This window comes from Pan paniscus, chromosome 18 (assembly GCF_029289425.2).
Source record: "Pan paniscus chromosome 18, NHGRI_mPanPan1-v2.0_pri, whole genome shotgun sequence".
Lineage (NCBI taxonomy): Eukaryota > Metazoa > Chordata > Mammalia > Primates > Hominidae > Pan > Pan paniscus.
This window is the reverse complement of record NC_073267.2, coordinates 59515299-59587387: the sequence shown is the minus strand read 5'-3', so window position 1 is coordinate 59587387 and position 72089 is coordinate 59515299. Positions and strand designations below refer to the sequence as shown.

Genomic DNA, 72089 nt, shown 5'->3' with positions numbered 1-72089 from the left:
TCCCTCATGAATGGTTCAGCACCATCGCCTTGGTGATAAGTGAGCTCTCACCTGACTGCATGTGAGATCTTGTTGTTTGAAAGTGTATGGCACCCACCCCTTCCCCGTCTCTCCTGCTCCCACTTTATTTATGTAACATGCCTGCTCCCCCTTCAGCTCCCACGGTAATTGTAAACTTCCTGAGGCCCTCGCCAGAAGCAGATTCTAGAGCCATGCTTGTACAGCCTGCAGCCTGCAGCCTGCAGGTGGGAGAATCGCAATCTCAGCTCACTGCAAGCTCCGCCTCCCAGGTTCAAGAGATTCTCCTGCCTCGGCCTCCCGAGTAGCTGGGATTACAAGCACCTGCCACCACATCTGGTTAATTTTTTTTTTTTTTTTGTATTTTTAGTAGAGACGGGGTTTCACCATGTTGGCCAGGCTGGTCTCAAACTCCTCACCTCAGGGGATCCACCCGCCTTGGCCTCCCAAAGTGCTGGGATTACAGGCGTGAGCCACCACGCCCAGCCCAAACCTCTTTTCTTTATGAATTACCTAGCCTCAGGTATTTTTTATAGTAATGCAGGGACGGCCTAACACAGCAGCCCTCCAGAACAGGCAAGAATGCTGTGTGCGTCATAGCCTGTGATTTGTGTGGTAATATCAAGGTTGCCTTGACCTAAAGGCAGGATTTATAGTGTGTACATGTTCTTACACCAAGGACAGTAAATAAAGTAGGAATCAGAGGCATTCATGAGACTGGGGTTAGTAAGAAGTCAGTATGGCAGATCAGCATTCAAGATGGACTCACTTTTGTCTCCACAACATCACAGTCTTTAAGTTTCAGAAGAATATCAAAGAGAAGACTAAACATCACTCATTCCTATCCTTTTCTGGGAAAGAGTTTGTGCATTTTCGGTGGCACACAGGATAGATGTATCATATTAGGCAGAATTATTACCTTGTTATTGTCATTATTTGGAGATTAAGTGTGGTTTCAGGAGATGAGGATGAGTGTCAAGTTGACAAGGGGTAGACTCGTGATGGTTATTTTTATGTGTTGACTTGATTGGGGCATGGAGTGCCTACGTAAAACATTATTTCTGGTTGTGTCTGTGAGAGTGATTCTGAATGAGACCGGCATTTGAATCAGTGGCTGAGTAAAGCAGATGGCCCTCCCCAGTGTGGGGGTCCTCATCCAGTCCTGTCATCCAATCCACTGAGGGCCTGAATAGAACAACAGAAGCAGAGGAGGGAGAGTTTGCTCTGTCTGCCTGATTGGTTGAGCGGAGACATCAGTCTTCTGCCCTCTGCTGGGACTTGCACCATCAGATTCCCAGTTCTCAGAGTTACACCGCCAGCCTTCCAGGGTCTCCAGTTTGCAGAAGCAGAGTGTGGGATTTCTCAGCCTCCATAATCGCATGAGTTAATTCCTTAAAATACATCATAGATGATAATACAGTGATAGAGATAGAGGTGGATAGACAGATAGATTGATCAATCATATTGGTCTATTTTTCTGGAGAACCCTGACTAATACAGTGAGTGTTTTAAGAGCTCTATTATTTTATTGAGAGTGTCTTGCTCTTTCACCCAGGCTGGTGTGCACTGGGATGGTCTCAGGTCATTGCAGCCTCAATATTCTGGGCTCAAGTGATCCTCCTACCTCAGCCTCCCAAGTAGCTGGGACAACAGGTGCATGGCACCACGCCTGGCTAATTTTTGTATTTTTTGTAGAGATAGGGTCTCACTATGTTGCCCAGGCTGGTCTCAAACTCCTGGCTCAAGTGATCCTCTTGCCTTGGCCTCTCAAAGTGTTGGGATTACAGGCATAAGCCACTGCATCTGACCAAGAGAGCTGATCTTAAATGTTCACACCACAAAAAAAAAAATTATGTGAGGTGATGGATATGCTTGATTTAATTATTCCATAATGTGTACATATATCAAAACATCACATTGCATCCCACACAGATATGTAGTGATTATTTGTCAATTAATTTTCTTTTTTTTTTTGAGACAGGGTTTCACTCTCCTCATCCAGGCTGGAGTGCAATGGTGTGATTTTGGCTCACTGCAACCTCTGCCTCCCAGGCTCAAGTGATCCTCCCACCTCAGCCTCCCTAGTAGCTGGGACTATAGGGGCACACCACCACGCCCTGCTAATTTTTGTATTTTTGGTGCAGACAGGGTTTCACTATGTTAGTCAGGCTGGTCTCAAACTCCTGAGCTCAAGTGATCAGCCCGCCTTGGCCTCCCAAAGTGCTGGGGTTACAGGCATGAGTCACTGTGCCTGGCTGATTAAATATTTTTTAAAAGAGATTTATTTTAATTTACATACTGTGACATTCACCCATCTTAAGTGTACAATTCAATAATTTTTAGTGAATGTACAGAGCTGTGCAATCATCACCACATTCCAACTTTAAAATACCTCCGTCCCCAGAAAGATCTTTAAGGTTCCTTTGCAGTCACTCCTTTACCCACTTGAGCCCTAGGCAGCCACTAATCTACTTTCTATCTTGATAGCTTTGCCTTTTCTGGATAACTCTGTGTTGAGTGGTGTTTCTATAGAACTTGATCATGGCAGGCACTAAGGCCCCCAAAAAGAATTGGTAGCTCAGCCTAATGAGAGTGGAAAAAACCCACTCCCAGAATGAGTTCATTTTCTCAAATTTTTGGACTGGTCTTTAACAAATTCAGACATTTTTCAGATTCAGGTTTTCACAAGGCCATGGAGGCAGCTCCTCCCATCCTCCCATCATCTTTCTTGTTACTAGAGGAAGTAGCGCCCTTGGCCAGAGGCACGCAAAGCAAGTATTGGTCTCTGGGCAGCCACTCTGGTGGAGAGAAAGCCCAGAAACTCAAACAAGATGCAACACCCTAGCAGTGCTGTGCCTTTTACCTTTTTTTTTTTTTTTTTTTGAGATGGAGTCTCACTCTGTCACTCAGGCTGGAGTGCAGTGGAATGATCTCGGCTCACTGCAACCTCTGCCTCCTGGGTTCAAGCGATTCTACTGCCTCAGCCTCCCATATAGCTGGGATTACAGGTGCCCTCAACCACACCCAGCTAATTTTTTGTATTTATAGTAGAGATGGAGTTTCACCATGTTGGCCAGGCTGGTCTTGAACTCTGACCTTAGCCTCCCAAAGTGCTGGGATTACAAGTGTGAGCCACTGTGCCTGGCCCCATGTTACCCTTTCTTTTTAACTCACCCCTGCAATGTAGTCTATGGATAAAGGAGAAGGTGCTCACTGACAATTGCTACCTCTTCTGTCATTAAACAATCCAACCATGCAAATTTCTGTTTTGAAAGACTAAGTCTCTTTTTTTTTTTTTTTTTTTTTTTGAGACAGAGTCTCGCTCTGTTGCCAGGCTGGATTGCAGTGGCACAATCTCAGCTCACTGCAACCTCCGGCTCCCTGGTTCAAGTGATTCTCTTGCCTCAGCCTCCCAAGTAGCTGGGATTACAGGCACACGCCACCACGCCCAGCCAATTTTTGTATTTTTAGTAGAGATGGGGTTTTACCATGTTAGCCAGCATGGTCTTGATCTCCTGACCTCGTGATCTGCCCACCGCGGCCTCCCAAAGTGCTGGGATTACAGGTGTGAGCCACCGCATCCGGCGGACAAAGACTCTTCTGTCAGAATAGCATGAAAAAAAGAAAAGATATAAAAAGAGAAAGGCCCTTACTAAATGTCAACACTGCACTCCAGAATGTTCTCTTAGCAGCGCCTACATAGCTTGAAACACAGTCCAGGCCTTCTCGAAAAAGAGTTACTTGGTCACAAAAGAAGTTTCCAAGGCTCTTTTCTAGAACCCAGTTTTACTATTGTTCCTGTTTTGTTTTGACAGTCACCTTCTGCTTTGTGCCTAGGAGACAAGTATGACCTTCCTGATCCTCCTACATTCAAAAAACCCCAGACCTTCCCTATTATATCTCCAGGACATGCTGGAAGCCTCTACCCCAACCCTACTTGCCTAGTTCTTGTCTAGGCTACTGCATATCTTTCCAACTGTTGGTCTGGAATCATCCACATCAACGCTTGGAACCTCCTCCGCCTGTAATCCCAACATTTTGCGAGGCCAAGGCCGGGGAATCTCTTGAGCCCAGGAAATCGAGGCTTCAGTGAGCTGTGTTCACACCACTGCACTGCAGAGTGGATGACAGAGCAGAGCAAGACCCTGTCTCCAAAAAAAAAAAAAAAAAAAAAGAATGACAATGTCACTTTGCTTACAGCACATAATAAAATCAAACTCTAAGCAGGATGGTAGGCATGGAAGTCAGAATCCGCTAACAAGTGTAAGTAACAATTTGCGTCCCAGAAAAAATACAAAAAGAAACAAATCAAACTCCAGATTTTTTTTCAGTTCGAACCCATTTCTCTCACTGTCTTCTGCATTTCAATAAATGATGACCCCATCCTTCAAGTGACTCAGGCCAAAATCCTTGGCATCACCCTTAATGTTTTCTTCACTCTCACCACACATCCAACCTACCACTGATGCTGCAGGCTCTTCCTTTAGATGACAGCTGCCTACTTTCCAGGAAATGCACCACTTGGGTCCAAACTACTAGTATTTCTTGCTGAAATGATTAAGACTGGTTTCTCTCCTTCCAGCCATGCCTCTCTTCCATCTGTTCTTATCCCAGGACCAAAGTGATCCTTTGCAATGGAAAGCCAGTGTTTCTCCTCTGCCCCATGTTTCCTAATGTCTTTGTATCACACTCAGATCCTTAACACGGCTGCAAGGCCCTATCTGGTCCAACCCCATCTCCTCTCTAGCCTTGCATCCTGCTACTGGATCACTGTGCTGCAGCCACATGGGTCTCTGCATTGTTACAGAACCCTCCAGCATGCTCACTTGGCAGGGCCTGTGCACATGCTCATTGGAGGCTGGTGCCTCTTCTCCCAGTAATCTCTGTGCCTTCCTCATTTCCTTCAGGTCTCTGCTCAAATGTTGCTGCCCCAGAGGCCTTCCCTGACTGCTGTCTTCTACAGTAACACTCCTTTACATCTGCTCCATTTACCCAAATTTATTGTTTGGCTTTAGCACTTATTTTTAGCACCCAGCATGCACTTATTTGCCTATTCATTGGTTGTCTGTTTCCCCTACTAGAATGTAAGCTCCATGGGAACAGGAGCTTGGTTTGCAAGGCAGACTGACTTTAAGATAGTCTCCTCTCCCATGATCCCCACTTCCTGCTGCTCAAGTCTTTATGTAATTCCCTCTCCTTCAGTGTGGGTGGGACCTGTGATTTGCATCTAACCAATAGCATGTGACAAAGTGATAGGATATTATTCCCATGATTATGTTGCTTTATAAGACTCAGTCTTGACCAGGCACAGCGGCTCCTTCCTGCAATCCCAACCCTTTGGGATACTGAGGTGGGAGGATCACTTGAGGCCAGGAGTACAAGACCAGCCTGGGCAACACAGTGAGACCCTGTTTCTATAAAAAGTTTATTTAAAGATTAGCTGGGCAGGCCAGGTGCGGTGGCTCACGCCTGTAATCCCAGCACTTTGGGAGGCCGAGGCGGGCAGATCATGAGGTCAGGAGTTCGAGACCAGCCTGGCCAACATGGTGAAACCTCGTCTCTACTAACAATACAAAAATTAGCCAGGCATGGTGGTGGATACCTGTAATCCCAGCTACTCAGGAGGCTGAGGCAGGAGAATCACTTGAAACCGGAAGGCAGAGGTTGCAGTGAGCTGAGATCGCACCACTGCACTTCAGCCTGGGCAACAAGAGCAAAACTCTGTCTAAAAAAAAAAAAAATTAGGTGGGCATGGTGGTGCATGCCTTTAGTCCCAGCTACTCAGGAGGCTGAGGCAGGAGGATTGCTTGAGCCCAAAAATTCGAGGTTACACAGAGCTACACAAAAATAATTCCTTTTTTGTGTGTGTGTGTCTTGCTGTGTCACCCAGGCTGTAGTGTGAACTTACTGCAACCTCTGCCTCCAGGGCTTAAGCGATTCTCCTGCCTCAGCCTCTTGAGTAGCTGGGATTATAGGCACCCACCACCACGCCTGGCTAATTTTTCCATTTTTAGTAGAGATGGGGTTTCGGCAGGTTGGCTAGGCTGCTCTTGAACTCCTGACCTCGGGTGATTCACCCGCCTCAGCCCCCCAAAGTGCTGGGATTACAGGCATGAGCCACTGCTCCCAGCCAATAAGACTTCCATCTTGCTAGCAGATATGCTTTCTTCTGCTGGCCTGGCCTGAAGCAAGCTGCTGCTTGTCAACTGCACAGGGGCAGCCTCCAGGAACTGAGGACCTCTGGCCAACAGCTGGTAAAAATCCAAAGCTCTCCATCCTATTCCTACAAGAAAATGAAGTCCACTAACCACTGGAGTGGGCTTAGAAGCAAGTTCTTCTCCAGTTGAGTCTCCAGATGAGAACACAGCACTGTTGATAGCTTGATTGCAGCCTGGCAAGAACCTGAAACAGATAACTCAGGGAAACAGTGCATGGACTCTAGACCCACAAAAACTGAGAGAGAGTAAATGTGTTTCTTTAAACTGCTGCATTTGCAACAATTTGTTACACAGCAATAGAAAACTAATATTGATTGGTTTGTTCATTGCTCTATCCTGAGTACATAGGACAGGATTCAAGCGTACATTAGGTACTTAATAAATATTTGTTGAATGAGTATATTGTTACAGAAAAGCAAAATAGCAAACAAAGTGGGCCAATGTTATAATATGTTACCAGTCATAAGAGTGCCCTGTCTATGTGCATACACATCGTCTATCTCTAGAAGGGTATACAAGGAAGTAACAGAAGACCAGGGGAGGAAAACTAGAGCATAAGAAATCCATGAAAAATTGAGACTTTCACTTTACACTCTTCTGAACTGTTATTTATTTATTTATTTGAGACAGGGTCTCGCTCTGTCACCCAGGCTGGATCTGCAATGGTGTGATCATGGCTCACAGCAGCCTCCAATTCCTGGACTCAGGCAATCCTCCCACCTCAGCCTCTTGAGTAGCTGGGACTACAGGCAAGCACCACCACATCCAGCTACTTTTTTTTGTTGTTTTTTTGAGACGGAGTCTCGCTCTTTTGCCCAGGCTGGAGTGCAGTGGCACCATCTCGGCTCAATGCAAGCTCCACCTCCTGGGTTCACGCCATTCTCCTGCCTCAGCCTCCCAAGTAGCTGGGACTACAGGCGCCTGCCACCATGCCTGGCTAATTTTTTTTGTATTTTTAGTAGAGATGGGGTTTCACCGTGTTAGCCAGGATGGTCTCGATCTCCTGACCTCGTGATCTGCCCACCTCGGCCTCCCAAAGTGCTGGGATTACAGGCATGAGCCACCGCGCCCAGCCACTTTTTTTTTTTTTTTCTTTTTTTTCATTTTTTTGTAGGGACGAGGTCTTGCTCTGTTGCCCAGGCTGGTCTCAAACTCCTAGGCAAGGAGGGAAAAATAAGGGAAAAGCTTGGCCCCCTTGTTTTGCATTTCACCTTGGAAAAGGCCCTCATGGCTTGGCTTGACACATGTCTGGAAAAAGAATTCCTAAAACAAAGGAAATTTTTTTAAAAGAGGAAAATAAGAATTTACCGTTCTGCTGCTTTTGTTGTTGTCATTTGTTTTGGGGTTTTTTTTTGAGATGGAGACTCACTCTGTCACTTAGGCTGGAGTACAGTGGCACAACCTCAACCCACTGCAACCTCTGTCTCTTGGGTTCGAACTATCCTCCTGTCTCAGCATCCTAAGTATCTGGGACTACAGGTGCATGCCACCATGCCCAATTAATTTTTTTTGTATTTTCAGTAGAGACGAGGTTTCACCACGTTGGCCAGGCTGGTCTTGAGCTCCTGAACTCAAAAGATCCGCCTGCCTCAGCCTCCTAAAGTGCTGGGACTACAGGCGTGAGACACGTGCCTGGCCCTTTTCTGCTTCTTTGTGATGTAGTCAAAACATAACGTGCTATTGACTCTGAAATTCTTTGTTTTTTGGGGGGAGGCCAAGGCAGGAGGGGCTCCGCAGGTACTGGATTACAGGTGTGAGCCACTGCACGTGGCCTGAATTTCGTTTTTACTCTATAAATGTATCACTTAAACATCCACCCCCAAAACCAAATGGCTCCTATGACTTCCAATTTCAAGTAAAATCCCTTCTTCAGCACTTACTCCTTTACTTGGCGCTCTGCCTTCCCCATCCGGGAAACACCCTTGTCTGTTGCACCTGCCCCGTAATCCCCCTCCAGGATGTTTTGTGGTGAGCGCCTTCAACAAAAGAATAGCTACAGAATTAAATGTGTTTGGAACCACATGCACATCGTGCTTTGACTACCTCACAAAGGAGCAGAAAGGCAAATTCTGTTTCCAGTAATGTGCAAAGTCAAGCCACAAGGACCTTCTCTGAGGTAAAATGCAAAACGAAAGGGCCAAGCTTTTCCCTTATTGTGATTGTGTAACCAGCCTAACAGACATTTAATTTGAGAAAAAATTTGAATAATAATATGGAGTTACCCTGGAGTTTTGGGATGGTCTAAGAGTAAGCTTTGAAAAATGTGGCCAAAATGATTATAATCAGGGTGGGGGGAGCAATTTCTGTATTTATTTGGCTGACATGAAAAAAAAAATCCAGCTGAAAATCTGCAGGCTGACAAATGGACAGAACCCATTACAGAGCAAGAAAAACTGAGTCAGAGAGGACAGGCTAGAGCTCTGGGAGGCCACACACCTTGTGCCAGAAATCGAAGCTGCCAAGCTTATCACTTACAAACCTTGTCATATCATGTTAGTGGGACGGTTTCAAATGGATAGCCCCTGATCTGTTTTGAAACTAGCCAATATAGCTGGGTGTGATGACTCACAGCACTTTGGGAGGCCAAGGCGGGTGGATCACTTGAGGTCAGGAGAACGAGACCAGCCTGGACAACATGGTGAAACCCTGTCTCTACTAAAAATACAAAAGTTAGCCAGGTGTGGTCGTGGGCGCCTATAATCTCAGCTACTCAGGAGGCTGAGGCTGGAGAATTGCTTGAACCTGGGAGGAGGAGGTTGCAGTGAGCCAAGATCGTGCTACTGCACTCCAGCCTGGGCGACAGAGCAAGACTCCATCTCCAAAAAAAAAAGAAAAAAGAAAGAAACTAGCCAATATAACCAACTTAAAATATAATGGAAGTCATTTCTCTTAGGGCTATAGAGAATATGTGAGACACAGTGAGTGGACTGTTTCTTGTGATCACATCTTATTTACCTTCAGTAATTAGCAAGGGACTGTGACCACAGCAATACAAGATTATTGACCTGTTCAAAGTTCTAAAACAGGACCTGAAAAACACAACCATAATTAATGTTGAATGATTAATCAACATCTATGTGTTGATGGCTGAAAAACCTTGAGTTATAAGATATTATCTCTGTCTAGCTTTTTAAATCATAATTAATTAGTTTTTGTGTGTGTGTATGTGTCTGTAAGACATTACAATTTTGCCTAGCACAGTGGTGAGTCGCTATAGTTCCAGCCACTCAGGAGGCTGAGGCGAGAGGATTGCTTGAGTCCAGGAAGTTCAAGACCACCCTGGGCAACATAGTGAAACTCCATCTCAAAAAACAAACAAAGCAGCTATAAAATATTGCAATTTCTCACAGGTGACACTATGGCTACGTCTGCTTGATTATTCAATCTGTTCAAGCCGGACAAGTTGTCAACGTGGCTACAAGTTCATGACTTTGGATCCTATGAAGATCAAAAGTTATGCTTAGGCCAGGCATGGTGGCTCACACCTGGTAATCCCAGAGCTTTGGGAGGTCAAGCTGGAAGGATCACTTGAGGCCAGGAGTTAGAGGCTGCAGTGAGCTATTATTGCACCACTGCATTCCAGTCTGGGTGACATACATAAATAAATAAGGTGGCACACAGCCTCTTGGCCACAATAACATCCTTTTCAAGAAATATCTGGGTACTTGACTAAATAGCTGTCTTTGCCTTTCATTCATTCATTCATTCATTTATTCATTCTACCAATATTTAACACTGGGGTGCAAGGAGGCATAAGTAAGGACTGTTACTCACAGTCTGGTGGTCCATGGGTTTGTGGGTGTGTCTTCTAGCCAATGTGTCATTGTAACCAAATCTTTTCTTAATTGGTTGGAGTGCGAGCTCCTGGAGAAGAGACACAAAGGATGGGTAACTCAAGTGGGGAAATTGGTGTTCCTGGAGCAGAGAATCCTGGTGCCACATCCTCAGATTCCCAAGTGATGAGAAGGAGGAAAGAAGAATGATCAGGAAGGATCTATCTCAACATATTTCCTTCCTTCTTTCCTTCCTTCCTTCCTCTTTCTTTCTTTCTTTCTTTCTTTCTTTCTTTCTTTTTCTTTCTTTCCTTTCTTTCTTAGATGGGTCTCTTTCTGTCACCCAGGTTGGAGTGCAGTGGTGTGATTTTGGCTCACTGCAGCCTCTGCCTCCTGGCCTAAAGCAATTCTCCCTCCTCAGCCTCCCGGGTAACTGAGAATACAGGCACATGCCACCACACCTGGTTAATTTCTTTGGTTATTTTTTTGTTTCACCATGTTGCCCAGGTGGGTCTTGTACTCCTGGGCTCAGGTGGTCCACCTACCTTGGCCTCCCAAAGTGGTGGGGTTACAGACGTGAGCCACCACACCCAGCCCCTATCTCAACACATTTCAAAGAACAAAAATCACACATCCCTCCCATCACTCCTTTGTTTGTTTGTTTGTTTGTTTTTTGGAGAGAAAGAATTTCGCTCTGTCAGCCAGGCTGGAGTGCGGTGGCATGAAATCAGCTCACTGCAGCCTTGACCTCCCAGGCTCAAGCGATTCTTTCACCTCATTCTCCAAGTAGCTGAGACTACAGGTACATGCCACCATGCCTGGCTAATTTTCTTGATTTTGTTATAGAGACAAGGTCTCACTATATTGCCCAGGCTGGTCTCAAAGTCCTGATCTCAAGCAATCGTCCCACCTCAGCTTCCCAACGTGCTGGGATTATAGGCATGAGCTACAGTGCCTGGCCCCTTCACTATTTCTTTTTCTTTTTCTATTTTTTTTGAGACAGAGTCTCACTTTGTCACCCAGGCTGGAGTGCAATAGTGCATCTCGGCTCATTGCAACCTCTGCCTCCTGGGTTCAAGCAATTCTCCTGCCTTGGCCTCCCAAAGTGCTTGGGATTACAGGCATGAACCACTGCGCCTGGCCCTCCTTCTAGCTATTTGAAACTATAGAATATATTATTGTTAACTGTAGTCATCCTATACAGGTGTAGAACATGAGAAATTATTCCTCTTATGTAGCTGAAATTTTGTATCCTTGACAAATATCTCCCTATCCCTCCATTCTCCCTACCCTCCCTAGCTCCTAGTATCCTCTGTTTTACTTTTTACTTTTATGAGATCAACTTTTTTTTAGCTTCCACATATGAATATGGAACATGCAGGCTGGGCGCAGCGGCTCACACCTATAACCACAGCACTTTGGGAGGCCAAGGTGGGTGGGTCATTTGAGGTCAGAAGTTTGAGACCAGCCTGACCAACATGGTGAAACTCTGTCTATATAAAAATACAAAAAAAAAAAAAAAATTAGCCAGGTATGGTGGCACGCACCTGTAGTCCCAGCTACTTGAGAGGCTGAGACACGAGAATCGCTTGAATCTGAGAGGCGGAGGTTGCAGTGAGCCGAGATTGCACCAGTGCACTCCAGTCTGGGCAACAAAGTGAGACTCTGTCTCAAGAAAAAAAAAAAGAAGAAGAAAAAAAAAAAAGAATGTGAACATGCAGTGTTTATTTAACTTTCTGTTCCCTGCTTATTTCACTTAAAATAATGTCCTCCAGTTTGATCCCTGTTTCCACAAATGACAACATGGCTGAATAGTATTCCATTGTGTAAATATATCACATTCTTTTTATCCATTCATCTATTGTTTCCAGATGACTGGATAAAGTTAATACCATATCTTGGTTGATTCTATATTCTGGCTATTGAGAATAGTGCTGCAATAAACAAGGGGGTGAGATGTCTTTTTTTTTTTTTTTGAGATGGAGTTTCACTCTTGTTTCCCAGGCTGGAGTACAATGGCGCGATCTCGGCTCACTGCAACCTCTGCTTCCTGGTTTCAAGTGATTCTCCTGCCTCAGCCTTCTGAGTAGCCGAGAGTACAGGTGCACACCACCACGCCTGGCTTATTTTTGTATTTTTAGTAGAGACGGGATTTCACCATGTTGGCCAGGCTGGTCTCGAACTCCTGACCTCAGGTGATCCGCTGGCCTCGGCCTCCTAAAGTGGTGGGATTACAGGCATGAGCGACAGTGCCCAGCCAAGATATCTTTTTGATATACTGATTTCCTTTCTTTTTAATAAATATCCAGTAGTGGGATGGCTGGATCATATGGTAGTTGTATTTTTAGTTCTTTCAGGAACCTCCCAACTATTCTCCTTAGTGGCAGTACTGGTTTGCATTCCTACTAACACTGCATGAGTTCGCTTTTCTCCAGATCCTCACCAGCATTTATTATTTTTTTGTCTTTTTGGTAATAGCCATCCTAGCTGGGGTGAAATGATGCCTCATTATGGTTTTGATTTGCATTTCCCTGACGATTAATGATTTTGAATATTTTTCTCCTATATTTGTTGGCCATTTGAATGTCTTCTTTTGAGATCATTTGTCCTTTTTTTTTTTTTTTCTTTCGAGATGGAGTTTTGCTCTTGTCACCCGGGCTGGAGTGCAATGGCGCAATCTCAGCTCACTGCAATCTCCATCTTCCGGGGTCAAGCGATTCTTCTGCCTCAGCTTCCCAAGTAGCTGGGATGACAGGCGCCCACCACCACACCAGGCTACTCGTATTTTTTAGTAGAGACAGGGTTTTACCATGTTGGACAGGCTGGTTGTGAACTCCCGACCTCAGGTGATCTGCCTGCCTCAACCTCCCAAAGTGCTGGGATTACAGGTGTGAGCCACCGTGCCTGGCCCTCGTTTGTCCATTTTTTAGATTGGAATTTTTTTTTTTTTTTTTTTTTTTGCTGTTGAGATGTTTGGGTTTCTTGTATATTCTAGATATTCATCCCCTACTGGATGAGTAGTTTGCAAATATTTTCTCCCAATCTGTTGGTTGTCTCTTCACTCTGTTGATTGTTTCCTTTGCTGTTCAGAGGCTTTTGAGTTTGATATAATCCCATTTACTTATTTTTGCTGCCTATGCTTTTTTTTTTTTTTGACAGGGTCTTGCTGTGTTGCCCAGGCTGGAGTGCAGTAGTACAAAAGGCTCGCTGCAGCCTCAGTCTCCTGCTGCCTGTGCTTTTGAGGTCTTATTCATAAAATCTTTTCACAGACAATGTCCTGAAGCATTTCCTGTCTATATATTTTCTTCTGGTAGTTTTATAGGTTCCAGTCTTACATTTAGTTCTTTGATCCATTTTGAGTTAATTTTTGTATAGAATAAGAGGTGAGGGTCTAGTTTCATTCTTCTGCATGTGGATCTCCAGTTTTCTTAGCACGACTGATTGAAGAGACTGTTCTTTCCCCAGTGAGTATTCTTGGCACCTTTGCCAAAAATCAGTTGGCTGTAGATAAGTGGATTAATTTCTGGGTTCTCTAATCTGTTCCATTGGTCTATGTGTCTATTTTTATATGTCAGTACCATGCTGCTTTGGTTACTACAGTTTTGTTTTTTTAAATATATATATTATATATATATGTATATATATACACACACATATGTATATATATACACACACACACATACATATATACACATATATATATTTTAGAGTCTAGATTTTTCTTTCTTTAGACAGAGTCTAGATTTTTTTTTTAAGACAGAGTCTTGCTCTCTTGTTGTTGCCCAGGCTAGAGTGCAGTGATGTGATCTTGGCTCACTGCAACCTCCACGTACTGGGTTCAAGCAATTCTCATGGCTCAGCCTCCTGAGTAGCTGGGACGGCAGGTACATGCCATCATGCCCGGCTAAATTTTTTTTTTTTTTTTGAGATGAAGTCTCACTCCGTTACCCAGGCTGGAGTGCAGTGGTGGGATCTCAGCTCACTGCAACCTCCACCTTCCAGGTTCAAGCAATTCTTCTGCCTCAGCCTCCCTAGAAGCTGGGATTACAGGTGCGCACTCCACACCTGGCTAATTTTTGTATTTTTAGTAGAGATGGGGCTTCACCCTGTTGGCCAGGCTGGTCTCGAACTTCTAACCTCAGGTGATCTGCCTGTCTCAGCCTCCCAAAGTGTTGGGATTACAGGTGTGAGCCACCGCACCTGGCCAGGAGAATTATCTTCTATCCTAAGGCAAGAAATCTAATATAATTGCCCTATACATTGACACGCACTACTCCACAGGTGTGACTAATAGAACTCTTACACACCCAGAATGTAAATTTATGAACTTGCATATCTTAGACACACACAGAAAGACATTTCCCCTACTTCAAAGAACAACTTGAATATAACTTAAAAGCTGGGCATCGTGGCTTATGCCTGTAATTTCAGCACTTTGGGAGGCCAAAGCGGGTGGATCATTTCAGGCTAGGAGTTCAAGACCAGCCTGGCCAACATGGCGAAACCCCATCTCTACTAAAAATACAAAAATTAGCTGGGAATGGTGGCACATGCCTGTAGTCCCAGCTACTCAGGAGGCTGAGGCAGGAGAATCGTTTGGACCCAGAAGGGGAAGGTTGCAGTGAGCCAAGATTGTGCCACTGCACTCCAGCCTGGTGACAGAGCAAGACTCTGTCTCAAAAAAAAAAAAAAAATTAAAATTAAAAAATTTTAAAACATTGCCAGGAGTGGCTGTGGGCACCCATAGTCCCATCTACTTGGAGGCTGAGGCAGGAGGTTCTCTTGAGCCTGGGAGTTTTTGAGGCTGCAGTGAGCTATGATTGCACCACTGCACTCCAGCCTGGGTTAGAGGGAGACTTCAGCACTAAAAAAAAAAACAAAACAAAACAAACAAAAAAAAACAAAAAACAGAACAAAACACACACTCTCTCCCTCTATCTGTCTATCTATATAACTCAAATATGTCTTGCGTTGCCTTGAGTTCTCCCAAGGTTTCAAGTGCAACCAGTCGTGTGGGAGGTAGGTAATCCCAAGAAACACCAGTGGGCAGAGGGGAATTCCAGTAGGGAAGGGATGGGAGCAACAGTGGGTGTGTTTTCCAGCAGGGTCCCCTGGGAGCCTCTAAAACCTAATCTGCTAGAGAACTCTGGGAGCCAATGTAGAATGCGCATCTGATCCTCCTGCCTAAGGGGCAGGAGTGTGGGACCTTTGTGCACCTCCACCTGTCAGTCATCCATGGAGGGATTGGGGCAGGTTAGTCCACTCCCTGCACTTCTGACCTGTCATTCTGTGGCAAAGGAGTACCTGGGGGCTCAAGGAAGTCCTCAGGCAGGGAAACACAGTGGGTGGCAGCTGGAAGTCAGGCTGGTGTCACCAGAATGTCAGGATGAGAGCAGGAAGGCGGGACTCCAACTGCACAGGCCACATTCTCTTCCTCAAGCTTCTACGTAGGCTTTAGTGCCTCTTTTCTCCTGTTTCTTTCAGAATTCATTGGGCGGTGTCATCCCACATACCACAGAGATTTCTCAGGCTTCTCATTCTTGTCAGCAAGTCTTGGAAGGCAGGAAGGGACAGGGACTTTCTCACCTTCCAGCACCTGCAGGGAACCAGCGTGGTGAGTGCTGAATCACGTGTGGCCTCCAGACACCCAGTGACCCATTCTCTCTAAAGCCCTCTTTAAAGCAAGGAGAAAATCCAGAACACAAGAGGGATACTCAGGTTTCTGGTTCTTATTTTTCTTTCCAAATGTAAAGAGAAGAAATCTAGGCCGGGTGCAGTGGCTCGCGCCTGTAATCCCAGCACTTTGGGAGGCTGAGGCAGGTGGATTGCTTGAGCTCAGGAGTTTGAGACCAGCCTGGGCAACATAGTGAGACCTTGTCTCTACAAAAAAGTACAAAAATTAGCCGGGCATGGTGGCACGTGCCTGTGGTTCCAGCAACTTGGGAGGCTGAGGTGGGAGGTTGGTTTAAGCCGGAGGTTACAGTGAGCCAAGATCACACCACTGCACTCCAGCCTAGGTGACAGAGCCAGACCCTGTCTCAACAAAACAAAACAAAACTTTTCTTAAAAAAAAAAAAATAGAAATAGGGTCTTGCTGTGTTGGCCAGGTGGCCTCAAACTTCTAGTCTCAAGCTATCCTCCCACCTTGGCCTCCCAAAGTCCTGGGATTACAGATGTAAGCCACCATGCCCAACCCAAAATACTTTTCAAGAATTATCTTCTAGGCCGGGCGTGGTGGCTCATGCCTGTAATCCCAGCACTTTGGGAGGCTGAGGTGGGTGGATCACCTGGCATCAGGAGTTTGAGACCAGCCTGGGCAACATGGTGAAATCCCATCTCTACTAAAAATACAAAAAATTAGCTGGGCATGGTGGCAGGTGCCTGTAATCCGAGCTACTTGGGAGGCTGAGGCAGGAGAATCGCTTGAACCCAGGAGGCTGAGGTTGCAGTAAGCTGAGTTCGCGCCATTGCACTCCAGCCTGGGCAACAAGAGCGAGACTCTGTCTCAAACAAACAAACAAACAAAAACAGAATTCTCTTCTAATATTGTTTTAAGTGTTCATCATGCATGGGTATTACCTGTTTTATTAAACACAACTTTAAGAAAATAGGAAGTATACCTTCTTTCAATACAGCAATGGAAAATGTCATCTGAAATTTTCAGAACTTATTTTACCTTATTATTTAAGGTGAAAGTGACAGATCAAAAGTGAACATTTCCATATCTTTCATATAGCTTTAAGGCTTTTTTGGTAGGTTATGAGAATATTTTGTCAAATTGTGAAATGCTTTAAATTTATGTGCAAATTTTCATGAAAGTAATTGTGCAATATGCAGTTGTCTATTTCATTGCAGGGTGTAATGTTTTAAAGACTCTAATGATTTTAAACTTAATTTCCGTTTTTGTACATTCATCTTTGAAAGAAAAAAGGAGGCTAGACGTGGTGGCTCATCGCTGTAATCCCAGCACTTTGGGAGGCTGAGGCAGGTGGATTGCCTGAGCCCAGGAGTTTGAGACCAGCCTGGACAACAAAGGGAGACCCTGTCTCTATTTCTTTTTTATTTAAAATTCTTTTAAAAAATGAAAAAAAAAATGAAGGTGATTATTTGAAACAGCTTTGTGAAAATCACTTCAGCTCCATGTTCTGTACCTGTTCCACTATATGTAATTTAAAATCTGATGGGCCTAAAAGCAAATCCATTATTCCTTTATTTATCTATGTATTTTCACCGCAGCCTCAAACTCCCAGGCTCATGCAATCCTCCTGCCGTGGCCTCCTGAGCAGCTGGAATCACAAGTGCAAGCCACCACGCCTGGCCATTATTCCTTTAATGCAAGAACATTCATTCAAAAATATCTTCATTTCAGGCCAGGTGCGGTGGCTTACACCTGTAATCTCAGCACTTTAGGAGGCCGAGGTGGGCAGATCACCTGAGGTCAGGAGTTCGAGACCAGCCTGGCCAAGATGGTGAAACCCTGTCTCTGGTAAAAATACAAAAATTAGCCAGGAGTGGTAGTGGGCACCTGTAATCCCAGCTACTTGGGAGTTTGAGGCATGAGAATCACTTGAACCTGGGAAGCAGAGGTTGCAGTGAGCTGAGATTGTGCCATTGCACACCAGCCTGAGCAACAAGAGCGAAATTCCATCTCAAAACAAAATTTAAAAAACTTATTTTACTTGAATAACTAATTATCTTTATGTTAAATAAACTTGTGATATTGGTTCCCACAAATGAGAGTAGAAAAGTGTTTTTCCTGGTTTCACTCTCTTTTTTTTTTTGAAATGAGGACTCGCTATGTTGCCCAGGCTGGTCTCAAACTCCTGAGCTCAAGGAACCCGTCTGCCTCAGCCTCCCAAAGTGCTGGGATTATAGGCATGACCACTGCACCTGGCCCTGGTTTTGCTCTTACCAAATGGAAGAAATTGAAGATAGTAGATTCTTTATTCAAAAAGAATGTGTTCTTTTCATGGGCAAGCATACATTGCTGAAAATGTAAAAATTTTAGGGCAACTGTGTTCTCATAATTAGGACTCCTATATAAGAGCAGGAGGGATAAAAATACATTTAAGCAAACTCTCGAAACCACTTGTTTATAATTTCTCACTGCACAGAATAAAATGACTCAAGTTAATTCTGTTCACTAAAAGAAGAAAATGCTCAATTAAGTGGACCAAAATAGTCCCAATTAAAGATATACATTTCTCTGATGAGCAAAAATTGAGAATCTTCCATGATATGAAGACGTAACTTTTTTTGTTCTTAGATAAATTAATATGTACTTTTAATTCACAAAAGGGACAAGATAAAAAGAACTTTAGGCCAGGTGTGGTGGCTCACGCCTGTAATCCCAGCACTTTGGGAGGCTGAGGCAGGTGGATCACTTGAGGTCAGGAGTTCGAGACCAGTCTGGCCAACATGGTGAAACCCCGTCTCTACTAAAAAATACAAAAATTAGTACAGGTGCGGTGGTGCGTGCCTGTATTCCCAGCTGCTCTGGAGGCTGAGGCAGGAAACTCACTTGAACCCCAGAGGAGGAGGGTGTAGTGAGCTGAGATCACGCCATGGCACTCCAACCTGGGTGACAGAGTGAGACTCCATCTCAAAAAAAAAAAAAAAAAAAAGATAAAAAGTGCATTAAAACTAAGACCTTGTTAGACACAGTGGCTCATGCCCGTACTCCCAGCACTTTGGGAGGTGGAGGTGGGTGGATCACTTGAGCCCCAGAGTTTGAGACCAGCCTGGGCAACATAGCAAGACCCCGTCTCTACAAAAATAAAAAAAAATTGATCTGGGCATGGTGGCATGTGCCTGTGGTCCCGGCTACTTGGGAGGCTGATGTTGGAGGATTGCCTGAGTCCAGGAGGTTGAGGCTGCAGTGGTCCATGTTCATGCCACTGCACTCTAGCCTGGGCAACAGAACAAGACCATGTAAGATTTTGAAGCTCTTGATTGTGTATGTGTGTGTGTAAACCAACAGAAGCAGTAGGCAGGCTTTGAGGTTTGGGAGTAAAGAACCCAAAAACTTCCTTAAAAAGGAAATTAAGATTTCGTAGGAAAATGCTTTCTCACCTCAAACTACAGGTGTGTTCTACCTACCTTAGGCCTTGCTTTCCATCTCAATAGACCACTATTCAGTCCATTCCCTAAGTGGGAAACCCAAGCGTCATCTTAGCATTTTCCTTTGCTCCCTCTTCCAAATCCTCTGCATCACCAGTTCATCCATTTATGCAGGAGGAGGACATTAGCAATTGTGACTCCTTCCTTCAGCTGTGGCTGTCTCTTTGTTTTCTCCTTCATACGTTTCTCTGAAGACTGCTTTGACTTCACCGGCTCCATTTCCTCCCATCTCACACTCCCCCAACTCCCTCCAACCTGACTTCTGACCTGCTCACCATGGAAACATCCCCTGCTAAGATCCCCAGTGATATCCATGCCTCGAAACCAAGAGACATCCCTCATCCCTCCTTGCATCTCTCAACTGCATCCATGCTCATGGCCCCTTCTTCCTTCTGAAGCCGCTCCCTTACTTCTTTTTAAATTTTTTTTTCGTAAGACAGGGTCTCACTCTGTTGCCCAGGCTGGAGTGCAATGGCACAATCTCAGCTCACTGCAACCTCTGCCTCCCATGTTCAAGCAATTTTCGTGCCTCAGCCTCCCAAGTAGCTGGGACTGCAGACGTGCGCCACCACACCAGGCTAATTTTTTGTATTTTTGGTAAAGACGGGGTTTCGCCATGTTGGTCAGGCTGGTCTTGAACTTCTAGCCTCAAGTGATCACTGGCCCTGGCCTCCCAAATTGCTGGAATTACAGGCATGAGCCACTGTGCCTGGCCACTCCCTTACTTCTTGACTGCACTCTTCTGTTTATTTTTTTTTTTTAGAATGTATAAAATGAGGCCAGGATCTGTGGCTGTGGGACACCTGTAATCCCAGCACCTTGGGAAGCAGAGGCAGGTGGATCACTTGAGGTCGGGAGTTCGAGACCAGCCTGGCAAACATGGTGAAACCCCATCTCCACTAAAAATACAAAAATGAGCCAGGCATGGTGGCACATGCCTATAGTCCCAGCTACTCAGGGGGCTGAGGCAGGAGAATCGCTTGAACCTGGGAGGTGGAGGTTGCAGTGAGCTGAGATCATGCCATTGTACTCCAGCCTGGGGAACAAGAGAGAAACTCTGTCTCAATCAATCAATCAATAAAATGTATAAAATGTAGAGGCGGGGTCTTGCTTTGTTGCCCAGGCTGGTCTCAAACTCCTGGCTTCAAGTGGTCCTCCTACCTAGGCCTCCCAAAGTGCTAGGGCTACTGGTGTGAGCCACTGCACTCAGCCTTCTGGTTCCTTCTACATCTCAGGGGACTCCTTCTGTGTTTCTTTTCAGGTTCATTCTCCAACCAGGCCAGCACTTACTAGATTTCTTCACAACTTCGTCTCAATCCTCCTTATTTTCTCTTTCTAGCTCTTTCTAGACCAGTAGTTCTCAAAGTGTGTTCCACAGATCCTTTTCGGGGGGGCTCATGAGGTCAATACTGTTTTCACAATACTAAATGTGACTTGGCTTTTTTTGCTGTGGTGGCACACTGGGGCTGTGGACACTAAAGTGATGGGATGAAACTGCTGGTGTCTAGTATGAATCAGGGCATGGGCACCAAACTACTAATTATCACTGCATTCTCCCCAATCACGCACTTATAGGAAAAACAAAGCAAGCTGCACCCAAGACTGTAATTGATGAATTAGTAAAAAACAAATAATAATTTATCAAACTTTGACTCTTGAGTATGTCTTTTTCCATATAGATACTCGTTATTCTAGCACCATTTACTGAAAAGACTATTGTTTCTCCATCGAGTTAACTTGGCACCTTAGTGGAAAATCAATTGATCATATAATTATGGGTCTATTTCTGGACTCAATTTTGTTCCATTGATCTGTATGTCTTTACTTATGCTAAAACCAAACTGATTTGATTGCTTTAGCTTTATACACAGTAAGTTTAAAATCAGGTCGCATGACGCATATGCACAGCCAAACACACCCAGGTCAGCTCCCCACCTTTTGTTTTTTTAAGACGGAGTCTCGCTCTGTCGCCCAGGCTGGAGTGCAGTGGCACAGTCTCGGCTCACTGCAAGCTCCGCCCCCCAGGCTCATGCCATTCTCCTGCCTCAGCCTCCCAAGTAGCTGGGACTACAGGTGCCCGCCACCACACCTGGCTATTTTTTTGTGTGTGTGTATTTTTAGTAGAGACAGGGTTTCACTGTGTTAGCCAGGATGGTCTTGATCTCCTGACCTCATGATCCACCCACCTCGCCCTCCCAAAGTGCTGGGATTACAGGTGTGAGCCATCACGCCTGGCCAGCTCCCCTTTTTTTTTGAGACAGAGTCTTACCACCCAGACTGGAGTGCAGTGGCGTGATCTGAGTTCACTGCAACTTCCGCCTCCCATGTTCAAGCGATTGTCCTGCCTCAGCTTCCCAGTAGCTGGGACTACAGGGGCATGCCACCACATCCGGCTAATTTTTGTATTTTTAGTAGAGACAGGGTTTTGCCATGTTGGCCAGGCTGGTCTCTAGTGATCTGCCCATCTTGGCCTTCTAAAGTGCTGGGATTACAAGTGTGAGCTACTGCGCCCAGCCCCCAACCGTTTTTTGTTTTTTGTTTTTTTTTTAAGAAAGGTTTTGCACTGTTGCTTAGGATGGAATCATGATTCACTACAGCCTCAATCTCCTAGGCTCAAGCCATCCTCCTGCCTTAGCCTCCCAAGTAGCTGAAACTACAGGTGTGCGCCACCAAGCTCAGCTAATTTTTTTTATGTTTAGCAGAGACAAAGCTTCCCTATGTTGCCCAGGCTGGTCTCAAACTCCAGAGCTCAAGTGATTCACCCGTCTTGGACTCCCGAAGTGCTGGGATTACAGGTGTGAGCCACTATGCCTGAACAGCGTATATTTCTTTCTTTCTTTTTTTTAACAGAGCTCACTCCGTTGTCCAGGCTAAAGTGCACTGGTGCAATCTTGGCTTATTGCAACCTTCACCTCCTGGGTCCAAGTGATTCTCATGCCTCAGCCTCCTGAGTAGCTGGGATTACAGGCATGGGCCATCACACCTGGCTAATTATTTTTTTTTTTTGAGGTGGAGTCTTGCTCTGTTGCCCAGGCTGGAGTGCAGTGGTGGAATCTTGGCTCACTGCAACCTCCACCTCCCAGGTTTGAGTTTCTCCTGCCTCAGCCTCCCAAGTAGCTGGGATTACAGGTGCATGCTACCACACTCAGCTAGTTTTTGTATTTTTGTAGAGATGGGATTTCACTATGTTGGCCAGGCTGGTCTCAAATTCCTCACCTTAAGTGATCTGCCCACCTCGACCTCCCAAAATGCTTGGCCTCCAGTGTGTATTTCTAACGGGCTATTCTGGGTGATTTTCAAATAAGTATATTTTAAAGCAGACTTTTTTTCCCCTATGGTCATACAGAAAAAGCTCTCCATTATCCTGTGCCATGAATAACACTTGCATGCTCTATTGAGTTATTATGTAAATAGTTAAAACTGTATGCTGTATTTATGAGTTGTTTTCCCTTCTTTTGTGTCGTTAGAGTGGTAAAGTTGAATGGGAGAAATCCAGACCCAATTATCCATGCCTCAGAATCTAAGAGATTTTTAGGATGGCACATCTTCAGTGTCATCTCATCTTCTACCGTGTTTAAGGATGATTCTGCATTCAACAGCTGCTTTAGAGCTTGCTTAGTAAAACAGAAAATCACACACAAAACAACGAGAAAATCACCAGCATTTATTTACTCAACAAATATTTATGAAGAGCCGACTATATACTAGGTCCTGTGCTAAATATCCTGGATATTGTTTATAGGTCAGGAACTGTGGGGAAGAAGAAACAGAAGGAGGAACTTTCTTCTCCTTGAAAATAATTATATTTTATAAATAATTGAGGCAGAGAGAACTCTAATACTTTCTTTTTTGGAAGAATCGTTCTCCAAGGAGACATGCTTGGGCCAATCATTTAGCTGAAATGATCACTAAACATACATATATACCTTAAAATTCATGAGCAAGGACCATAATAAAGCGAGGTGTTGTATATGGTATACATTTCCATTTTCCCACCATATACACAATTTGGGTTATTTTACTTGGTGCCATGGGCTAGGAACTCTTAGGGCTGGGAAACAATCTTGGTTTCCCAACAGTCTATATCATATAGGTGAAAACTGTAAAATACATCACAGTGCAGATGAAATCTAACACTACTAGCTCATTTTGTGCTGCTGTGGAAGCAGTGAATTAAAATTAAGTCCTGTACTGGGGATTGGGCCTTTTGTCAGGGCAACTGAGATCAACTGTACAGAAATTTTCAAATTTCCCTTCTCATCAGGCAAACGGATGGACAATGAAGCCGGTTCAGAGGCCCAGCCGAGACAATGATGCACAGGGAAACTCCCTCGAGCCCCAGCTGTCACCTAGTACTTCGAAGACACTGAGAGGTAATGCTGCAAAGTCGTGCTGTCATTTTTTTAATGTCTCACATATATTCCAAGCAATATGCATTAGCAAACAAATATCCACGAATAGTATCATCTCATTTTCTACTAATAACCCTTTATTTGGTATCGTAAAAAAGATTTTGTAAGACACAAAACTTTCCATTAAAAAGTTGTTTATTTAAAAATACCTTCTCCCAATTCTGATTCCATATCAAATTAAATCAAGAAGTGATGTTACAGCAATAACTCATCAAAGTCATGAGTAGGGAGGATGGCAATGACCCCATTAGCTCATTAGTATAATCTAGTAAGTGAAATACAAATTCAACTCATTTACTTCTTCACAAAAGGCAAACATAATTGATATACTTCATATCAAAAAACTAGTTTATAAAGCTTGTCTTCATATTTCAGTTTAAGGTTCAACTGATATAAAATGCCTTAAAAGAACATCCAAGCAATGCTTTGGATTTTCTTTCTTTGCAAAATTCAAGGAAAACATGATTGGTTGAAGTTTCTTCACTGCTGGCGAATTAGTTAAGAGCTACCTGAGATTGCTTTGCACTTCCACTCTTCCACTCTTTGAGTTTCCAGTGATTAAAATATGCCAGAGACATAATTTAGAGAGTGCTAGAAATGCCACACAGATCTCATCACTTAAAAAAGAGTTTCTGGCCAGGCACGGTGGCTCATGCCTGTAATCCCAGCACTTTGGGAGGCCAGGGCAGGCGGATCACTTGAGGTCAGGAATTCGAGACCAGCCTGGCCAACACGGTGAAACCCGTCTCTACTGAAAAAAAAAAAAAAACAACCAAAAAACCAAAAACAAAACCAGGTGTGGTGGTGGGTGCCTGTAATTCCAGCTACTCAGGAGGCTGAGGCATGAGAATCGCTTGAACCTGGAATGGCAGAGGTTGCAGTAAGCCAAGATCGCAGCACTGTAATACAGCCTGGGCAGCAGTGAGACTCCATCTCAAAAAAGAAAAAAACAACAAAACAAAACAAATAAACAAACAAAAAACACACACAAAAAAACCAGCAACAGAGTTTCTGACAGGTTTTGAAGTTTTTTTTTTTTTTTTTTTTTTTTGGAGACAGGGTCTCCCACTGTCACCCAGGCTGGAGTGCAGTAGCGTGATCTCAGCTCACTGCAACCTCTGTCTCCCAGGTTCAACCAATTCTCCTCCCTCAGCCTCCCGAGTAGCTGGGATTACAGGCATGTGCCACCATGCTTATGCATGCGGTTTCACCATGTTGGCCAGGCTGGTCTCAAACTCCTGACCTCAAGTGATCCACCCGCCTCGGTCTCCCAAGGTGCTGGGATTACAGGCGTGAGCCACCATGCCTGGCCAGGTTTTGAAGTTTTTACAGAATGTACAGAATGTAATCATTAAAAAATGACTTTCAGAAACATATACATTCAAAGAAAATCTTTTAGTATTCTAAGCATTGAATACTTTGGGGGAAGAACTGGTTTCTTTTTTGGATTGTTTAAGAAGTCAGTCTTTTCTCAACAGTTTCTTGATAAGCAATAAATCTTCGCAAATTCATTTTCACATTGTCAAGAACACACAGCTGATCTGTGCTATAGTTACCTCTCCCTTCTTTACGTATCTGCAAACAAAAAACAAAAAATCATATGTGACTTGGTAGATATGATTAATTCATTTAAATAAAGTATTTAATTTAGGGTGTATTTAACCATTTGCTGAAGCAGACAGCTGTAAGAATTTGGAAAAAATGTTTTTACTTCCAAGGTAAATGGAACTCGGTAAGTAAAGAATAAACTGAGAATGTGCATTATTAAAAATGATAATTACAAAGGTGACTGAATGGCAGGTGGTAGGAGTTATATAAACTATAGAAAGGAATTATGTAAACCATGAATTGGGAAAATAACCCCTAACCTCTGAAAGGTCTGCTGTTCAGATTGATTTTCCTAGTTAGTATGCATTGCTATGGTAATAATACTTAATTGTTTTTCTTCTCTCAAAGGTATAAAGCCATAATGAAATTCCTTTGTTAGGCTGGGTGCATACTCATGCCTGTAATCCCAGCAGTTTGGGAGGCCGAGGCAGGAGGTTTGCTTGAGTCCAGGAGTTCGAGACTAGCCTGGGCAACACAGTGAGACCCCACCTTAAAAAAAAATTCCTTTGTTAGCCAGAGGTTAGTCTGTAGTGCTGTGGTTTTTTTGCTTTTGGAACAGGGTCTCTCTCTGTCACCCAGGCCAGAGAGCCGTGCTGCAGTCATGGGTCACTGCAGCCTCGACCTCCCCGACGCAAGTGATCCTCCTGCCTCTGCCACCACAGTAGCTAGGACTACAAGCAGCGCACTCCCATGCTGGAGTAATTTTTTAAAATTTTTAGTAGAGGTGGGGTCTCACTATGTTGCCCAGGCTGGTCTTGAACTCGTGGGCTCAAGCGATCCTACCACCTTGGCCTTCCATAGTGCTGGGATTACTGGTGTGAGCCACCATGCCCAGCGCTGGTTTTGTTTGTTTGCTTGTTTTTTGTTTTTAATAGAGATGGGTCTTGCTTCATCGCCTAGGCTGGAGTGCAGTGCTGCAATCCACTGAGCTCACTGTAGCCTCCAACTCCTGCACTCACACGATCCTCCTGCTCAGCTTCCTGAGTAGCTGGGATGACAGGCATGAGCCACCACTTAATGGCTAACTTAAAAAATTTTTTTTGTAGAGACAAGTTCTTGCTATGTTTCCCAGGCTGGTCTTGAAATCCTGGACTCGAGTGATCCTCCCACCTGGGGCTCCCAAAGTGCTGGGATTACAGGTGTGAGCCACTGCGCCTGGCCTGTGGTTTTTTATATCAATTGTATGGAATCTGAGTTTGATCTCACCTCTAGTCTAGAGCAGTGGCTCTCAGGTTTTAGTGTGCAACGGTATCATCTGGAAGGCTTGTTGAAAAATAGACTGGTGGGCCCATCCACAGAGTCTATGACTCAGTAGGTCAGGAGTTGGGGTCGAGGACCTGCATTTTGAATAAGTTATCAGGCAAGGGCTGATGCTGCTGATACAAGGAGGGCACTTTTGAGAAACACTGCTCAAGAGAAGTTCTTGATTGTACATAAATGCATTTTGTAGCTAAATATACACTGAATAGCCTTTAACACAAATTGTGGCTTCATTTAGCAAAAAAAAGAGTTTCACATAAATAACTACAGGCTAGCCTCTGGCTAGGAAGAAATCTCATTAGAGCTTTATACCTTTGATAAAAGAAAAACAAATGTTATTACCACAGCAATACATACTGAGTAGGAAAATCAATCAGAACAAAGACCTTTCAGAAGTCAGGGGTTATTTTCCCAGTTCACTGTTTAACCTTTTTTAAGCACCTGCTTCTGCAGAGTTTGATGACTCTAACTATTAATATATCTGCTTTCCTTGAAGCTGCAGGGAAATAGGGGATTTTTTTTCTTATCTTGCAAGCTCTTTATCCAGAAATTTAAAGGACTGTAACCTTTAAGAACAATATGGCTGGGCACAGTGGCTCACACCTGTAATCCCAGCACTTTGGGAGACCAAGGCGGGCGGATCACCTGAGGTTGGGAGTTCGAGACCAGCCTGGATGACAAGGCGAATCCCCGTTTCTACTAAAAATACAAAAATTATTTGGGTGATGTGGTGGACACCTGTAATCCCAGCTACTTGGGAGGCTGAGGCACAAGAATCACTTGAACTGGGGAAGGGGAGGTCGCAGTGAGCCAAGATCGCACCACTGCACTCGAGCATGGGCGACAGAGTGAGATTCTGTCTCAAAAAAACAAAAAAAAGTAAAATTAAATAAATGCAAAATGTGTATGAAAGTGCTTTGCAAAATACAGAGTATAATACTGACATACATGAAGCATTGTCAAAATTACTAAACTGTTAAAAAAAGAAGAACTTGTCAGATACCATTTTAGCTTCAGTTTCAATGATTCAATAGTCACACTGTTGAGCTATGACTCAGTCAACGAACATTTTACAAAGTACTGGGGATGCTGTGCTACATATGGGGATTCGTCATGCACATGCTTCTGAGTTGCACAGCAGTAACTACACACACCCTTGTCCCCACAGAATGTTCAGACTTATGTATTTATAAGTTAAATGGCTACAAACCTTCATTTTAAAGACCGGCTGGAATTCTTTCAGAGCAGATAATAATTTAATTTGAATCGAGGCTCTTTCGGCTTCTTTACCATCTGCAAAAACATCAAAGAGGGCATCCAAAGCTTCTCCTGCTACCACAAGGGAAGGATCTTTGGTGGTAACTTCAAGCAGAAAGCACCCAATGTTCTGGAAACAACAAAACACATTTAGTATGACTAACACCAGTCTCCAAAACAAGTACCAACTTTGAATGTGGCAATAACTCATGCATACTATTTTATATACAAATGCCAGGGAAAAATTAAAACTTCAAGAGATTAGACTTAAATACTTATAAACATACCAAGTATAAGCAAGATAAATTAAACATATTATAGTTTATATTCATAAATAAAGTGAATTAAAATCCATAAATGATGTATGATTTTGGAAATCACTAAATTTTCCCCTCTACCTCTCTCAAAAAGGATTTCTCCATGATGTCAAGATGCATAGAAATATTATCTGTAACAACAACGACAACAAAAAATCTGCTTTTAAAAGCATAAGAAAAACACTTTAGGCCAGTTGCAAGTGGCTCACACCTGTAAGTTCAGAACTTTGTGAGGCTAAGGCGGGAGGGTCGCTCGAGCCCAGGAGTTCAAGACCAGCCTCAGCAATGGAGCAAGACCTCATCTCTAAAAAACATAAAATAGGACTGATCTGAATCGAATCTAGTCTGTAGATCTAACTGTCAGTTTGCAGGAAATACAAGGATAAAAAAACAAATTTAACACCACAAGGTAGCAATCAGACAAATCCAGAAGGTTTTGGACACTATATTGGACAACTGATCCAGGAGGTGAGAATAACCACGTGGTGCCAGGGAGGAACTGTTCAAGATTAAGAGAGAAAGAGAAGACCCCACAGGAAACATAACATGTGGACTTCAGCAGTGTAAACAAGCCCTCTGTAAACAGATAATTTTGAGGCAACTGTAAAATTATGAATATGGACCAGGAATTAGACACACTAAGAAATAACTGTTGCCGGGTGCAGTGGCTCATGCCTGTAATCCCAGCACTCTGGGATGCTGAAGTAGGCAGATCGCTTGAGCCCAGGAGTTCAAGACCAGCTTGGCCAACATGGGAAACCCCATCTCTATTAAAAATACAAAAATTAGCCAGGTGTGGTAGTGGGCACCTGTAATCCCAGCTACTCGGGAGGCTGAGGCAGAAGAATTGCTTGAACCCAGAGGCGGAGGTTGCAGTGAGCCGAGATCACACCACTGCACTACTGTACTCCAGCCTGGGTGACTGAGACTCCATCTCAGAAAAAAAAAGAAAAAAAAAAAAAGCTTTGCAAGTATCATTTTTCAAAAATAGATTCTTGAAAACATCAGTCATCATTGTAAAGTTCTTAGCAGGTTAAGAGGTACTTTATAATTATGAGTTTATTATCCATTAGTCTCACACTTCAGCAATTATTAGCACACCAAAGTGTAATGTTACTATGACTGTCCTTTTAATTACTAGTGACGCTGTATTCCTAACAGTGCAGTTTGTGAGCAACTGTGCTAAGTGGTAAGAGCAAATATGCTGAGGGAATTGCTAGTATATTGGCACTACCAGGGTTGCTGCTTAAAATTCATGGAGTGGTATTAGAATTAATTAACTGTGTGGTATTTTTCAGAATGCATGTTGCCTGGTGTGCAAGGAAAATGGTGTGGATTGTTCATTCATCAGCAGGAGAATGTAACATGCATACACTGGATGCAACAGCAAAGGCAGAAGGCATCTTTAAAAATTATGAATTTGCCCTTTCACTAAAGACAGATTTATTTTCTTAAAAAAGTACCTCTGGAATAACGTTAAATTGTAAAATGTGGCTCAACTTTTCAAATACTTACCTAATTAATACACATAGTTAGATCAAGCCAAAGGGTATATTCTAATAATATGACTCAATAAAGCAACTTGATATGACTTCTTCTCTTCAAGTCCACACAAGTTTTAAGAAATCCTACACCAACAGTTCTTCTTCTCCCATTTCTAATTATTTAACATGTTAGGTCAGAAGCAAATTGTTTTACCTTAAGAGTTTCAAGTGTACCATCTTCTTTGGCAAGGACGCTGCCAGTGATTCCTAAAATGCTAACGACATTCACTCTAACCCCGACATTACTACTATGAATGCCTGCTTTGCATAATGTCATCAGCTGATCAGGAGTCATGCACTGTTAAAAGAGAAGAGGACAGTATTTATAATGTTAAACTCAATTAATTCTATCAGCATGCGAAAACCGGACTGACAGGAATCTCCTCTATAGGCTACAGGATTTTAAGAGTGACATAAACTCCTGGCAGGTAAGTTACTATTAATATGTATTCCAGTTCTCCCAGACAGAGCTGGTAATTCTGAACTAAGGTGAACCCTGCTCATGTCGGCACTGTTATCTAATATCAAAGGGGCTCCATTTAATTTGATGAAGACTTTCATTCCAGATGTACACACACTAAAGAGAGTCCAATTCCTTTTTAATATTAATGGTAAGAAAAAGGCTTTGAAAGTATAAATAGGATTGTGTAGTTTTAAAAAAATTGGCTGAGTCTATACAAGGTAAGAACTTACTTTGAGATGTCTGTATTATCATAATTAAAGACTGTAAAAACCATTACATTATATGGTGCTTCTACCATGTAGTGGATAATTTTCAGTTTAAGGCTGGGCGCGGTGGCTCACGCCTGCAATCTCAGCTACTCAGGAGGCTGAGGCACAAGAAACGCTTGAACCTGGGAGACAGAGGTTGCAGTGAGCTGAGATTGTGCCACTGAACTCTAGCCTGGGCAACAGAGTGAGACTATCTCCTGTAAGCAGCAGCACAGTGTGGTGATGAAAGGCTTGGAATCTGGAGCCAGACACAAAGGCTTGGAATCTGGAGATTGAACCCTGGGTTCAAATCCTAGCTTCACTACTTATCACTCGTGTGAGCCCCTACACTAGACTAATGTATTTTTATTTTTTGTAGACATGAAGTCTCACAAAGTTGCCCAGGCTGTTCTTGAACTCTTGGGCTCAAGCAATCCTCCCGCCTCAGGCTCCCGAAGTGTTAGGATTATTAGTATGAGCCACTGCACCTGGCCCTGAACATGGGCTTTGAGTAATTTTCCTTAACCATCACACTGATCCCATAAGCTGCTGCTTACATACCAGGGGAAATCAATAAAAATACTTAATATTCCTATAGGCCCTAGAGTATAAGGTTTTCTGGTCCATCCAACAGCCACATGGCAGGCTATGCATCCCATTACCATTCCTACTTCTTAGAAACTGAGGGTCAAATTATGCTCTTCAAAAAAATTCTTAGCTTTGGAAAGCTGAGGCAAGAGGATCACTCGAGAGCAGGAGTTTAAGACCAGGCTGGGCAACATAGCAAGACCTCATCTCTATTAAAAAATTAAAAAATAAAAATAAAGTATAAAAAAATTTTAAAAGCATTAAGAAAAAAATTATATAAAGAAGAAAAAAGAAATAGTGTTATTGGCAATAACAAGAGCATTGTTATTTTGATACTATTAAGTACATTCCGTAGGATAAAGCAAATAATAGTTTTAATGTCACTACAATTTTAATGTTACTACAGCAAACAATTTTAATATCACCGTATAGCAAATAATTTTAATGTCTTTTAATGTCACTACTACAAAGTACATTCTGTAGGAGAAAGCAAATAATAAAATTTTTGAAAAATATTTTTCTTTCTTTTCTCTAATTTTAATTTTTAAATTATTTATTATTATTATTATTTTTGAAACGGAGTATCGCTCTGTCGCCCAGGCTGGATTACAGTGGCCCGATCTTGGCTCACTGCAAGCTCCGCCTCCTGGGTTCACACCATTCTTCTGCCTCAGTCTCATGAGTAGCCAGAACTACAAGCACCCGCCACCACGCCCGGCTAATTTTTTGTATTTTTTAATAGAGACGGGGTTTCACTGTGTTAGCCAGGATGGTCTTGATCTCCTGACCTTGTGATCCGCCCACCTCGGCCTCCAAAAGTGCTGGGATTACAGGCGTGAGCCACCGTGCCCGATCTATTTTTTATTATTTTTAAAGCCAGTCAAACTTAGCGTGGGGGGTTGTATACCAACTTCAGTGACACTAATGTTAGTAAGTCCTGATAACCCACTACCATCAGACCAGCTGCAAATAAGAATTTTAATGTCACTAATGTATCTTTTTGGGTACAATGTACCTTTTTGGGTACAAATGTATCTTTTTGGGGGATACAAAAAGATACAAATATAAAATCGAAAATTAAGTAAAAACATTGTACCATTTTTTATTTAAACTGGAAATTATCAGGATAAACTTATTATTTTTGTCTCCTAAAAAAATGCCTATTTCCTAGCTATTTCCACTAAAAAGACCTAGAAACAATGGCAACATGATAGCAATAAGCACTCCACAATTCACTTTCCCCACTAAAGAAATCAGAGCTTCTTGGAGAAGTAACTAATTCCAGGGGTTTTTTTTTTTTTTGAGACGGAGTTTCACTCTTGTCACACTCTTGTCACCCAGGCTGGAGTGCAGCGCAATCTTGGCTCACTGCAACCTCCACCTCCTGGCTTCAAGTGATTCTCCTGCCTCAGCCTCCCAAGTAGCTGGGATTACAGGCGCGTGCCACCACGCCCAGCTAATTTTTGAATTTTCAGTAGAGACGGAGTTTCGCCATGTGGGTCAGGCTGGTCTCAAACTCCTGACCTCAAGTGATCCGCCCACCTCAGCCTCCTAAAGTGTTGGGATTACAGGCATGAGCCACTGTGCCTGGCCAGATTCCAGGTTTTAAGCAAGAAAATTACAAATTGAACCTGGGACATCCTATGCCTGGAAGCAAAAGTGATCAAAAACCTAAAATTCTTGTAAAAGAGGCACAGGAGCCAATTTGAAGGGACTCCTACTATCCAAAGATGGGATGAATTTGGCAGCAAAAAGCATGACTATAATGGAATGAAATACAAATATATAAAAAACCCTGAGTTCAAAATGATACTAAAAAGAAAAAAAAAATCACTGGTCACTTATAGAGATTGCTAGGATAGCTATTCTGAAAAAAAAAAAAAAAAAGAATCATAGCTAATAAATGTAAAAAAAAAAAAAAGAAAAGACAAAATTAGGGTATCTCTATTCTGCAACCCACTAATGACATAATGGAGCCAGGCAACCACAATCACTGGTTATAAAACCATTATGTGAACCCACTAATTAATCTCAGCATCACTATTTTATGATATCATATGATTTGTGATATAAATATAGGAAATATATAAAGCACTATAAATTATTCTTGCCAAAAAATCTGGACCTGTCTAGATTATTTATTATAAATACAAAAAAAATAAATAAATAATCTGGACCTGGATCTAATTAAGGCTCTAGACCTAGCTCCCGGCTCACAGGAAACATGGGGGACAGAGGAATGCTGAACGATGCCATCAGGATGAGTTGGCCAAATCTGCCAGTGCAGAAAACGCTACGGAACAAAATGAGAGTTTCTTCAATGGGTAAGTGTATGGGGAAAGGAGGGGAGTGAGGGAAATGCTATAGACTAAGAGATTTAAGAATGTGAGAATACACCAAAACCACTGAATTGTACACTTTAGTTACTTATTTTTGAGACAGAGTCTCCCTCTGTCGCCCAGGCTGGAGTGCAGTGGTGCAATCTCAGCTCACTGCAACCTCCACCTCCCAGTTCAAGCAATTCTCCCTGCCTCAGCCTTCCAAGTAGCTGGGATTACAGGTGCCTGCCACCATGCCCGGCTGATTTTTGTATTTTTTGTAGAGATAGGGTTTCGCCACGTTGGCCAGGCTGGTCTTGAACTCCTGACCTTACGTGGTCCACCGGCCTTGGCCTCCCAAAGTGCTGGGATTACAGGCGTGAGCCACTGCAGCTGGCCTGAACTGTATACTTTAAATGGATAAACTGCATGGTATGTGAATCAAATCTCAGTAAAACTTTTTTTAAGAGATAATAAGAGACCAAAATATCAACCAAAAGCAACACGTGAACCTTGCTTAGATCCTGATTTGAACAAGCCAACTGTTAAAAGATGTTTTTTTCTTTTTCTGTTTTTTTTTTTTTTTTGAGACGGAGTCTTGCTCTATCGCCTAGGCTGGAGTGCAGTGGCATGATCTTGGCTCACTGCAACTTCCGCCTCCCAGGTTCAAGTGATTCTCCTGCCACAGCCTCCCAAGTAGCTGGGATTATAGGAGTGCGCCACCATGCCCAGCTAACTTTTGTATTTTTAGTAGAGACGGGGTTTCACCATGTTGGCCAGGCTGGTCTTGACTTCCTGACCTCAGGTGATCTGCCCGCCTCAGCCTCCCAAAGTGCTGGGATTACAGGTGTGAGCCACCGTGCCCGGCCATGTTAAAATACATTTTTAAGGCAATCTGGGAAAACTGAACTTAGACTGCAGCTGGGAAAACTGAACTCAGAGTGCAAACCAAAGGATAATAAGAAATATCCGTTAATTTGGAGCCTTGGGGTAATGGTACTGGGGTTAAGATTTTTAAAAATTTATTTTTCTGTCAGACATGCATACTGAACTACATAATAAAATATTGATGGGTCTAATATGATTTGCTTTAAAATACTCCAGGAAACAAAAATAAGGACCCAGTGAGATGAATGAAACCATGTCACAAGAATGACAGGACGCTAATAACCTGCTGAGGCTTGGCGACCGTGCATGCAGGCTCATAGGGTTATCTCTGCTTTGGACATGGTAGCGCACACCTGTAATCCCAGCTACTTGGGAGGCTGAGGTGGGAGGATTGAATCCAGGAGACTAGCCTGGGCAACACAGTAAGACCCCGTCTCAAAAAACAAAGCAACATTATTATCTCTGCTTTTAGGAATGTTTGAAAGTCTCCTTAGTAAAAAGTAGCAAAAGTGGTAAGGCACCTATGGGAGATGAAGTGCACATGGATTGCTGTGAAGGGTCAGGAGGGCATGCTTGCAAAGTCTGTAATGAAATGTTAAAAAAAAAAAAAAAAAAAAAGCTGGGTACGGTGGTTCACGCCCGTCATCCCAGCACTTTAGGAGGCCAAGGTGGGTGGATCACTTGAGGTCAGGCATTTAAGACCAGCCTGGCCACACGGCAAAACCCTGTCTCTACTAAAAATACAAAAATTTTGTGGTGACGCATGCCTGTAATCCCATTTACTTGGGTGGCTGAGGCACGAGAATCACTTGAACCCAGGAGGCAGAGGTTGCAGTGGGCTGAGATCACGCCACTGCACTCCAGCCTGGACGACAGAGGAAGACTCTGTCTCAAAAAAAAAAAAGATTAAAAAAAAAGACCAATGATAGAGAAATTATTTACAACATATCTATCAATTAAGTTGTATTGATTAAAAAGCACTTGTTTTGCTAGTAAGCCTATATATTAAAAAATTTAAAAAATTAAATTAAAAGCACCTGTGTGTTGCTGATGGTAGGGAGGAGAAAGATATTACTTTTTATTTTAATCACTTTTGTTTTCTTTTTTACAAAGATCACGTATTATTCTTGTAACAGAAATATGTATTTTTTAAAATAGTGAAGTAATGAATTTTGCCTCCATAATACACAATCTTTACAAGTTTCATACAAAAAATTTTAAAACTCTTACCTGGGAAATGTTCTTGGAGGCCATTGTTTGCAAAAGGGCCCTCAAAGCACTACTTATGGCTTCTAGAAAGTCAACATGTTTAGCAAAATCTAAAACACAAAAATGAAATATAAAATTTGCATTTCTCCAAGATAGGCTATAGAAGCAACAAACAAAACAAAGCATGCTAAATGTTAATAAATGCTATTCTTAATAAAACAAACAAAAAAAAACCCTCGATATTTAAGCCAAAATATTTAGTTAACAGCCCCCTGTACACTCTATACCTAAGTCTGAAAGATGATCGTGGTTAAAATAATCACAGCAAGGAGGTGTTCTACAGACAGTCCTTGACTTCCAGACACTGGGTTTTCATCTGACTCACACTTCAGCACATAATAAACCTAAGCTAGCTTTTGCAGACTGAATTCTGTCATTCATAGATCTCCATCAGGGTGCTGGGTAGACCTACCTTTGGTGGAGTCAGAATGCTTCCTTGCCAACCCAAGCCCACTGCTTAGCCATACACTGTTGCTTGTGCAGAGCCAGGACATCACGGCACCATCACTTTAACTGACCCAGCATCCCCTTCCCACTCCTACTCCTTATTCGCACACTTTTCTTATTGTCCCTTCTTCCCACACAGGACAAACACAACACCAGCAGTAAGCCATTATGCTGGCACAGGCACGTGCAAGGGACAGTGAGGGTCACCCAGGGGAGTTGGCTCCTTAACCCCTTTGATGGGAAGAGATTTGCTTGGTGTGGTAGACTGTATTTTCTAAAAATGGCCACAGCAATATTTCAAGTCCTGTGTGATCTTCAAGAACCTTGCCACTTCCCATAAAGATGTGAAATCTACTTCTCCTTTCCTTAAATCAGGGTGGGACTTTGTGACTTCTTCAACCAACAGAATACAAAGTGACGGGCTAGGTCACAAAAGGCAGTATGACTTCCAGCCCTGACGCATGTGTGCATGCTCTTTTTTCTCTCGACTTCCGCCCTGGGAACCCAGCCATCCTGTTATGAGGAAGCCTGCGTCACATGAAGAGGTCACTGTGGGTGTTCTTCCTGACAACCCCTGTACCAACTGCCAGACACGTGAGTGAACAAGACTTCGGATGATTCCAGCCCACACTCTGCGAGTCTTCCAGCAGAGGCCCTAGACTAGTATTTCTCAGCCTCTGCACTACTGACATTTTGGACCAGATAATTCTTCATTTTATGTGTGCGCAGGGGTCTCCTGGGCACCGTAGGATGTGAAGGAACATTCCTGGCCTCAACCCTCTAGACACCAGTTGCAATTTCCAAGTTGTAAAACCAAAAATACCTCCAGACGTTGCCAAATGTCCCCAGGTGGGAGGTGGGAGGGGATAAGTGGCCATGGTTGAGAACCACTGGCCTAGACATTGTGGAATAGGAAAAAGCCATCTCCACTGTGCCCTGTCTAAATTCTTGACCAAAGGAAACTTTGAGAAATAATAAATGATTGTTGTTGTTGTTAAGTCACAGAGTTTTGGAATAACTTGTTACGTAGCAATAGATACACTCACTTCCTGCCCCACAGTTCCTGGGACTTATACCATTCCGATCCCCCACTTTTTTAGGTTACCCGGGTAGAAGAGAGGCAGCTTCTGTTCAAATTCTAATCCCGGCTGATTGTATTTTTTGGCTCTTTCATTTTCAGATATATATTATGTACCAAAATAGGGGATTTCCCGTAATGATCACAGAATAATAGGAGAGCTTTACACACTCAGCCCTAGGATAGAGAGCTGCCTTTGACATAATTATGTGACTCCTCCTGCCTTCATTTTAGTCTTGGCTCAAACGTTACCTCCTCACAGAGGCCTTTCCACACTAACTGGCCTAGTGTAACGCCTCATATCATTCTGCTTTTACTTTTTTCTTCATAGCTAATATCACATAAAACATTTATTTATACTAGAATGCAAACTCCACGAACATAGTGACCTGGCCTATCTTGTTCACGCCTGCATCCCTACCATCTAGAACAGTGTATGACATAAAGCATTCAATAAATACAAGCTAAAAGAATGAATGACCTTGGGCCGGGCGCGGTGGCTCACGCCTGTAATCCCAGCACTTTGGGAGGCCAAAGTGGGCCGATCATGAGGTCAGGAGATCAAGACCATCCCTGGCTAACACGGTGAAACCCCGTCTCTACTAAAAATGCAAAAAAAAATTAGCCAGGCGTGGTGGCGGGTGCCTGTAGTCCCAGCTACTAAGGAGGCTGAGGCAGGAGAATGGCATGAACCCGGGAGGCGGAGCTTGCAGTGAGCCGAGATCGCGCCACTGCACTCCAGCCTGGGCGACAGAGCCAGACTCGTCTCAGGAAAAAAAAAAAAAAAAAGAAAAAAGAAAAAAGAAAAAAAAAGAATGACCTGGAAGAGGTTCCTTAACCTCTCAGCTAAGGTTCCTAAATCTCAGCTTCCTCAGCAGGACAATGAAGTAACAAGGCCTGTCTCATAAAACGTGGTACCTAACAGGCACTCAAAAATCAGAGTGAAGTTGTTAATAGCCTGGACCTCCCAGGCTCAAGCAATCAGCTCCTGCCTCAGCCTCCCGAGTAGCTGGGACCACAGGCACGTGCCACCACGTCCAGCTAATTTTTCTTGTATTTGTAGAGACGGGGTCTCATCATATGTACAGGCTGGTCTCAAACTCTTGAGCTCAAGCAATCCACCCGCCTCAGCCTCCCAAAGTGCTGGGATTACAGGTGTGCACCACTCCGTCCAGCCAATTTGTTGCTATTAAACTTCAAAAAGTTACCATATTGACTGCGAAGTGTATATATGATTAAAGCTCTACGTATAGCCCTATAAAATTATGAATTTATAGATTTATGAATTGCACACAAAGAGGTGATTCAATGTCTTTACTCTCCACAACTTTGAACGATATTTTTTTTTTTTTTTTTGAGACAGAGTCTTGCTCTGTTGCCCAGGCTGGAGTGCAGTGGTGCGATCTTGGCTCACTGCAAGCTCCGCCTCCCAGGTTCACGCCATTCTCCTGCCTCAGCCTCCCGAGTAGCTGGGACTACAGGTGCCCGCCACCACGCTTGGCTAATTTTTTTTTGCATTTTTAGTAGAGACGGGGTTTCACCATGTTAGCCAGGGTCTCAATCTCCTGACCTCATGATCTGCTCGCCTCGGCCCCCCAGAATGCTGGGATTACAGGCGTGAGCCACCGCGCCCAGCCAACTTTGAACAATATTTAAGAATTTGTAGCATGTCTAAATGTAGGTACATCATCAACCCACAAGTAATTATACTCAGGTGAATTTTTCAGACTGATTTAAAATTTTTTTATTATTTTTTTTTTAGATGGAGTATCACTCTGTCGCTCAGGCTGGAGTGCAGTAGCAAGATCTGGGCTCACTGCAACCTCCGCCTCCCAGGTTCAAGTGATTCTCCTACCTCAGCCTCCCAAGTAGCTGGGATTACAGGCATGCACCATTACGCCCGGCTAATTTTTGTATTTTTAGTAGATATGGGGTTTCACCATGTTTGCTAGGCTGGTCTTGAACTCCTGACCTCAGGTGATCTGCCCACCTTGGCCTCCCAAAGTGCTGGGATTACAGGTGTGAACCACCACTCCCAGCCTGAATTTTTTTTCTTATTTTTAATTAATTAATTTCTTTTTTGAGACAGAGTCTTGCTCTGTCACCCAGGCTGGAGTGCAGTGGTGCGATCTTGGCTCACTGCAATCTTCACCGCCCAGGTTCAAGGAGTTCTCCTGTCTCAGCCTCCCAAGTAGCTGGACTACAGGCACACACCACCATGCCCAGCTAATTTTCGTATTTTTAGTGGAGACGGGATTTCACCATATTGGTCAGGCTGGTCTCAAACTCCTGACCTCAGGTGATCCAACTGCCTTGGCCTATCAAAGTGCTGGGATTACAGGTGTGAGCCACCGCGCCTGGCCACCCAGCCTGAATTTTCAATATTCTGATATGGAATGGAAAATATATCCCAGAATGGGATACTACCATTTTAATTATAACTAAAAAAGAACGTTCTGATTCTCAAAATCTGGAAAAACAGAGAATCCTAAATGATTTCAGAACTCATGTAATAGAGCCGAATGACAGACTGACCCAATATGAAATACAACATTGCTAAAAAACGCATTGATGTTTTGAAAACCAATAGCTTTTAATGAAGGAGACAAAGAAATTAGTGCTTTTGAATGTAAGGACCAGATTGTACTAAAATGTGCTCCTTTTATCTCTGATATCAGACACAAACATAAATGTAGGTATGTACAGAGTATCACAAATGTTATAACTACTGTATTCAGAACTGTATTTAGCATTAAAATTAAAACAAGTTAGAGCAGTAGAACAATCATACCTTTAACTCTCAACCATAACACAAAACAGCAAAGATCTTTAGCCCCATTCTCCGCACTAAATTCTCCTTTTTTTTTTTTAATTGAGATAAGAGTCTCACTCTGTTGCCCAGGCTGGAGTACAGTAGCACAATCATAGTTCATTGCAGCCTTGACCTCCTGGGCTCAAGCAATCCTCCCACTTCAGCTTCCTTGGGACCACAGGCGCAAGCAAGGTACCACTCCTGGCTAATTAAAAAACCTTTTTGGAGGAGACAGGGTATCACTATGTTGCCCAGGCTGGTCTTAAACTCTTGGGCTCATGTGATCCTCCCAATTCAGCTCCCAAAGTGCTGGGACTTCAGGTGTGAGCCACCGTGGCCAGTCCCCACTAAACTATCTTGTAACAATTCCCACTATCCATATAGAACCCATAGGATTACATTATTAATAAATCCCAAATGCTTAGAAGGACTGTATTAGAATATCATCTCTAGGACGGGCACAGTGGCTCATGCCTGTAATCCCAGCACTTTGGGAGGTCGAGGCGGGTGGATCACAAGGTCAGGAGTTCAAGACCAGCCTGATCAACATGGTGAAACCCGTCTCTATAAAAATACAAAAATTAGCTGGGCGCATTGGCAGGCACCTGTAATCCCAGCTACTTGGGAGGCTGAGACAGGAGAATTGCTTGAACTTGGGGGGCAGAAATTGCAGTGAGCCAAGATCGTGCTACTGTACTCCAGCCTGGGAAACAGAGTAAGACTCCATCTCAAATAAAAGAAAAAAAAAGAATATCATCTCCAAATATAAGCGATTATCCTTTATCAAATTCATTCTGATAACAAAACATTCTGTTACTCCAAAATAAATAACAATGACACTACTTTTCAAGTCATTTTGATTCTCCATTTCTCCGAATGCCAATATTAGGTGATACGAAGGCCACAGATGGGATACGAGTATGGGCCCCAAGCAAGCTGGACAGCCCAGAGGTATTGTAATGGCCCTCTTCCCCCAGCAGTAACCATCCAAACCCATTACATAGGCAAGGCCAATTCAGACTACCAATCCCTGGAAGTAACTGAGCACATGTCATTAGGTGAATACATTTTCAAAATTACTATTGTGACAGTAACGTGTGGTAGGCGATTTCTACATAAATATCATCAAGACCCTCAAGATACACAAAAGCATTCTTAACCTAGCAGCATGTCACATTCCTGAACCTTAAAAAAAAAGATGATGTCAAGAATAGACATGAAATGGGAATTTATTTAAAATCAAAGTGCTTAGTTATATTTTCCCACAATTCAGAAACTTTCCATTATTTCTCCAGGACTCAGCTTGGGGCAGTTTTCCTGTGATCTTTGCAGTTAATAAATGTGCTGGCCTCAGTGACCACAAATAACCAGCAGAACCAGGAGAAACATACCTGAGTGCTTTCACTATAGCACAGGCACACAGGGAGTTTGTTTCAAGTGAAATAACCTCTGTGTGCTGCCTGGGGATGGGACCGGGGGTACCTGGACCAGACTCTCAGTGAGAAATGGCCCAGAGCTGAGAGATGGCAACTTGTGGAACCAGGGCTGCCAGGGTTACCTAGAGCTTAGGTAGGGCTTGGAAGCAGTGAGAGACTTGGGGTCCTGCTCACCTGGGACCCTGGCTGTGGACTCCCTGCCTGGCTCTGCCCCCTGCCTCTACTCAGGGGAATGGGTGGGGGTGGGCATGAGCAACAGCAGCCCTCTCACTCCCACCCCACAGGACATCTTGCTGGGCTGATGGGAGCCAGAATGCTTGCAAAAGTTGGGGAAAGTCCCCTCCCCGTTTACCATCCAGATCTCTTCCAGGTTTAGGAGGAGGCTGGGAGACAAATACAAAGCTACAGCCATCATCTGGTCTGCTCACACTGACGAGCCGCCTCTGTACTCCAGTGCTTGTCCCGTCCTGCCCTGGAATGGGAATGGGACTAGCACTGCCCATATCCTGACTATATCCTGTCCTGGGCATGGCTGGGCACAGCTTTCATGGGATCATTCCAGCCAATGAATGCACAGCCAGGGAGTACTTGAAAGGTACACCTGTTAACTGATCAATGTTGAAAGGGTGGCAGAGACAGCTCAGTAACCACATATGGGTTTCTGAATATTTAATTACTTAATTTTTAAAGATTAATTTAGAACTTGAAAAACATGTACCATTAAACACACAGCACCTCTTAGGAACTTGACGGAATGTAAAACAGATGTCTAAACAACTGGGGACCAACACTTGAATGGATGTTGACATAAAAACTTGTATTTAGTTAAAAGTGACTCTCTTTTGATTTTTTTTGAAACGGAGTTTCACTCTTGTTGCCCAGGCTGGAGTGCAATGGCGCGATCTTGGCTCACCACAACCTCCGCCTCCCGGGTTCAAGCGATTCTCCTCCCTCAGCCTCCCGAGTAGCTGGGATTACAGGTGCCTGCCACCACGCCTGGCTAATTTTTGTATTTTTAGTAGAGACAGGGTTTCGCTATGTTGGCCAGGCTGGTCTCGAACTCCCAACCTCAGGTGATCCACCCGCCTCGGCCTCCCAAAGTGCTGGGATTACAGGCGTGAGCCACCGCGCCTGGCCTGATCTTTTAAGAGTTCAATTCTTGGACTTAATGTTGTGTCTGAAAAGGAGGATAAAATATATGAAGAATACACTGAATATAACACAATGGAATTATCTTATTTGCCAGTGTAGAAAGCAAGTATCTTCACGTTTACCCTTAAGTTGGTGTAGAAGCAAATATCTTCATGTTTACCCTCAAAAAATCCTGAAAGACACCTGGAACCTCAGCAGCTGAGAGAGAGGGGCAGATTCCCACCTCCCAGGCTACCCTCGCTCCAGCAATGGATACTGGGTGGAGTAATGTGGAGAGTTTTCCTTCAGTATAGAAAACACCACTTGTTCTTCTCTCTCAGTCTCTATTGTTTTTGTTTGGTTTGAGCTCCTATAGTTTAATGTGGTCAAGTTAAGTAAGATTTTACTATGAGGAACTATGAAAATCTGTTAGAAGAACATGCATTGGACTTTGTACAGCTAGTTTTTGTTTTTTTTGTTTTTCCCTCCAAGTGAAACCTACAGCTAGGTCATTTAAAAGAATATTTAATTTAACTCTTCTATCTCTATAGATCTTTGTGTGCATATGAAATTAATCCGTATCAGAGACCTGTAACTTAGAGAATCAGATCCTACCATGCAAAGGTGTTTGAAGAAAGATACATGTTAGATGATGGCAAGGTGTAGAATTGTGTGGATGGTATTCTACCATTTGCCTTACACACACGCACGCATGCCCGCATACACACGCTCTCTTATACATGGAGAATCTCTCTGGAAGGATACACAAGTAACTGGTGCAACAGTAACTTGACTCTGGGAGAGGAACTGGGTGTGGGAGAAAGGAGGGAGGCTTTCCAGTTTCTGTCCTCTAATAACTTTTGAATTCTGTACTACATACATATATTAATCAAACTTAAATGCTTATAACTGGGAAGAAAATAATAGAAAATTACTCAATTATTATTATTATTATTTTGAGATGGAGTTTTGCTCTCGTTGCCCAGGCTGGAGTGCAATGGCACAACCTCAGATCACTGCAATCCCCACCTCCTGGGTTCAAGCGATTCTCCTGCCTCAGCCTCCCGAGTAGCTGGGATTACAGGCATCTCCACCACCACGCCCAGTTAAAGTTTTGTATTTTAGTAGAGGGGTTTCATCATGTTGGCCAGGCTGGTCTCCAACTCCTGACCTGAGGTGATCCTCCCGCCTCGGCCTCCCAAAGTGCTGGGACTACAGGCGTGAGCCACCGTGCTTGGCTGAGAATTATCCAAATACCTTAATGAGGCCTTTATGATATTTATGATACAGCCTTGACTGGCCTGATATAACTGGATGCAAACAATTTTAACAAAAAAGAAAATTATAAGCCCCCGAGCTGCTTGCATACCTCGTTTTGACTCTGTACCCCATGGCAACTATAAATACATGATTCCTGTGTCTGGGAAAGGTTTCTGCACATTGGATGACAAACAGTATACATTTACAAAATCCAAATTCCTGCCCCTTCAAAATTCTGTTCTGTCTGCGTAGTCTTTAGCAATAAAGTCTAAATACCTGGTTGAGAAAAAAGCAGCTGTGACAGATGCTGTGCAAGTGTCTGAAGGGCTGCGGCTCCTCCCAGGTGCTCCACATCCAGGAGGGACACAAGACTCTGGAGACAGAAGAGGGCTCTGCACTGAATAGTGTTCATTCTGGAAAGGAAGTGAAACAATGCCATCTGATTCTCCAGAAGTTGCCCATCAGAATTCAGTATTAACTTTTAGCCTAAGCTTCACGTTCTGACTGGAAATAATCTGTAAATACAAGGTATCTATGGCAGTTAGCAAAGAATCACAAGGTGAACTGTTTTTTGTGTTTTCTAAAATTTATCATCATTTTTTAGACAGGGTCTTGCTCTGTTGCCCAGGCTGGAGTGCAGTGGTGTGATCACAGCTCACTGTAGCCTCAACCTCCTGAGCACAAGTGATCCTCCTGCCTCAGCCTCCTAAGGAGCAGGATTACATGTGCATGCAACCACACCTGGCTAAGTTTTTTATTTTTTGTAGATAGGGGTCTTGCTATGTTGCCCAGGCTGCTCTGGAACTCTTGGCCTCAAACAATCCTCCTGCCTGTACCTTCCAAAGTGCTAGAATTATAAGGTGAACTGTTAATCTGCCAAATCAAACTGCTTGAATATTCACGGCCTCTGATACACAACTCATTCATGAGTCATGAGGAATATGTTTTAGAAAAATTTCTATGTAGGGTAGCATCCTTAAAATTATAATTTTCTTCAGACAGGGTCTTATTCTGTTTCCCAGGCTGGAGTACAGTGTCACCATCATAGCTCACTACAGCCTTAGACTGCTGAGCTCAAGCAATCCTCCCACTTCAGCCTCCTGAGTAGCTAGGACTACAGCTGAGTGCCACTATGCCAGGCTAGTTTTTGAATTTTTTTTTCTTTGTAGAGATGGGGTCTTGCTATACTGCCCAGGCTGGTTTCAAACTCCTGGCCTCAAGTGATCCTCCTACCTTGGCCTCCCAGAGTCCTGGGATTATAGGTGTGAGCCACCATGCCCAGCCTAAAATTATTTTTAATTGTGAAATGTGACATATATACGGTTAAGTACACAACATACATAGAGAGTTTAACAAACAGTGTATGAAGCCAAAACCCATGCACCTGGGAAAGAAATTAACACTGCTGGACCCTGAAAGCCCCTGTATCTCTTCCATATAATATCCCACCTCCCTGACACCTACAGGTAAGCACCATACAGACTTCTATGGTAAACATTTCCTTGCCTCTTTTTTTTTTTAATAGGTTTATCACCAAGGTATGCATCCCTGAACAAAATAGTTCAATGTTGCCTGTTTCTCAACTTTGTAAAAACTGAATCACAGTGTGTGTATTCTTTTATGTCTTGCTTTTTTGGTTCAACAATGTAAGTTCCATCCGAGTTGTGAGTAGCTCTAATTCAGATCCCTTTTACTGCTGCATGTATTGTACTGCGTGATTTTGTCAAAATTTATTTACCATTCTAACTCTGATGGACAACACGTTTGTTTATGGGTTGGGGCAACTGTGACACACACTGCTATGAACACTCTCATATACATGTATTCTAGGGCATGTGGGCACATATTTTTCTGGTATATATACCCAGGAACAAAACTTCTGGGTCCCAGGGGGAATCAGCACCTTCTATTTAATAGCCCATCATTTCATAAAATAAAATAATGACAAATGTTTTTGAAAGCAGAAGAGTTCTTACTTTCTAATCAAAGGTTTCCAAGTAGGGTTCCTAGAACATAGGTCAACTGCAATGCTGTTTGGAAAGGCAGTTTTCTCAAAAATCTAGATTTAAAAGAGGCAGTAAAGCAAAGGTTAAAGAGTAGTCATTTAACACGATTCCCTTACATAATTCCAATATATTACTCCTAAGTGAAATGGTTAGGCTTCATATAGAATGACCTTTTCGCCTATTTCCAGTACTGTTAGGCTCAGCTTTGTCTCAGATCTTACCACCATCTACAACCTGGAAGTGTGAGCTTGCTTCTTTTGTACACAAAATGAATACCTTGCTTAAGCCTTTCCCATGCTCCACGGTAAGCCTAGAATGAAAATGGATTACCTTCTTTGGGATGAGGTAGTTGGTGAGAGCCGTGTGAACCTCATGGGAGAGGCAGAGGGGAGAAAACAGCTGTCCCCCGCACTCACTGAAGGAATTCTCCATAAATGCGTCACTTTCATCACTGCTAGAAAGCTCTTCCCATTCGTCATCAGAGGGATCTGGGAAGCGGGCAAACCACGCAGAACTGGAATAGTTAAGAAAATCTCCACGGGAGTTTCCCTCTTGGCTCAGGGGGAAAATGTCTAAATGTAAATGTTAACAAACCTTCATTGCAGCACATGTTGACAATAATTTCCAGAGCAGTCTGTTGGGCTGTCAGCAATGCTATAGTCTCTCTCAGTTCCTTGTCAGTGGGCTTAAAAAAAAAAAAAAAAAAGTAAGTGACCAACTCTCAATGGTTGGGAAAATGTTTTTGGGGAATTTCCTTAGTGAAAGCCTACTAGAAGATTTTTGCGCTTGGAATAGAGCACACGGGGAATGGGGTAGGTAAAAGAAAAGTCATGAAGTGCCAGAAGTACAAATGAGCATTATAATTCCTCTTGGTACAGTGGAGCATGCCCCCGTTAACTGGGTTTCCATCTATCTGCATGGCTATTCCCCAAGCGTCACTTAGTTAGCTGGAGAGAACAGACAAATATTCAGGAATTCTGAACAGAATTCACCCTGAAACTTATCTACTGTGTCAAGAAGTAGCTGGGCATACTAAGATTTAAACAAGAGTTCATTTCAGACACCAGGCACTTAGAAACACCAAACCTGCTTTTAGATGCTTAGCTTAGATGTCTTTCTTGGAATGGCTGCGCTAACACACACTACTAACGAGCCCTTAAGTGACCTGGAGAACTTGCTATGGAGCAGACAGACTTGCTTCCTGCCTTTCTTTAAAGACTATAATAAAGCATTTCTCTAAGACTAAAGAAAGAAGGAAGCTTTTTTTTCTCTGAAAACATACAACGCCAACTTAAACTTAACATTATCAACCAACATTTCTTAAAATGGGTAATATAAATTTATATAACCTTAATTATCAAATTGTCTATGGAAAGTGAAATAACCATACTGATATTCCAAAACAGTACATGAGCTAAAAATAATGTATATTTTACTATTTGAATATTTCCAAACTTCAGTTTTCAATTGTCTTTTTTTTTCCCCCTTAGAGACAGAGTCTCACTCTGTTGCCTAGGCTGGAGTGCAGTGGCACGTTCATAGCTCACTGCAGCCTCAAATTCCTGGACTCAAGCAATCCTCTTGCCGCAGCCTCTGAGTAGCTAGGGCTACAGGTGCATGCCACCATGCCTGGCTAATTTTTTTAATTTTTGTAGAGACAAGGTCTTAGCCAGGCATGGCGGTGCATGCCTGTAATCCCAGCTACTTGGGAGGCTAAGGCAGGAGAATCCCTTGAACCCAGGAGGCAGAGGTTGCAGTGAGCCGAGATTGTACCACTGTGCAACAGAGTGAGACTCCATCTCAAAAAAAAGAAAAAAAGGAAAAAGAAAAAAAATTTACCTGCTTTTTTTTTTTTTTTTTTTGAGAGATGGGGTCTCAGTATATTGCCCAAGCTGGTCTTGAAATCCTGACCTCAAGTAATCCTCCCACCTCAGCCTCCCAAAAGTGTTGAGATTACAGGCATGAGCACCATGTCCAGCCCCAGTGGCTTCTTTGTGCAACAATTTAACTGTAACTTCTAAGCATATTCTTAAAAAAAAAAAAAAAAGCAAATTGCTAATTCAATAGACATAGCTCAGGGATTCCTAAATTTGAATTCTACTTATTGGTAGCAAGAACCTATATAAAAATCATTTCTATTTGCTTTGTGTGTGTGCTAATTCAACTAAATATACATTTATTAGAGGAGATTCAAAGCTAAACAAGACATGTTGCTGCTGGGCTCTCATCCACTTAAAATATACGAAAATCTGGCTTATTCTTTTTTATTCTTTTTTTTTGGAGACAGTCTTGCTCTGTCACTCAGGCTGGAGTGCAGTGGCATGATCTCGGCTCACTGCAATCTCCGCCTCCTGGGTTCAAGCGATTCTCATGTCTCAGCCTCCCGAGTAGCTGGAACTACAGGCATGCACCACCATTCTCGGCTAATTTTTTGCCTTTTTAGTAGAGACAGGGTTTCACCATATTGGCCAGGCAGGTCTTGAACTCCTGGCCTCAAGTGATCCACCCACCCTGGCCTCCCCAAGTGCTGGGATTACAGGCGTGAGCCACCATGCCCAGCCGAAGATCTGGCTTAAAAGGAACTCTGAAATTAAGCTCCACCTCTTTATGTAACTCTCTTGCTCAGAACTTTTCTCTGCTTCTTACTGCTATCAAGCTGACATAAAAACCAATTTAGAAGAAATGTTATGACATCTGAGATTTGCTTCAAAATAATCAGTACAGAAAAGACAGCGTGACGGGAACTAGATGAAATCAAATAGACCAGACTTTGAAAATTGGTAACTGTAGAAGCTGGGCAGAGAGTACTCTACTTTTGCATGTGCCCCCACAAAAAAACCAACTTGGGTTGAACTGCTCTTCTTTTATATCTTTGTGGTTATACCTTCTTAAGTTAAATGATGCAGTTTTGATTCTAAAGGAGTGCTGCAGAAGACACTGGATAGTGTGGAAGACCACAGCTGAATATAATTTGTGTTCCTGGCATCCTACTGGCACTTAAACACTGGCTGGCTGACCGACTAGCAAGTTAATCATCCAGTCTAGTCAGTTATGTTAAGAACACTTTATTCTCCTTTTCTTCTTTTTTTTCTCCTCTACCCCCCGCCCCACCACCGCCCACCACTACAATCTTAAGGAAGACTTTATTTCTATTTGTATTTAGTTTTATTTTTCTGAAACAGAGTCTCGCTCAGTTGCCCAGGCTGGAGTGCAGTGGCGCGATCTTGACTCACTGCAACCTCCACCTCCCAGATTCAAGTGATTCTTGTGCCTCAGCCTTCCAAGTTGAGTGGCTGGGACTACAGGCACATGCCACCACACCTAGCTAATTTTTGTATTTTTAGTAGAGATGGGGTTTCACCATGTTGGTCAGGCTGGTCTTGAACTCCTGGACTCAGGCAATTTGCCCACCTCAGCCTCCCAAGGTGCTAGGATTATAGGCGTGAGCCACCACACCTGGCCAGAAGACTTTAAAAAGCCAGTTTTTACTATAAGAAAACACTGCATTTTTATAAGCACCAAAATAAAAGTAAAAAGAAAATAAATTTCTACATATCAGTTAAATATCAATCATTTTTCAACAGTGGCACTTCTATCTAAACCTTGTTAGACTTGGGTCTCATCCCCAACCTTACTCCCTGTAGAAGGTCCTTGGAAGCAAGGCTGGAGGTGGGGACAATCACACAAGAATGCCATTCTCTCATTCCCAGCAAGGGATTTCAGATCCTTCAAACAAAGTATATCAGATAGGATCAACAGAAACCTGAGTAGGATGGTGCCCACAGCTGAAAATGACCCCATAAGCCCTGATTTATCACATCCCCTCTTTCCATGCACAGGTATGAAACAGGTTGGGTACCATGGTGCACGCCTATAATCCCAGCACTTTGAGAGGCCGAGGTGGGAAGATCGCTTGAGACCAGACAGCATAGTGAGATCTCATCTCAAAATAAACCAATAGTAATAAAATAAAAAGATCTAGGCTGGGCGCAGTGGCTTACCCCTGTAATCCCAGCACTTTGGGAGGCCAAGGCGGGCAGACACCTGAGGTCGGGAGTTTGAGACCAGCCTGACCAACATGGAGAAACCCCATCTCTACTAAATATGCCAAGTTGGCCGGGGGTGGTGACACATGCCTGTAATCCCAGCTACTTGGGAGGCTAAGGCAGGAGAATTGCTCGAACCTGGGAGGAGGAGGTTGCAGTGAGCCGAGATCACGCCATTGCACTGCAGTTTGGGCAACAAAAGCAAAACTGTCTCAAAAAAAAAAAAAAAAAAAAAATCTGTGAGCAACTCAAGTTCAGGGTGGCCTTCCCATTTCTGTTATTTGTCCCAGCACTTAACACAGTGGTTTGCACCCACAGTTTGCTCATATGAGGGGAAAAGTGGTTCTATCCACATTTTGGTTTCTTTGAAACACCATCAATTTACGCTTCCCAAGACATCATGAACACAGGTAAGCATGAGAGGACATGATTGCCTCCTTCCAACTCAGCCTTCATCGTCCTTCGGCAGCCTCCTGACTGGTCCTCCTGCTGCCAGGCCCCTGTGCTCTCCCTTCCTCCAGCTGCCTGAGTGATCTCTCCAAACACTAACCTGCTTTTTCTCACCCCCTCCTTTATGACACCCCAGGTGTTCTGTCTAAACGGCTCTCTCTGGCAGCCTCTTCCTTAGCTCTCCCACAGCGGCTGAGTCACAAGGGCTTACTCCACAGATACTATTTTCTTAGAAATCTGTGCATGGCCACGGCACTGTTCTCAGCGTAGGCCTTAGAGCCGTGGTTTTATGTGTCTGTCTTCCCAACATGGAGGAAGTTCCTGAAGGCTGGAAATTACATCTTAATCATCTTTTTATCACCAGCGTCTAGCACAGTGCCTGGCATACATTAGGAGCACAGTAAATGTGAACCTGAATGAATAAAGCCTCACTCACTGTGCCCCCTGTCTTCCTATTTGCTCTCCTCCTTAACAAAGTGTTCTCCCAAAACACTTTGGGAGAACTTTCTCTCTCTGCAGACTGTGTCAGCTGAAATGCTTCCTGCACCTAAGATTGTTCCCCTTTACTGCAATATCACACCACCAGCACAAGTATGCCACCATCACCGACTCCAAGAAAACTACAAACCATCATTCATCTCACAGTCACCCAACCTCTTTGGATCAGTACTGGATAAATGAAGGTTTGGTTTGCCACCTTGATAAGGCTACATACTAAAATAAGAGGCAAGAATGCAAGGGACAACTCAGGCAAAGTACAAATTCCTTTAGTTTGAAGACAGTCTGGCAGACAGTATGTAACAGAAGTGGGGAGAAGCAAGAGTTACGAAGGTGATCATCTATTTCTAAAGTGTTCCAAAAGGATAGGTCTATCCCATCTCTGAAACCTTCTCCTGCATATAAAACGATTCACTTTAGACAAGAGATTTTTTTCCCCCTTTAGGAGATTTTTAATGACATAAAGAGAATCAACAGGAAAATATGACTCATTTTTACCAAAACGCACTTTATAGCTAATTTTGCTATAACATTTTTCTGCAAAGCCAAGGATAACTGCTGGAAAAAAAAACAGCTGTATTAATCCATATTTGAGAACAGCAACCTGACTTACCGGAAGTAAATCTGAAATGAAAGTTTTCCTTCTGACTCTTCTTTTATGAGAAATTCCTTCCATTTCATCATCTTCAATCAAATCATCCCCATTAGTGTTCTCTAATATTTCCTCAGCCTCTGCAGCAGTTTTTAACCTTTGCGTTTCAGCCTCTTTCATTTGAATAACCATTTCACCAGCATCCATTCCCAAAACTTCAGATAAGATCTTTAGTAAGGCATTTATGATTTCTGCTTGACTCTTGCATGGAATAATATCCTTTAGATTCCAAATTGTGCCTGGGAAAAAAACAAGCATAAGGATAAGAAATGCCGGTGAAATATTTTACTAAGTTTAAGTTTTCACAAGACTGGAGCTTTTAAGGCCAGTGTAATTTCAAAAAATCTCAGCCTTACTGCCTTTGTTCATTATTTATTAAATATCAATGAGTTCTGCACTGAGGCAGTGCCCTTAGTTATAACCCTGCACAATCACCTCCCTTCCTTGGCACACAATGCCTTTCTCTGATACACTGCATTATCAGCAGACCCAGAGAACACTGATCAAGTTTCTTTTAAAATGACAAAGTGAGTGGCATCACTTTCTTTCATTGTAACCTAAGCTGCTCTCCTCAGCAGCTTCTTATATTCCAAGAGTGAAATGGAATGTACTAAAATTCCAAGGTTGGTCTGACATATAAACATGAGAGTAGGTTCTTAATTTTTTGATTATCAAAAAAGAACAGGAGCTATCATTAAGTAGTCAGAGTAATTTTTTTTTAAGTTACTACAAAAATAAAAACACCTCCTGACTATAAACCCAAAAGAACTGAAAGCAGGGACTTGAACAGATTACAGTCATTTTTGCCAGGTGCGGTGTCTCACCCTGTAATCCCAACACTTTGGGAGGCCAAGGTGGGAGGATCACTCGAGGTCAGGAGTTCGAGACAAGCCTGGGCAACATGGTGAAACCTCATCTCTACTAAAAATACAAAAATCCGCCAGGCGTGGTGGTGGGCGCTTGTAATCCCAGCTACTTGGGAGGCTGAGGCATGAGAATCACTTGAACCCAGGAGGCAGAGGTTGCAGTGAGCCGAGATCTTGCCACTGCACTCCAGCCTGGGTGACAGAGCAAGACTCTGTTTCAAAAAAAAAAAAAAAAAAAAAAAAATTACATCCATTTTCACAGCAGCCGTATTCACAATATCCAAGTTGTAGAAGCAACCCAAGTGTCCATCAACAGATGAAGAGATCAACAAAATGTGGTATAATACCTACAAGGCAATATTATTCAGCATTAAAAAGGAAGGAATTTCTGACACATGCTACAACATGGATGAACCTTGAGGCCACTATGCAAAAAGAAATAAGCCAGTCACAGAAAGACAAATTCTGTGTGATTCCACTTCTATGAGGTGTTTAGAGGAGTCAAGGAATGGTGGCTGACAGCAGCTGGGGGAAGGGGAAATGGGAAAAATTGTGTTTAAAGGGTACAGTTTCAGTTTTGCAAGATGAAAAAGAGTTCCGGATTTTTACTGCACAACAATCTGAATGTACTTTACACCACTAAAGTATACATTTAAAAACAATTAAAGGCTGGGTGCTGTGGCTCACGCTTGTAATTCCAGCGCTTTGGGAGGCCAAGGTGAGCAGATTACAAGAGCTCAGGAGTTTGACACCAGCCTAGGGAACATGGTGAGATGCCATCTCTACAAAAAAAAATACAAAAAATTAACTGTGGCTGGGGACTGTGGCTCACGCCTGTAATCCCAGCACAGGGAGGTCGAGATGGGCCAATCACTTTAGGTCAGGAGTTCGAGACCAGCCTGGTCAACATGGTGAAACCTCGTCTCTACTAAAAAAATAAAAAAATTAGGCCAGGCGCGGTGGCTCATGCCTGTGATCCCAGCACTTTGGGAGGCCAAGGCGGGCGGATCACAAGGTCAGGAGATCAAGACCATCCTGGCTAACACAGTGAAACCCCGTCTTTACTAAAAAAAAAAATACAAAAAATTAGCTGGGCGTGGTGGCAGGCACCTGTAGTCCCAGCTACTCGGGAGGCTGAGGCAGGAGAATGGCGTGAACCTGGGAAGCGGAGCTTGCAGTGAGTGGAGATCGCGCCACTGCACTCCAGCCTGGGCGGCAGAGCAAGACTCAGTCTCCAAAAAAAAAAAAAAAAAAAAAAAAATTAGCCAGGTGTGGTGGTGGGTGCCTGTAATGCCAGCTATTCAGGAGACTGAGGCAGGAGGATCGCTTGAACTCAGGAGGCAGAGATTGCAGCAAGCTGAGCTCGCACCACTGTGTTCCAGCCTGGGTGACAGAGCAAGAGTCCGTCTCAAAAAAAAAAAAAAATTAACTGGTCCTGGTGGCATGCACCTGTAGTCCCAGCTACTTGGGAGGCTGAGATGGGAAGATCACTTGAGCCCAGGAGGTGGAGGCTGCAGTGAGCCAAGATTGCACCACAGCACTCCTGCCTGGGCAACAGAGGAGGACTCTGTCTCAAAAAAACCCAAAACGATTAAGACGGTAAATTTCATGTGTATTTTTCCACTATTAAAATAAAAAAACAGGCCAGGCACAGTGGCTCATACCTGTAATCCCAGCACTTTAGGAGGTCAAGGTGGGCAAATCACCTGAGGTCCCGAGCTCAAGACCAGCCTGGCCAACATGGTAAAACCCCGTCTCTACCAAAAATACAGAAATTAGCTGAGCGTGGTGGCGCACACTTGTAATTCTAGCTACTTGGGAGGCTGAGGCATGAGAATCACTTGAACCTGGGAGGTGAGGTTGCAGAGCCAGCCACCGCACTTCAGCCTGGGTGAGAGAGCCAGACTCCATCTCAAAACAATAAAAAATAAAAAAAGTAAAAAAGTTAAAAAAAAATCTCTCAACATAAATTATCTCTGCAAGACTAAAGGGCAAGAAGAAAATAGATACATAAACTAAATAAAGTACATACTAAACAGACCTTCAGATAATTTCTTACTTCTGTATTCAGACATTCTGCAGAGAAAAGAGTTGGTGGTTAAAAAAAAAAAAAAAACTTATGGAAAACTAAGTGGTCAATTTCTGAAATCACTGGTTCATAAATAAGTGGGGATCCTGACAACAGCATCTCTTTATCAGGTTAACAGTAGTTTGTTAAATTAGAAACAAATCTATTCTACAAGGATTTACAACTATAGACAACTGCTTGAAGTAAGGGTCTCTTCTCAGATATTAAAATTTTCAGAACAGATAAAAGCACAGAAGACCTAATGTGTTGAAATGAATGACTAAATTTTGCCCCCACCACATCCATACCAAAAGCTACTGAAACAATATACTATGCCGTAAGGCTAAATTTTACCTGCTACCAATGTCTTCAATAGAAGGGATTCCATGGAACTGACAGGAGAAAGCAGTGCTGATTCCAGCATGTTCAATGCTGTAGCACTGAAAGACTTCAGCAGCTCTGGGTTATCCTCAGTCACTGTCTGCAAACAATATGCTACGAGGCAAAAAATAAATATTTAGAAACAAATGAATTCTGCTTTGGATAATTTACACCAGTATAACTCATCAATAAAACATTGTATCATTACCACTTCATTAGACACATGTAGGTTTTGCAAAATATATATGCTTTATCTCAGGGTGATATGCGCAAATGAGGCTTCCCAAACTATCAGTGCTGGAAAAGATCATGTTTCTTTTCTTTTTAAATTTCTAATCCTGTACAGATCTATACTTTTTTTTTTTTTTTGAGACAGTCTTGCTCTGTCACCCAGGCTGGAATGCAGTGGCGCATCTCAGCTCACTACAACCTCTGCCTCCCAGGTTCAAACGATTCCTTTGCCTCAGTCTCTCAGGTAACTGGAATTAAAGGTGTGCGCCACGATGCCTGGCTAATTTCTATATTTTTAGTAGAGACAGGGTTTCACCATGAAAGCCAGGCTGGTCTGGAACTCCTGGTCTCAAGTGATCTGTCCGTTTCGGCCCTTCAAAGTGCTGGGATTACAGGCATGAGCCACCATGCCCAGCCAGATCTACACTTTTTACAAAATACAATTAAAAAGACTCTTTTTTTTTTTTTTTTTTTGAGATGGAGTCTCGCTCTGTCGCCCAGGCTGGAGTGCAGTGGCACAATCTTGGCTCACTGCAAGCTCCGCCTCCTGGGTTCACACCATTCTCCTGCCTCAGCCTCCCGAGTAGCTGGGACTACAGGCACCCGCCACCATGCTTGGCTAATTTTTTGTATTTTTAGTAGAGATGGGGTTTCACCTTGTCAGCCAGGATGGTCTCGATCTCCTGACCTCGTGATCTGCCCGCCTCAGCCTCCCAAAGTGCTGGGATTACAGGTGTGAGCTACCACGCCCGGCCTAAAAAGACTCTTAAATGCGGCAATGTCGTTACTATAAATGTTTATAAAAGTTTATCCTCAGGCCGGGTGCGGTGGCTCATGCCCGTAATCCCAGCACTTTGGGAGGCTGAGGCAGGAGGATCACTTGAGGTCAGGAGTTGCAGACCAGCCTGGCCAGCATGGCAAAACCCCATCTCTACTAAAAACACAAAAATTAGCTAGGCATGGTGATGCACGCCTGTAATCCCAGCTACTTGGGAGGCTGAGGCAAGAGGATAGCTTGAACCCGGGAGGCGGAGGTTGTAGTAAGTCGAGATTGCGCCACTGCACTCCAGCCTGGGTGACAGAGCTGAGACTCCATCTCAAAAAAAAAAAAAAAAAATTTTACCCTCAATTTATGTACTTATCAAGGACCAGTAGCAAACAGCCTTAGGTTTTGGGACGTCTGGCTTCCTTTAAATTTATCATGACCTTCAAAGTTAGGGTTATTTCTGGCGGAGCAATAGCTCTTTAAGAAAAAAAGTAGTTTATATAAAAGTATGAGCAAATTAAGAGATGTGTAAAATATTAAATCATGCCCATCAAAATTACTCAAAATGCATGCTACTGCTGTGGTTGATGATACATTTATATAGAAATCCATATATATGCGTTTCTGTACATATATCCAAATGTAATATCTTTGTCATTAAGAAACTAATTAAATTTACTTTAGCCAACAGCCATGACTGCTACCATACAGGTTCAAAAAAAGTTATATGAATACATGGGATGGAATCTTATAAGTTCATTTTACTATATGTAAGCATTGCTTGACTTTAGAAGCAAAAGTAATAATGTATTTTTAAAAATCATTAATCTAGCTACATGGAGAAGGAAAACACTATTATACAATGCAAAATGACTATTCTAATCCATTTCAAAAATGCTCATTAAGGGGAAGAAAAACTAAAAACAGAAATAAATCTATAAGACTAAAGGCACAAAAATAGAAGTGATTTTTCTTGTAAAATATATGAACTAACTTTCCTGAAGTTCTCTTATTGTAACAAAAACTGTCCTCTGAGATTAAGTCACCTATCAATTTCCTAAAAATGGCTGAATCGTTTTTAAAATCCCCATTTACTCACAACTCTCCAGCCCCACCAAGATTCCATTTGGAGAAATGATTTTTAAAATTTTCTCAGTAGTATTTATTCTACTATTTTCCCTCAATTCTGTTCTCTTAAAAATATCCATTAGAGTCAAGAGAAACAGCAGTCAGGGGAATACACTTCTTCCTCCCCAGGAGAAATGCAGTTCCACAAAGGGACAGCTGGATGCCCGCCGTAATGATCGGTAGAAAAGAAATGCTCTCCCTCAATTGTTTCTCCACTCCCACCCAGAATTCTGCTGAGTTGCCTATGCTCTGACTTCTGCCTCCTGCCACTGAGCTGAGGGTCCCCAGTGGTTCCCCAGCCCAATAAAGAGAAGGCGAGGCAGCCAAGGCCACTGAAGTTGCTGGACTTTGCCTTCCCTGTCTCATGCAAGGCACGAAGGCCTAAGTGGAATTTCAATCATTTCTTTTCCTCTTTTTCTCTCAACAAAACTCAGGCCGTCAGTTTTCTGCTGGACGTATGAGATAGTAGCACAATACATTTAAATAAGTTTAGATTCCAATTAACTGGCTTAAAGGCCTGGTAGTTGTGCGTTACTGTTTCTTAGTAAATGGAGATGAAAACTTCAAGAATTAATAAAGGCTGCTAAGAATGGAAACAGGCTAGAAACCACATATCCTCACATAATTACCTTTCTCCCTTTCAGAGTCAAAAGCAGAAAAACTGAATGAGTAGGTAAAGAATTAATATTAATCACAGATTTAAGACCCAGAAAAAACAGGTGCTGAGCTACACATTCACATACAACGAAACGAAAAATCACTCCAGTGGAATAAACACGCCAAAGCTGCATAAAAATTTTTGAATAAGGCTACACATTCTTAATAAGTCATCACCTTTTCTTCACTTACCTACTGAAATAGCCAGGTCAACATTGGTAGGAAACCTACTTAAATACTTTAACACAATCTCCAAACACCCTTCTTTGTTGAATATAGACACTGCTCTACTACTGCATTCACTAAATTGAAGGGGGAAAAAAAAGTTTTACTATTCACATTTTAACAGTAGGAAATCAACCATAGCAATCCATAAAAAAACAAACGAGGCTTTATAAACCAAGGAGTTGGAATCAAACACCCACCATTTTTATCGATGAAGGAACTAACACCCATTCACATTCACTGTACATGAGAACTGGCTATCTATATTTTATTTCTATCACAATGGGACCTTTTCATCAATCTCTTTGCCATGATGCCAGTTTCCTTATAGGAGGTTAGAGCTGGAAGAGATCTTGTAAATCGTTTAATTCAACTCCCCATTTTATAAATGTGAAGACCCAGGCCCCAAGTGGTAAAGTGGCCCATCAAAGAGCACACATTTTGTTAGTGGTAGAGCCAGGCCCAGTACCTAGGTTCCCTGGGTCCAGGCTACTGTTTTTTCTTTCCTCTATACCACAATGATAACAAGTTAAAGGAGGATAAAAGGCCTCTATATTTATCACACAAAAACACAAATTTATTTTTTATTTTTTAACCTACTATATTTTAGAACATTAACAAAAACACACATTTAAAGGAAAATAAAATTATATTTTATTCAAGCCTTTTAGAGTGCAATTATAATTTCATCAAGCAGAATTTGCAGTCTACAATAGAGAAATTACAATAAGTATTTTTAAATTATACTACCTTTTAATAAAAGACTCAGCTTTCAGTGTTATGAATAAGCAAACACATTAAATACGAGTTAACAAGGCTAATTGTAATAATTGTATCCATGTTTCCAGAGGAAATATCCATGTTGTACATGTTTCCTCCATACATATAACATACACACATGACATGCTAACAGAGCTGACTAAATTATTAAACTAAATCTGTTATGTAATGAAAAATATTTCATATCTTCTATCTACCTACCTACCTACCTATCTAGTTATGGCAGCATGAAGGAGCCCACAGTCTAGTCAGGAAGACAAGGCATACGTGTGTAAAGATAATGTGAAATATAAATGATGAAACAAAAATGTTAAAAGTTATAGTAACTCAGTGATACAGACAGGGCTCATAGGTATTCAGAAAAGAGAAATCACCTTGGAGATATATTCAGATTCTTTTCAAGGAAATTTTTTAAAAACTTCCAAATGCAACAATTTCTATGACTTAAAGTTATCTGGTGCACAGAAAAACTGCACCCATCAGTTTTTGCTCAAATGCCATTTCCTCAGATCTGATCTAATATTTCTGGTGGAATGCATTCATTAAAACGAAATCACAGGCAAGGTCAGATTGCCACGTAGGCATTTCAGGATCCAACTTAATCTTGTACTCTAAGAAACATCTGTGCTTTTAGGTCAGCCACTGTAATTGCTGCTGACTGAAGATAAGAAACTGTGACAGAGTCTTGCTAGAAATGTGGGACATAAAATGGGGCAGAAAAAAGTAAATCCAGGTTGTGTTTCTAGCCATTTCCATTCCTAGCGGCAAGTCCACTCCACCCTCACCACTGCTACAATCACAGAATGGAGAGTGGCCTTCTTCCTCCTGGGGCCAAGGGAGCTCTTTTTAGGCATCTACTTCCCACTCAGACAGTAAGTGCCAGGAAAGAGAAAGAAAAGCACCAGCCAAGGTCTGTGGTCCCCATCTTAGTCTAGAGGCCAAACCAAAGCTGCACCTACATGTGGGACTGACCAGCTTAAAGACAAATTCTGCTTAGGGTGTACAAGAAGTCGGGGGAAAGGAGGAGCCACAGGTGCTAATGGTCATGATTCCTCCTATCTTTTGTCAGATGCAATGACTGGAGAGGAAAGCCGTAAAACAAAAGATGTAGTGATGCAGTAAGAAAACGGACTGGGAAGGAGGGTTGATCTTAGGTCACTTGATCCTGCCTCCTACCAAGTCTTTTTTTTTTTGAGACAGGAATTTCGCCCTGTCCCCCAGGCTGGAGTGCAGTGGCACGATCTTGGCTCACTGCAAGCTCTGCCTCCAGGGTTCAAGCGATTCTCCTGCCTCAGCCTCCCGAGTAGCTGGGATTATGGGCATGTACCACCACACTTTGCTAATTTTTTAATATTTTTGGTAGAGACGGGGTTTCACAGTGTTGGCCAGGCTGGTCTCAAACTCCCGACCTCAAGTGATCCACCCGCCTCGGCCTCCCAAAGTGCTGGGATTACAGGCATGAGCCACCATGTCCGGCCCCTACCATGTCTTAACATCCCAGATTAACAGGCCTACCAAGGGGAACAGAGATTCCTACACAGTATAACAGAGAATAGCAGCCTGGGTACTGCTATAGCAGGAGACTGTGTTTGGTAGGCATCTTACCATATATTCCACAGCACGTTCACAGTCTCATTGGCTATGTTCTCAATAGAATTTCTGTTCTGATCTTTTTTCTCCTGCAGAGACATCTCATTTGAATCCAGTCCAGCACTACACTGTAACCAAATATCATGATTAGCACCCTGGTTCCTAAGAAGAATTAAACAAATAGGGTAATGATGGTGATGAAACACAAAGGCTACACATCAGAAATTACCGTGGTTAACAAGCCAGTCGAATCCTTACAAACAGTAGTACAAAATCAATACAAAGTATTTTATCTAATAAACGTAATAAAAGACAGTAGGAAGGCAACAAAAGATGAAATAAGAGCTTCTACCTAGCACCTTCTGTTTATTACATAGCGCCTTCTAAAGTACTATTCTAAGCATTTTACACGTATCAAGTCATTTAATCCTCACAATAAACCTATGAGGTAGGTGAACTATTATTATCCCCAATCTCCAGCTGCAAATGGGAAAGTGAGGTACAGGGAGGCTGCTGAAGGTGTTAGATTAGCATGTGGTGAAGCTGGGATTCAGGCCCTAGCATTTGACTCCAAAGCTGGTGCTCTTAAGCCCCTCTAGTACAGCTCAGGAGACCCTCTAAAGCAGGGCTTCTCAATCCAGGTACTACTGAAATTCTCCACCAGAAAATTCTTTGTTGGGGAAGGAAGGGCTATCGTGTGCATTTGGGGATGTTTAGCAGCATCCCTGGCCTCTACCCACTGGATGCCAGTGGCAAACCCCACAAGCTCTGTAACAACCAATGTCTCCAGACATTGCCAGTTATGCCCTGTGAAGCAAGATCATACCCAGTTGAGAATCACTGCTCTAAAATGACTGATGCCTCTCATCAAAACTGGATATCCTTTATGTAGCCTTAAGTGAAAATTACCCATCAGTACAGAATAGAGGACCAGAGGCACTCCAGAGAGAGAGCTCCTTAACCTCTTGACTATGTCATGCAATAAGACTGGAATGAGATCAAACATGAGAACTTACTGTAATCTTCACAAGTTCCTAATGTCTGTGCCTCTGCTTTGTCATCTGTAAAATGCGAATAATACCTGCCTCATAGAATACTGTGAGGATTAAATTATATAATATCCAAAACATGAAAATAATACCTGGCACATAAATAAGCAATGACTAAATACTAATTATTTTTATTGTAAGAAGTTTAACATCTAAAGGAGTGAGTCTGTACAGTTTTAGGAAAGTCTTTTCCAACTATCATAAAAATAAAGCTACAAAATAATAGAGATTAGTATCAATAATGAGAGCAGATTGGTGTTTCCAGGAAAAGGAATGAAATTTCCCTAAGATATTTAGATAGAAGACAAAGTCACCAACACCAAAGTACTAAAAAAAGTCTAAGTTTGCATCCCAAAAGCTACCATCAAGATACTGTAAAAACTGCATACCTCTTTTAGCAGAGCAACCAGAGGGGTCATGATATCCTTAGTCACCATGTCATCACAAACTTCAAAACCTCCACAAGCACTGAGATTTCTACACAAGAAGTTTAAAACATGTTTTACTTTCACATCACATGTCACAGAACACTTCTACCCTCTCACATTTATTTCTATTTTTAGCCATATTTAAGGTTTCCCAGAGGAAATAGCTTATTGTTTCTGTCATAAGCTGCAGAACCAATCCAGAGATTTCCATCTGTTCTGATCCATGTTCTACAAGATATAAACAGACGACGCTGTCATATAACTTAGTTCTGAGGTCTGAAACAGTATACAGGTGCATGGCTACAAGAAGGGGAGAGGGGAGACTTTTCTCATGTGAATAAATCACATCATGTATGAAGGGACCTTTTCTTGGAATCAAGACTACAAGGGCAGGGCTAGGTGCTGTGGCTCACACCTGTAATCCCAGCACTTTGAGAGGCCTAGGTGGGAGGATCACTTGAGCTCAGGAATTCAAGACCAGCCTAGGAACAGCGGGAGACCCCGTTTCTAAAAAAATAAAATAAAATAAAAAGCGAACTGCAAGGGCAGCAAGGTGGGGCTATTGAGAATGACACCCCCTAAAGCAGCCCTGGGTAAATTTTAATTGGAAAGACATGACTTCCGAGTACACAGCACTGTGCTAGTCCCTAAGGATATGGAGATAGTCAGAAGATGCCCTCACAATGTGCCAGGATCCCCCAGCCTCTGTATGCTGTGGGAGGAAGGGAAGGGCTTTCCACATGCTGTTTCCTCCCTAAAGGAAGAAGAGCGTCTATCCCCCCTCCATCAACTGGTGAATGCCCATTCATCCCTCCGAGCTCACCTCAAGCACCACTCACTCAGTCTTCTTCCCTGAACCCTTTGTTTGTACCCTCTTTTAGCACCCTTTGTCATTACCATTCATTGTAATCATACACTTATGTAACTGTTTGGTTAATGCTTGTCTCCCTCAATACACTTTAAGATTTCTTAAGGAGAGACATTGCCTTGCTCATTACCCCATGCCCACAGCTTAGCTCAGTGTCTGGCACACAGTTGGCACTTTATACATATTTGCTATATCAGTGAATGAAATATAAATAACAAACAGAGACAGAGCTGTAAGAACTACAAATACTAACCTCTATTCTTGCCCCCTCTGCAGTCCATTCTCTGCACAACCAGCAGAGTGGTCTTCACAAAATGTGTTGCAGCATGTCACTTCCCTGCTTAGAGTTAAGTCCTCAGCCCTACACCATTGTACAGCTCATCCCTCTCTCCAGCCTCACTTCCTGTAATTACCCACCCCTGCTCTTCTCAGCCACCTACCTACCCTCTCTGCTGTTTAACCACGTCAAGCTGCCTGCTGCTTCGCTTCTTTGCTGTTGCTGCTCCCTTTGTGGGGAATATTCTTCCCCCTATTTTCCCATGCCTCCTGGCTCTCTCACCCTGCAGATCTCCTTTCACAAGTCATCTAAAGAGCACCTTTTTTTTTTTTTTTTGAGACAGGGTCTTGTTCTATCACCCAGGCTGGAGTGCAGTGGTGTGATCATAGCTCACTGCAGCCTCGAACTCCTGGGCTCAAGCGATTCTCCCACCTCAGCCTCCTGAGTAGCTGGGATTACAGGCACCCACCACCATGCCCGACTAATTGTTTAAAATTTTTCTACAGACGGGGTCTTGCTATGTTGCCCAGGTTGGCCTTGGACTCCTGGCCTCCAGTGATCCTCCTTCCTTGGCCTCCCAAAGCAATGGGATTACAGGTGTGTGCCACCGCGCCCGGCCCAAGAGCACCCACTTCAAACTTCCCACCCCCAACTCATCATCATCTCGTTTTCCCACAGCAATTCTCACTATTTAATATTATGTTTTACCTTTTTACTAGCTTCCTGTCTGTCTCCCCATCAACATGACTTGTGCCAAGACAGGGATCTTGGCTGTCAACAGATCTCGCTCAAAAGTCTTGGCTGCTCAAAGTCCCCTGCATCTAGAACGATTCCTGACACATGAACTGAAGAGTTCATCCAAGCAAGGGACCCTAAGGAGGGCTTTTGGAGAGTGTAAAACGTGCGCAAGGTGTGAGGGCAGGACGCCTGAGCAGGTGGACGCTGCAGGTGAAGCAGCCAGGTGGACAGATGAGATGCGGGGATACTGGGCTTCTCCGGAGCCTGGAGACTGGCTTCAAATCTCTGCAAACGGGAGACCGGGCCAGTGCCTGATGGCACACAGAAGGCGCTGGGTGACCGCTGCGACCGCCCGCAGCCCAGACGCGGGGGAGGCCAGCGATGGGCACCGCCCCGCACCCTTCCTGGCTCACCTCAGCGCGCCGGCTGCAGTCTCCCTGACGGCCAGGCTGGGGTCTAGAAGCAGCGGCCCGAGGCGGCGCACGGCGTCTCGTCGCGCCAGGCCCGGGAGTGCCGGCCGCTGCTGCACCAGCCGGGCCAGCCCTGCGCAGGCGCACTCGCGGACCTCGGCGCTCGGGTGCTGGAGCTGCGGATGAGAGCGAAAAGGGTCAGAAGGAGCGCAATGCGCACGCGCGCGGGGCAACCTCGTCTCGCCTCCCGGCCCGACGGAGCCCTCGCCTCACCTTTTCCAGCAGCTCCGCCGCCGGCCCGTCGTCCTCCTCGCCTCCGGTCCCATTCGCCGCCGCAGCCGCCTCAGCCTGACAGTCGCCCGTAGGGGAGAACTGAGGTCGCTTGAAGCGCTTCGTCCGGCTCTTGCCCATGGTGACGTGCGCTGTGCGGACAGACCACCGAGAGAGGAGGGCAACAGCCGGCGGTGGAGGCTGCCGCGCCGTTAACAAGGTCCGTTGCTGCTGCTCAGCTGGGCCGGCTGACGGCTGCAGCACACATGGGCAAGCCGTGCGCAGGCGCACGGCGCGTCGTCTGCCGGGTCGGGGTTGGGGCGGGGCGGGGGGGGGGGGGTTGGGCCTGGCGCCCGGAGCGCGCAGGCGTGGAAGAGGGCATAGGCGGGGCCAGCTTCGGCAAAGGGGCGGAGCCTTGTGGGTTTACCGGGTAAGTAGGAGGCTGGACTAGAATAGTAACGCCGACCCGGGCGAGAGGATCACTTGAGGCCAGAAGTTCGAGACCATCTTGGGCAACATAGGAAAACACTCCACTCCCTGTCCTCCCCACCAAAAAAATTAAAAATTATCTGGGCATAGTGACGTGTGTGTGTAGTCCCAGCTACTTGGGACGTTGAAGCCGGAGGATCACTTGACCCCAGGAGTTTGAGGCTGAGGTGAGCCGTGATCCTGCTACTGCACTCCATCCTGGGCGACAGAACGAGACCCTGTCTCGGTCAATCAATCAAGCAACCAATAAGTTAGTAACACCGACTACAAATAATCAAATGTGATTAAGAATACCTAACTTGCAAGGTTATTGTAAGTTCTGTAAAGTTCATAAAGTTCTGTAAAGTGCCTAACACCAAGCCTGATATATAGCAGGTACTCAAAAAGCATTAACCACGATTTTATTTTGTGTCCCCAGCACCTCCCATAGCTCCTGTCATAGACAGAGACTAGTTAATGTTTTGGAACGAATGTGTGTCTATATTTGATAAAACAGAATCACTTAAGAACCTAATCTCCCTGCCTTAGTTTCCTCATCAGTGAAGTGGGGACATCAATAGTATATACCTCATGGAGTTGTTACGAAGACTAAATGTGTTCATATGTTTAAGGTGCTAAGAACAGAGACTGGCAGATACTAAGCACTATGTAAATGTTTGGAAACTTATTTAACAAAGAGATTCTTTTGCAGATATTTGTTGAGTACTAGGTACAGTGCTGGGCATTGGAATAAAGCAGTAATCAAGACAGTTTGGTTCCTGTCCTCTCTCCCTGTCCTTATGGAATTTACAGTCCAGGGAGAGATCTGTTGAATATATAATTATATGAATAACTTTGGTTATAACTGTGGTAAATACTAAGCAGAGGGAAAAGTACAGGAGAATCTTAGGTGGTCTTTATAATTAGACATGTAACGAGTGAGTACTCAATATATGCATAGCTTTGGGTCAATTTTCTTTTTTTCTTTTTGTTTTTGAAACAGAGTCTCACTCTGTTGTCCAGGCTGGAGTGCAATGGTGCGATCTCGGCTTATTGTAACCTCTGCCTTGGAGTTCAAGCAGTCCTCCTGCCTTAGCCTCCTAAGTAGCTGAGATTACAGGCATGTGCCACCATGCCCAGCTATTTTTTTTATTATTATTTTTAGGAGAGACGGGGTTTTACCACGTTGGTCAGGCTGGTCTCGAACTCTTGATCTCAAATGATCTGCCTGCCTCAGCCTCCCAAAGTGCTAGTATTACAGGTATGAGCCACCACGCCCAGGCTCAGGTCAACATTCTACTGGAGAAAATTTCCATTCCATGGTAACCCTACTGTCAAAGAGTTGACTGTCCAGTAAGGGAAATTAATTACTATGGCAAATTTTAGAGAGTAACAGAAGTGTAGCTCATGTTGCATTTGGGCCTATCAAAGATCAATCTTGGGCTGGGCACTGTGGCTCACACCTGTAATCCCACCACTTTGGGAAGCCAAGGTGAGCAGATCACCTGAGGTCTGGAGTTCAAGACCAGCCTGGCCAACATAGCGAAACCCCATCTCTACTAAAAATACAAAAATTAGCCAGGCATGGTGGCATGTGCCTGTAGCTCAGCTACTTGGAGGCTGAGCCAGGAGAATCTCTTGAACCTGGGAGGCAAAGGTTGCAGTGAGCCGAGATCACGCCACTGCACTCCAGCTTGGGTGACGGAGCGAGACTCCGTCTCAAAAAAAAAAAAAAAAAAAAAATCAACCTTGGAGCCACTAAATATATGTTGGTGGGTTTTACTTCCTGTATATCTTATCAGGCCATCGATCTACCTGCCACCCACCTAGTCCAGGCAACCGTCTTTTTGTTGTTTTTTTTTTTGAGATGGAGTCTCTTTCTCGTTGCTCAGGCTGGAGTGCAATGGCATGATCTCGGCTCACTGAAACCTCTGCCTCTTGGGTTCAAGTGATTTTCCTGCCTCAGCCTCCTGAGTAGCTGGGATTACAGGTGCATGCCACCACGCCCAGCTAAATTGTATTTTTAGTAGAGATGGGGTTTCACCATGTTGGCCAGGCTAGTCTCGAACTCCTAACCTCAGGTGATCCACCAGTCTCGGCTTCCCAAAGTGCTGGGATTACAGGCGTTATCTACCACGCCTGGCCTAGGCTACTGTCTTTTATCTTGAGCACGTGGCTCTCTGGTCTCTCCATTTCCACCCTGCCTGTCCCCCAACCATTGAGCAGCTAGAGTGATCTCAAAATATCCCTCCACCTTTCTCCTTATATTGTATTCACTTCCTCGCTTAAAACTTTTCAGTGGCTACCGGGCATGGTGACTCACGCCTGTAATCCTAGCACTTTGGGAGGCCGAGGCGGGTAGATCACTGAGGTCATGAGTTCAAGACCGGCCTGGTCAACATGGTGAAACCATGTATGTACTAAAAATACAAAAATTAGCTGGGTGTGGTGGCGCGTGCCTGTAATCCCAGCTACTCAGGAGGCTGAGGCAGGAGAATCACTTGAACCCAGGAGGCAGAGGTTGCAGTGAGCCCAGATCACACCACTGGTCTCCAGCCTGGGTGACAAAGCAAGACTCCGTCTCAAAAGAAAAAACCAAAGAAAACAAAAAACTTTTCAGTGGCTTCCCTTTCTCTTTGGATAAAGATCGAAATCTTACCAGGGCTGCAGGGTTTCACCCCGGCCCCCAGCCTCACCTCTTCATTTTGCTCTTTTAGCCAACATCTATGGGGCCTCAGGGGTTTGCACAAACCCCAGCCCCTACCCTATGAACTAGTGAACACAGTCTTCATAGGCAGAGACAGGGACTTCGTAGTGAGAGACAGGTCTCCCTTGAGACAGCAAGTACCTCGTTTCTTTGCTTCAAAGCACATATCAAAATTACAGTCGTAATTTTCAATTTCTTTGTGAACGGTTATACAATTGCCTTTCTCCCCAGCTGAACACTAGCACCTATAAAGACAAGACAGTGCCCATTTTCACACATCACAGTATCCCCAACACTAGCCCAGAGCCTGGCACAAGATAGTCATGCAATTTCTTGAATGAATGGAGTGACCACATAGGAAAGAATAGGGCATTAAATCTAGATGGAATAAGATGACGAGAATTTAGATGAGATAGAAACAGATTCCTCCTGTTTCTCTCACTGTGAGGATGAGCAAGAAAAAAGTGGTTCAAAACTCAGGCTGGGCGCGGGGGCTCATGCCTGTAATCCCAGCACTTTGGGAGGCTGAGGCGGGCAGATCACCTGAGGTCAGGAGTTCCAGACCAGCCTGGCCAGCATGGTGAAACCCCGTCTCTACAAAAAATACAAAAATTAGCCAAGCATGGTGGTACATGCCTGTAGTCCCAGCTACTCAGGAGGCTGAGGCAAGAGAACCACTTGAACCTGAGAGGTGGAGGTTGCAGTGAGCCGAGATCATGCCACTGTACTGCAACCTGGGCAACAGAACGAGACGCTGTCTCAAAAACAAACAAACAAAAAAACCTTAACTAGATGAGCACAGAGGACTTTTAGGGCAGTGAAAATACTTTAGATGATATAATGGTGGATATATGTCATTGTACATTTTTCCAAACGTCTAGAATGTATAACACCTAGAGCAAACCCTAATGTAAACTACGGATTTGGGGTGATAATGGCATGTCAATGTAGGTTCATGGTTGTAACAAATGCATCATGGTGGAAGATGTTATCATGGGGGAGGCTGTGCATATGTGGGGGCTGGGAGTATGTGGGAAGTCTCTGTACTTTCCTCTTTTTGCCGTGAACCTGAAACTGCTTTAAAAAATAAAGTCTTCGGCCAGGTTCACTGGCTCAAAACTGTAATCCCAGCACTTTGGGAGGCCATGGCGGCTGGATCACTTGAGCCCAGGATTTCAAGACCAGCGTGGGCAACATAATGCGACCCCATCACTACAAAAAATTAAAAAATTAGCTGGGTGCGGTGGTGTGTGCCTGTAGTCCCAGCTACTTGGGAGGCTGAGGTGGGAGAATCACTTGAGCATGGGAGGTGGAGGCTTCAGTGAGCTGAGATCACGCCACTGCGCTCCAGCCTGGGTGACAGAGTGAGACCCTGTCTCAAAAAATAAAACTAAATTCTTAAAAAATATAAATACGTATAAATACCATAGCTAGAGCAGAACTTTGTGGTCTGTTATCATTAGTTACTCTTTCCAGTGATAAATTACCATTGCTGCTAAAATGAATAATTAGCTTTATTTAATGAGCTTAAGAGCCCTTCTGGGAGCCGCCCTCAGTCAATTGTCAGTCTTGGAAGGAGCCCAGTGATCTTTAACCAGTCTAATCTTCCTTCACCAGTCATTTTTTAAAATGCAGTGAAGTAATGATTATCTAACCATCCCTTTTTCCTGCAAATTATCTTTGTCAAGAGGGAATTTTTGAATTAGACTGCTTAGAAGCCTCTTCCCTTGAGACAAGTTGGAAATAAGCTTGTCATCAATTATTGGTCTGACAAATTAAAGAAAAAAAAAGGAGTTAGGCTGGGTGCAGTGGCTCACCTGTATTCTCAGAACTTTGGGAGGCCAAGGTGGGAGGATCACCTGACTTCAGGAGTTTGAGACCAGCCTGGGCAACATCAAGAGACCATATCTCTACAGAAAGTTTAGAAATTAGCCAAGCACAGTGGTGTTTGCCTGTAGTCCCAGCTACTTAGGAGACTAAGGTGGGAAGATCGCTTAAGCCCAGGAGTTCGAGACTGCAGTGAGCTATGATTGCACCACTACACTCCAGCCTGGGCCATAAAGTGAGACCCTATCTGAAAGGAAAAAAAAAAAGAAAAAAAAAAAAAAAGCTGCTCTGCCGGACTCCTGTTCCTCCCACTTCGAATTTTTATAATGTAATCTTCCTACAACACACTCAGATCAGTATTTTCTAGAACATTTAGACAGTCCCATGGTCTTATACAGTCAGGTTCAGCCTTTTACATAACATACACAATGTGGCCACAGCACTCTGCCATGTCCCTCCAACACCACATCTCCAGCCCTGGGAGCCTCCTCAGTCTTCCCAGAAACTCTGTGGGACTTTGCTTTCCTTAGGCCTGGACTACCGTAGAGCTGGGCAAGCTTCCATAACTCACACTGGCGTTCATCATCGCCATTCTAGTACACAGTCTCTGATCCACTTACAGTTCCTGTGAGCTTTAGGGACTCATTGTGGGAAGAATGAGAAATATAAACCCAAAAGATGGTCAACCCCTGGGGCCTGGCCTACTGTCCTCCATTTCCTGCTGCCCCAGCAGATGCTGCACCCTTGGGCCAGCCGCGTACTTTATGTGCCCTGTACCTCTCTCAGAATTGTTCATGAAGGCAGGTGTGGTGGTGCACGCCTGTAGTCCCAGGTTCTCAGCAGGCTGAGGCAGGAAAATCACTTGAGCCCAGAAGTTGGAGGCTACAGCGAGCTAGGATCATACCACTGCACTGCAGCCTGGGTGACAGACCCTGTCCCAAACAAAAAAAAAATAATTGTCCATGAGTTGTCATCAAAGGTATACGTGTGAGGCCAGGCACGGTGGCTCATGCCTGTATTCCCAGCACTTTGGGAAGCCAAGGTGGGTGGATCGCTTGAGCCCAGGAGTTCAAGACCAGCCTGGACATTGTGGCAAATCCCGTCTCTACAAAAAATACAACAAATTAGCCAGGCATTGTGGCACAAGCCTGTGGTCCCAGCTACTCCAGAGGCTGAAGTGGGAGGATCACTTGAGCCCAGGAGTTTAAGGCTGCAGAGAGCTGTGATTGTACCACTGCACTCCAGCCTGGGTGATGGAGTGAGACCCTGTTTCAAAAAACAAAAAATGTATACATGTGAGCTGCCCACACTAGCCTCTGAATTAGCAGTGCCTGGCACTTCGCTGAATTAATGTCCCTGGTGTGTCCACTCCCTCCTCGTGGTTACTGTCCTCTGTCTCAGCTGGCCCTACATAGAGTGACTCAGTAGTCACCAACAAGGAATGTCACTGCTGGTAAAGTCATCTGCAAGATGATTAGACACTGGGTCTCTAGTTCCAGTTCTGCCACTAACAAGCTGTCTGAACAAGGGAAGTTTTCTTTATTTACATAGACTTGGTAAGGGTTTTTGAACTATTAGAGGGCTGGGAACCATTTTGATGATTTCAAGAAAGGAAGGAAAATCGCCGGTTGGGTGCCTCCTGAGCAGGTGTCAGAACCTGGGATAGGCACTGTTGCTGGTCATCCCCCACTTGGTCCTCAGAACTTGCTGAGATAGGTGTGACAATTGCATAACTGCTGACAGCCAACCCAAGGAAGTCACTGCAAAGGGACCTGCTACCCACTGAATTTCACACCATTCATTCATTCACTTAGCAGATATTTATAATTGAGTGCTTGCCAGGTATCAGTCCCTGCAGCAGGTGCTAGGGATAATGAGAGAACCAAGCTCCAGTCCATGATGTCATGGTGTTTACAGCCTTGCAGCTGTATGCTGCCTTTAACAAAGGTCTTGTAGAAGAAATTATTACTCACTCGCTGCCACTAGCCCACACACCACGTCCTCCCGCTGCTCAGCCACCCACTTCTCCACGATGGCGATGGAAGAAGAGATCATCGTGCTCATCATTGACAATGGCTCTGGCAGGTGCAAAGCTGGCTTTGCTAGGGACGATGCCCCCTGAACCATGTTCCCCTCCATTGTCGGGTGCCCCGGGCACCAGCTCATAATGGTGGGCATGGATGGGCCAGAAGGACTCCTATGTGGGCGACGAGGCCCAGAGCAAGTACGGCATCCTGACCCTGAAATATCCCATCGAGCAGGGCATGGTCACCAACCGGGATGACATGGAGAAGATCTGGCACCACACCTTCTACAACGAACTGCGTGTGGCCCAGAGGAGCACCCAGTGCTGCTGACTGAGGCCCCCCTGAACCCCAAGACCAGCAGAGAGAAGATAACTTGGATCATGTCTAAGACCTTCAACACCCTGGCCATGTGTGTGGCCATCCACGCCGTGCTGTCCCTCTAGTGCTCTGGGCACACCAGTGGCATTGTCACAGACTCTGGAGATGGGGTCGCCCACATGGTGCCCATCTCCCCTAACCAACTACCTCATGAAGATACTCACCGAGTGTGGCTACAGCTTCACCCCCACGGCCGAGTGGGAGATCATGCGTGACATCAAGGAGAAGCTGTGCTACGTTACCCCGGACATCAAGCGGGAGCTGGCCACTGCCGTGTTCTCGTCCCTGGAGAAGAGCTATGAGCCACCCGATGGCCAGGTCATCACCATCTGCAGCGAGTGGGTCTGGTGTCCAGAGGCAACTTTCCAGCTTTCTTTCCTGGGCATGGAACCCCCGGCATCCACAAGACCACCTTCAGTTCCATCGTAAAGTGTGACGTGGACATCCACAAATACCTGTAGGCCAAGATGATGCTGTCCTGCGGCACCACCGTGTACCTGGACATCACGGGCAGGATGCAGGAGATCACCACTCTGGCGCCCAGCACCATGAAGATCACAATCATCGAGTCCCCTGAGCACAAGTACATGGTGTGGATTGGCGGCTCCATCCTGGCCTCCCTGTCTACCTTCCAGCAGATGTGGATTAGCAAGCAGGAGTACGAGGAGTCAGGCCCCTCCATCATCCACCGCAAATGCTTCTAAATGGACTGCGAGCAGATGCCTAGCATTTGTGGCGTGGATTAATTCAGAAGAATAAATTTGCCCCTGGCAAATGCATACACCCCATGCTAGCCTCATGAAACTGGAATAAGCCTTCGAAAAGAAATTCGT

General features: G+C 43.9%; 1 protein-coding gene across 4 annotated transcripts; it reads right to left on the bottom strand.

Annotated features, from left to right (window-relative positions):
• Positions 1-23658: 23658 nt before the first annotated feature.
• Positions 23659-64159, bottom strand: HEATR3 (HEAT repeat containing 3). 4 transcript variants are annotated; one of them, XM_014341756.5, is made up of 15 exons: positions 63853-64159; positions 63583-63755; positions 61248-61335; positions 59825-59937; positions 57407-57516; positions 54406-54546; positions 51079-51356; positions 46066-46156; positions 45802-45959; positions 45442-45524; positions 43742-43878; positions 35263-35351; positions 29682-29825; positions 27620-27796; positions 23659-25116 (listed from the first exon to the last, which is right to left on the bottom strand). In XM_014341756.5, exons 1-15 carry the CDS (start codon positions 63988-63990, stop codon positions 24994-24996), a joined length of 2043 nt encoding a protein of 680 aa, XP_014197242.1. In that variant the 5' UTR covers positions 63991-64159; the 3' UTR covers positions 23659-24993. The 4 variants fall into 4 exon arrangements, with proteins under 4 accessions (XP_014197242.1, XP_014197243.1, XP_034796015.1 ...); XM_014341757.5 differs by lacking the exons at positions 63583-63755; positions 63853-64159 and adding an exon at positions 63140-63159; XM_034940124.3 differs by lacking the exons at positions 57407-57516; positions 59825-59937; positions 63583-63755; positions 63853-64159 and having other exon boundaries at positions 61248-61311.
• Positions 64160-72089: the final 7930 nt, after the last annotated feature.

Excerpts from the sequence above, each read along its gene's own strand:
- HEATR3 (XM_014341756.5), bottom strand. The coding sequence starts at position 63,990 with ATGGGCAAGAGCCGGACGAAGCGCTTCAAGCGACCTCAGTTCTCCCCT. Across the intron at positions 45,525-45,801 it reads ACTACCTCATCCCAAAGAAG|ATTTTTGAGAAAACTGCCTT; the intron begins GTAATCCATTTT and ends TTTTAAATCTAG. Across the intron at positions 25,117-27,619 it reads AGCCGGTCTTTAAAATGAAG|ATACGTAAAGAAGGGAGAGG; the intron begins GTTTGTAGCCAT and ends TTTTGTTTGCAG.